This window comes from Daucus carota, chromosome 8, assembly GCF_001625215.2.
Source record: "Daucus carota subsp. sativus chromosome 8, DH1 v3.0, whole genome shotgun sequence".
Taxonomy (NCBI): Eukaryota; Viridiplantae; Streptophyta; class Magnoliopsida; order Apiales; family Apiaceae; genus Daucus; species Daucus carota.
Window position 1 is genome coordinate 16,989,481 of NC_030388.2, and position 72,089 is coordinate 17,061,569.

Here is a 72,089-nt window from a genome sequence, read left to right on the forward strand (position 1 = left end):
TATGATAATCTCTGCTAGAATATTATTTGTTTTATCTAATCTGCAGGGGTATCATATTCAGGGGGAGAATTACTCCTGATATTCGTGTAATCATCAAAAAGAGGGAGATTGTAAATCCCAAGTTTTGATGATGACACACTTTATCAAGCTATTTTGTATTTCAGTTTAACATAATATATTTCTACTGTTACAGCCTGCTATATTGAATTGTCAATCTAACCCTGCAGGTTTTATAAGTAACAGATAGATAGCAAGCTATTGTAATATCTTAACTTGACATGTTTAAGTTATAGTATTATAGCCTGCTGCTTTGTCCTTCTATTCTTGTGTTGCAGGAAATTTACTATAACAGAATTATAGCGAGCTGTTTTATAATAGCAAGCTATGATAGAGTCCTACCAGAAGCAGAACACTTCAAAGATTGCAGCTGTTGACTTCTACAATTTATAGGACTTAAGGTGTACGTTTTCTAATCTGAATATGAGTTAAATATACATATTATAAGCTCAGATTATTAAATTGAAAACGTTTCCTAAAATCAAGGAAGTTGTTTTGATTTAAACTTATCTTTTTATAAACTCTTCCTTATCCCATTTTAATAGGGGCTGTTGCTTCAAACGTCTTTCTAAAACTCAGTCTTCTATTTCTATGGAGTATAAAATGAACTAACAACCTGCAACGTTCACTTAGTGCAACGTTCATGGAGGTTTGTTTCAATATAGCCGTTATACCTTTCAGTATATAAACGGCTTGCTGTTTTCAAGTATAGTTAACAACTCACAATCTTGAAAACATTCTGAAATTCTCTTCTGAGCTTATATCGTGTGTTTGATTCATATCTTATTAGAGAACATAGCTTGAGTTGTAATCTCTCATTTTTATTCAAAGTTTGTATTTGATTAGTCACTAAAGCTAGCGGGGTTCTAAGTATAGAACAAAGGGGGAGTTAGATAGAATTAGTCTTCACAAGGTCTGAAGTGCTAAGGTTCGAGGAACAAGGTGAATTCAAGGAGGGAAGCTCAAGGAATTCAGAGGTTCAAGAACAGGTGCACAGGGGGCTAAGTGTTGAGCTGTTTTCTGTCCGCTCAAGGTTTCAGCAAGCTGCTTTAGGTGACTGGGTAAAGGGAGATATATTATTATTCTGTAATTGTTGGAATTTTCAGTAATAATATATTCTCTTACCAAGTTGGTAAGGGACCAGGACGTAGACCATTAGACATAGGGGTCGAACCTGGCTAAAATTGCTTGTGTCTGATTTACATTTCTGCACTTTATCTGAAAACAGTAAGCTGAAATATTCGGTAAAAGTTTAAAATTGGTATAGTTAGCCATTTACACCTATTCACCCCCTCTAGGTGTATTTACATCAACTCACAATTTTATACAGAAATTTGTTCGCGTAGAGGTATTTAGCAAAAAAAGAATACTTGATATAATAAAATGAACAACATGGAGGTTATAAAAGTTATTTTCTTTTTTCAACTAAATTGGCATTTGGAATTATTCCGATATAATGAATTAATTCAGTCTAAGTACATGATAAATTTCGGTTATGTTTTGAAATGAGCAAGCTGCCATGGTTTGGTCATATACATATTAACACATACCAAGCATTACACCTTTGTTATGATAAATTAAAAATGTCTTTGTACCAGAGCTATATTGTATATGGTATAAATTCTATGCTACACACCGATACTTTTTCTATATTGATTGTTTGAAATTTATACATAAATAAAAAATAATTAATACTATCTTCAAAAATGTGTATGTGATATTTTAATAAAAATTTGATTTACTTTTACAATTAATATTCAACACATATGTACAATTTAAAAATATATTACACTCAATAAAAAGATAAAGTATTTTATAAATAGATAAATATATTAATACAATAATATTTAATGTGTAAGACCTATAGACATCAATTTATACATAAATAAAAAATAATTAATACTATCTTCAAAAATGTGTATGTGATATTTTAATAAAAATTTGATTTACTTTTACAATTAATATTCAACACATATGTACAATTTAAAAATATATTACACTCAATAAAAAGATAAAGTATTTTATAAATAGATAAATATATTAATACAATAATATTTAATGTGTAAGACCTATAGACATCGAAATATGATTACTTTTCCTATTTTCCCCTAAAATCTGCGGTGTTGTGGTTCTTAGAATGAGTCCTATCATGGATACCAAAAGGGATGGATGTGGATTTAAGTACTTAGCTGATAATAAACATATTGTTTTAAAATGCCCTTTTCATAAAAATCAGTGGCATGAATTTTTCAGGATGTGAGGGTCATTTCTACCATGTATCGACACTCAATTGAAGTTAGTATCAGAATTATATAAAAATGCTTCACTCACGAGTGAGTTTTATTTTTGCACAAAACACTAATTAACAAATTTCTAAGGGAATTCATTATCGGACCTCATGCACAGTCCTAACGTCAAAATAATGAACAAAAACAAAACTATATTGTTGCCCCGTTCCTAGACAAATTACAACAAATTTATTAAGAAGAATCTGGTTATTCATGGATCAACAGAATTATTAACCTTGCATCTTACATTTCTGCATCTTTGTTTCTTCTACGTCCATTCCATCAATCTTCTTCTTCTTCTTCTTCTTCGTCTTCTTCTTCTTCAGTGGCGTGCACATTGCGTTGCAGCAGTGCAGCCACGGTGATACGGATTCGCCTTCCCCGTGGCTCCGCAGTTATAATAAGAGTTTCCACGTTGGTTGCATGGCACTTTGTTTGCAGTAAGGGCAGAGTAACTTATATGAGAATTTCCTCCAAGAAATCTCCGCGTAGCACCCGCGTCCAACATTGTTTCGGTTGAGAATGATTCCGTCAATGTTGTGGAACACAAGGCCACCAGGAGAGCTGCGGCGATCAAGGCAATACGGTAGCTCATTTCTTACAATTTTTCGAGGAATAATGGAAGGAAAGACAAGTAGAGGGATCTGAATATGAATATAAGTTATGATGTAGATGTTAAGTGTTTGTATTTGTGGTGTGCCTAATCTCTGTTTATTAGTGTGGGGAAGTATAAATGAATATGCAGGGAGGAATTTTGAGTGGTGGTGAGGTTAATTAGGCTATAAATTTACGATTATAGTTTATTGGTTACACTTTAAAGATCTACCGTTTATTACCCTTTTGCTGGATCTCAAAGGCTGCATTTTCATGTACGCTACTTAATCGGTTGACCAAATCCAGAGCTGCATTGCCTTATTGAATTTTTTTAGCAATAAATCCAAATCTGCATTCTTTTTATTGTTCAATTTTGTCACACAAATTACAATATTTGACCACTTATTTTCCTACTAAACTTTCACAAGGATCCCTGAATCTCGTACAAACCCAAATGTGGCATGCTCTTAAATAAGAGGCGTCTTCATCGAATGCAATGGCCTGGCCCTGTTCATCACAGTGCCTTACCAATGCCCAGTCCTAATTCGTATGAATTTCATCATGATCTGCTGACATTGCACACGGCCCATTTTGTGTTAATATTGTTTCATTATATTTACGATGTTCTTCACTAGTTCTTGTTAGGAGTTGTCTATTCGAGCTCTCTAAGAAAAGCGGAAACACAAAGCTAGCTAGAATATAAGTAGTCTGAACAACTCTAATAAGTACGACGCTTTTTGAGAAGTGCCCAAAAACAAAGCCGTGCGGGCTCAACTCAAAGTTGACGATATCATACTATTATGGAGTTATGGCTCGCTAAGTTGGCCCAAAGAATGGTATCAGAATGAGGTGGGCTGGGATAACTCTTAACAGTCTACCGTTGGAGCATTTTTAAGTTTTTGAGAGTTTTAATTATTTATTAAATACAAGTATGGTATGTTAAAAGGTTAGCGAACTTTTCGTGAGATGATTGATAATGCAGTTAGGATTTTCATTGAATCAGCTGCTGGAACGTATGGTGTAATGTGATTCCTGTGGGTTTTTAATTCATCTTTGTGCTCTGTGTTTAACAATGAGAAACTATGACTTGTATCTTCTACTGCATGCCTAAACAATGAGAAACGATCACCTAGTTAATGTAATTTGTAAGCACCCTTATATATGTTCAATATAGTAACACCACCACTGTTACAGTGTAAAGCGAGTACAAAACAAGAAATTGTGTTAAGGCCAAACTAGGTCAGCAGAGATCAATGCAGGGAGTAAATCTTCGAAATCCTCTTTGCTCTTGGCTGGAGGCATTTCCATCTGTTTAGTAGCGTTGCTTTTGTGCGTGAAGCAAGGAGATCCAGAGAGTGTCAAGGCGCCACAAGAAGAGGAAGGCGAGGATTCTGAGTGCACATTTCGGTGTGCAAAACGTTGTGACACGAGAAGAAGCAGAGAAGCCATGACAAGTTTGCAGTAAAACTACTTATATCACTTGAGGGTGAGGCCAATCTGAATTTGTGAATATGTATGAGGTCTTTTGTGTGTGATAAATGTGTTGGTATATATAGGGAGTTATTGTGGGAGGATTTACTTGAATTGCTCACTGGTTTGAAGGGGTTTGCTAATTGCATAGACGAGGGAGTGTAAGCTAGGGGTTGAAAAAACAGGGGCTATTTGGCTGATGGTTTTGAATTGCTGTTATTAATGTTACTGGTAGTAGTATTAATTTTGTTGGGAGCCCATGACATTTTAAATTTTAAAATGCTCAGTCATAAATTTAGAGATGGAGATTGTTGTGGCTATTCTATTGAAAGGAGAATCAAAATCAAGGAGCATCGCAAGTTCGCAACCAAGCATCTTAGAAATCTTCTAGTATTGTCGAGGCTCGTGCTGTCTTCTAACCTACCAGGAAAATCTATGTATAGGACAATGTACGGGAACAATAGAAGCAAACTCGTTAGAATGATCAACAATAGACACCCAAATTTATCTCGGACAAATTTAGGAGAGCAGATATATCGGATATGTTTGGTTTGATTTCGTTGATTAATTTGAATTTAATCCAGATGCGAAATCAAAATTGTTGGTCACCTCCGGGCCGTTGGTTTGAATTTTAATAGTAGACAGCAATCTTCTACATATTTATGAGTTATGACAGATCCTGAGACCAGAGCAATTACAAAAATCATAATAGCAATGAGAGTCCACAGAAAAGCTAAAATAACACAAAACCATCAGCCAGACTGCTTGTTTTCTCAACCACCTGCTGATTCATTTTCTTCCCCATGCACACATCTAAATAGTTGGCAAACTACACTCTACGTACCCTTTTCAAACCCCTTATATATAGACCCCTTCCACAACATTAAAATTTACAAGAAAAAAAAATATATTTAACACAATTGTTATAACATCCTCATAAACCTGTCATGGCTTCTCTTGTTCTTCTTGTGTCACAACTTTTTAAACACCAAGCTCTAGACATGGAATTGTCTTGCTCTTCTAGGGGTACCACAACCGCAACCGGAGCGCCGTGCTTTGTGCAGAAAGCTGATGGTGTGAAACAAACGGCGATGCCTCTGGCTGAAAGAGAAGAAGAGTGTGAAGATGAGTTGCCTGTGTTGAGGATATGTGTTGACCTTGTTTGGTCTTAGACAATTATTTTGTACGAGCGCTTTTTTTTTAATCATATTATTTAATAGTCATAGTATTTGTTCAATAATTTTGATATAGGTGAGAATCGAACCAAGAACTTGGGGATGACTGAAATTTTTATTTCTTTTTTTCATTTGGTAAGGTTTTTACGGCGTGCAGTTTTAAGTTGTTTTAGCTTGTCAAGTTCTAGGAATGAAACACCATTTTTCAGAATGGTATTGGTAACAATTGTAAACGACCATATTTTTTGCTAAGAGAAAACATGTGTTAAATGAAAATACACATCACAAGACCTGCGTCTGTGCCTGCTGCGAGATAACCTGTCGGTTTATTTTATTTTTTCTTTCAAAATAATTTTTTTATTTTTAAATACAAATAGATAATATAAAACACCTACATGAAATATATGATCTAAATATTAAATTTTTCAACTGATTAAGTTTTCATTGTTATCGAATAAGACCTGTTAAACATGCCCAACATCCGCTCGGATCCAATAGATTTTGCTTTTACTATTTAGATGATAAAAATATATTCTTTTATTTTAAGAAAAATTGTATTAAATATTTTCTTAGTTACCACTCGAACAACAAAAATGTTCCTGGCAAGAAAGAAAAACAACAAAAATGTTGAAACACAAGCGAAGCTCTGGAATCAGAGGAGGAGAAGAGTTTACCTATTATAAAATTGATTTAAACATTGTTTATCAAAATTAAGAAATCATTAACATTATTAAGCCTATTTCTTTGAGAATGGCGACCTGCCTCACCAGTCACCTCTCACCCCTTGTGAAACATATGACGAAATACATGGTTATGTTTAACGAGGATCTAAATCTCTAATATAGGTACGATTTAGCATATTATTAACAGTTTTTGTCATTTAATATATTGATTTTATATTTCCGATTGAATATGTTTCAGCGAAAAATCACTCAATAATCATAACATACTGAGTAATTTACACTTTGTACCCCGTAAGTTTAGACGTTTTTTCGATTTGGTCTCAAAACAAAATTTCTTGTCAATGTATACCCTAAAGTTTAAAAAACGCTTCGATATGCACTAGGGATGACAATTTGTACCGAACTGATAGATACCCGATCCGTACCGACCCGATCGGGTTTTACCGAACCCGAATATTTCGGGTTCGGGTTTGATTTTTAAACCCGAACTATTTTCGGGTCGGATTTGGGTCATTACATACCGTTTCGAACCAGACCCGAAACCCATTTCGTTCCGATCCACACCCGAACCCGACGCGAAACCCGTTTAATATATTAATAATACTAGCCTTTCTCCCGTGCGAAGCACGAGCGAGTATATAATTCGTAATATATTATTTAAATTTTAACATCATTTTAGTATTAATGAGTTGAATTTTAATTATATTATATTAACCATCTGATTATACATTCTCGTGAAAATTTAGCTTTTGCAATTTATTATCTACTTATAAATATTTTTCTGTTATTAATATGTGATAATTTATTATTTAATTAATTTTAAATCTGATTTTTCATATTTCGTATATTTTCATATGTATGAAAAAAGATATGTATCGTGTAACAGATTAGAGTTAGAAAGGGTTACGTAATGGTTAGTGTTTGTATTGAAATAGAACACGTTAGAGTTGAAAAAAATTTATATGAAGGTTCTTGTTAAAAAAAAGATATTCAAAATTGGATATTTACAATTTTATTTTTAATGTCATTATAATTTTTTTTATAAAATATTATATAATAATGTATTGTCATAAGTGTTTTTAGTATTTTAAACTATTTAATAATGTAAGAGCAATAGACATCACATGTTATAGACTTGTAGTTTTAGAGGATGAACACCAAACCAAAAAATATAATTAAAAATGTGGGTTACAAATTATAAACATGTTGACTTATTATAGTAGAGTAAAGTGCACTTTGTGTACTGCTCCTTTACTCAAGACACCATTTGCAATATTGTAATTCAAAATCGAGCAATTGCAATATCAATTTTCGTATTTCATTACATTTTGTCGCGTTCCATTAATTTGGATTAAATCCTGTTGATAATTTAGAGAATAAAGTACACTTTATGTACTCGCACTTTATTTAAAGTGCATTTTGTGTATTTGCACTTTACCATAAATTTTCAACTAGAGTATTGCAAGTGATGTTTTTGAGTAAATTGCGAATACACAAAGTGCGTTTTACTCCTTAAATTACTAACGGAGTTAATCCAAATTAACGGAATACAACAAAGTGTAATAAAATACAAAAATTGATATTGCAAGTGCTCGATTTTGAACTACAGTATTACAAATGGTGTTTTGAGTAAAGTAGGAGTACACAATGCGCACTTTACTCATTATAGTATAGTATAGATTTATATTTATACATGTAATTTTTCATAATTTAAAGTAGTACCGATATAACATGTAATATATTTTATTAGTAATACTAGTATTAAAAAGGACTATAATTTATAAAAATTGTTGCATTAAAGTCTAACATTACTGAAATATTATTATTAAACATATTTTCAGCAGATTAGCAACAATGATATATGTTGGTTCAAATCAATAAAGACGACTAGCCATTGTGATACTGCAAATCCTTATTCAACTCTCCGCCAGTTCTTATCATTATATTCCTCCATACTAGTTATTTTAAGCTAATGTTTCTTTTCAATATTTTTAATTAATAAACAATTCCATGCTTAGAAGGCTGATCCATTGTCTTTTTTGATTTCTAATTCAATCTCAACAATTTTAACATCAAACCCAGAAGCCCTTTGACTCGAACCAGATGTTAATAACCCTTTATCAAAATCTGTGAAAATCTGAACCCGAACAAACCCAATGGGTTCGGGTTTAGTGATTTAGATTTTTTGGGGTTCCGTAAAAAGAATCGGGTTCGGATTTGGTTTTTACTAAACCCATTTTGACCAGCCTGATTGTCATCTCTAATATGCACCTTCTTGATCATATTCCTTCAAGTTGTCCGTATCGAACCGCTTTTTAAATATTAGGGTGCGTATTGACAAGAAATTTTGTTTGAGACCAAACCAAATAAGCGCATAAATTTATAGGGTGCAAAGTGTAAATAATTCTAAAATAATACTAAAAAACAAAGCAAAATAAAATTTTAAACTCATTCCTGTTGTGCACGTGAATTTCAGTAAGAACTTAACTATTACACCACAGTGAATTTTAATAAGAATTCTTAATTTTTTTTCGTATTAAATTTTATATGTTTGTGATATTTTGATTGGTGTGATTGTTGTATATGCAGAGGTTAATCATTATTAAGAAACAAGAGTCAATTAAAATAAGTCAAATTTATTACTTCCTGTTTTTAATATGTACTCATATGCACGTACTAGAAAAACGGTAAATAACATTATTGTGTATGTAATATGAATTTTTAATAATTTAAATAGAATTTGTTAGTATTAGTTAAAATGTTTCAAATTTGAAGATGTTTAGTAAATATTTTGTTCAAACTCACTATGTTGTTTTGGATTTTTTAATATACTATCGATAAAAGAAATCATAATTCTAATTAAATATTGTGACCAATACTTATGTAACAAAACAATTTTTATACTAAAATAAAATGTAGAATAATGTTATGTACCTCAAATTATATTCTAAATTATATTCTTAAAAAACATAGTAGCACAGTTTTTAATTGGATAGTTTATATGTTTACATGAATTTACATTATTGTGTAAATATTACATTATCCACTAAAAATTCAGCAAAAGAATAAATTTTTGGAGTATCTAACATTTTCTTTAAAAAATGTAATGAGTTTCAAATTAAATCTTAAAAGTTACAGTACATTATAGATTCTTTATTTAATTAAGTCAAATCATGATTTATTACCATCTCACCTTAAGATTTGAATTTCCTCAAGAAAGAGCTGGGGACGGGGGACCAACCCATTCAAGTTAATGTTGATGAATAAAAACTTTAATGCATAAAATTTAATATATTTTTTGCTATATAATGATGAATAAAGTATTTATTAATTTGTTTATCCTCTCAGTCTCAGGACAAATAAATTATGGCAGTCCAAGATATAAGTCCATAATTACGTTGTCAAAAAACCAACCAAGTCCTGGCCAGCAATGAATTTTGTTTGACAATTTCTCCTACACATCTCTCTCACATCTCTATCACACAATAACAATCACCAAAACTACGCGTGACTTGCACATACGTTACTTATAGGTGCGTGCAATACAAACAACCTAAAGTTATTATCTTTGGAACACATTTTAGTACAACCAACCAAAGAAAAAGTAACACAAAAAGAGTTCAAACTTCAAAAACATCAAACTAAATTCTTGCACTCTCTCTCTCCTATATAAATCTCTCTGCGTCTCTCTCTAATTTCACAATTTGACCCATCAATGGAAAACTCACCAAATCCCCAAGAAAACCAAAACCCATCTCAAATCCCATCACCCAATACCCATGCCACAAACATTTCCATCTCGAACAGCTCCGGCCACTCAACTCCGGTCACAAGATCCGACCCGAACAACCCATACCCGACAACTTTCGTTCAAGCTGACACCAACTCTTTCAAACAAGTAGTTCAAATGCTCACCGGAACCACCGAAACCGCCAAGCAAGCTGCATGCGGGTCGACCCGACCCGACCCGGTGAGAAACCTGATCCCACCCATCAAGTCGGTAACCAAGAAGGAGAAAGCATCCAAGCTCTACGAGAGGAGAAACAGCAGCCTCAAGAACTTTAAGATCAGTCCATTGATTCCCGGGGGATTCGAGAATTATTCCGGGTCGCCCCGAACGCCAGAAGTGTTGTCACCGAGTATGCTCAAGTTCCCGGGTCTAGTTTTGAGCCCGGTGACACCGCTTATACTTGACCCGTTTAACCGGTGCTCAAACACTAATGTGGGACCTATAGATATGGAAGCTGAGAACAAAGCTATTGCACACAAGGGATTTTACTTGCATCCATCACCGACGAATACTCCGAGAGGCGGGTCGGAGCCCCGACTCTTGCCTTTGTTTCCGGTCACATCTCCTAGAGTTTCAGGTGCTTCTAGTTCTTCATATTAGAATTGTTGTATAAAATTATATATAATTTATTATATATAATTTGGAATTCATGAAACAATCTTGTCATTGAAATTTGCTACTCTAGCTAATGAAAAATTCATCTTCATAGAGTTAATATGAATTTTTTCGAATTTTACGATTTTTTTATTTATATATTTTAATATATATAATGCATTCGATTTAAGTTAAGATTATATGGTGCAAAGAATGTAAAATACATTTGATTGGATTATGAGTCAAGTAATTTGAATATATGGACTATTAGACCCGGCAATTTTTCACACGACACGAAAACACGACACGAAAACGACACGAAAATTTCGTGTTTGTGTTTGATTTTTGAGTACACGACACGAAAAGGTACACGACACGAAGTACACGACGGAGATGTCGTGTCGGTTTTGTGTTTACCCTCCAGGTACACGACACGACACGAGATACACGAAATATATATATTTATAATGATATTTTTATTATAGATATATATATCTATACCTCTATAATAGCAGAGAAATGGAAATGCACCAGAACGCTTCAAGCTATTTTTCTTCAATTCTCATTTTTTTGATTTTTATTAAAATATAATCTTCTTGCATTTAATAATATCTTAATGGTCATTAATTACATCCATTAATTCTATATTAAATTTACTTTATTTTATTTATTTAAAATTTAGTAAACTTTATTAAACATAATTATAATTTCAGTATAAGATATTAGTTATTAATATAAAAAATATTATTTTAGGTGAAAAACGAATTAAAATTATTTATAATATGTCATTTTTCATAACCTATTAAGATCAGTATAATTTATTTTCGGATAATTTTAGGTTACACGATCTTAACTTTTATCGATGATAGTGAGAATTGAGAATCACGGTAAGTTACGTAATTATATTAATTTTTCGTTTACACGTAGAATTTATAATCTCGCATGTCTATCATTTTACCACTAATCTATGACAGAGAGGATCGAAAGACACTAACGCATTTCAAGTTATTTCTCTTAAATTTTTATTTTATTTATTTTTATTAAAATATATTTTCTTTTACATTTAATGGTATTTTAAGAGCCATAAATTACAGGTATTAATTATATATTAAATTTACTTTACTTTATATGCATAAAAGTTAAGTAAACTTTTTGAGCATTATAGTTATCATTTCAATATAAATTATTAGTTATTAATCAAAAAATTAAGTGAAATGACGAAATAAATTTTTTTATATTATATGATTTTTGAATACCTAAGATCAGTGTAATTTATTTTCGGACAATTATATATTAGACGATCTTAACTTTTCGAGAAATTATTTATCGATTGTAGTGAACGAACCGTGATGAGTTACATAACAATGAACAGTAACCTTAAAAAAATGAAAGCATAATATATTATTTACCATCAGTTCAATTAAGTAGGGTTGTCAAACGGATAATACGGATCCAGATCCGCCTATATCCGGATCCGGATCCGGATCCGCATCAGAAAATTCGTATCCGTATCCGTATCGGAATCCAGAAATTTTTTAAAGTGTATTATTCGTATCCGGTCTGGATCCGAATATGATTTTTAATCATTTTTTTATTTTTATGTTAAAAATTTAAAAAAATTGTAAAATAAATAGTAAAAATTAAAATTAATTTTTTAAAAAAAAGTTAAGAGTTAAAGTGACCTAAATCTATATTATACTTTTAAAAAATTATTTATTATTTATTTATTAAATCTATTTTTTTCTTTATAATATTTAACTCAAATGATAGTTAGCATGCATGTGTATAATTTTTTTAAAATTATATGAAATTTGTACAAATAGATTATTTAATACACACACACACACATACACACATACTTTAAAATTAATAGATTATTTTAACATTACATATATACATGTATATATATATAATTTATTTATTTATTTATTTATTTCCGGATACGGATATTTTCGGATACGAATATGGTTATATCTGTATCCGTATCCGTATCTGGAAGTGTCGGATTCGGATACGGATAATATTCGCTTTGTCTCGAATACGGATAATATCCGCTTTGTTCCAGATACGGGTACGGATATTTCGGACGGATATCGGATTTTTCGGATTTTTTGACATCCCTACAATTAAGTGTTGTATTACCGGTTCTAAGCTCGCGGTTCTATTGACCAAAACTAATTTCATCAGCTACATCTATTTTTGCTATTTTGGTAAATCACAATAAAAAAAATGAACTACTAGCTCAGGATTTGTACTTAAAAGTAAAATGCAATCAATTTAATGTAATTCCTATTCAAACTAAAGATTATTTGTATTGTGTGATTTCAACCCACTGAACAGTAAATGGGCCGGGAGAAAAGTTTGATACATTTTTATTGAAATCTCATTTTTATTCACGTTAATTGGGTTAGAATTCATCATCCAAACAGTCCATCAACACTTTCACAATAAAGGGTTTTCGATAAAAAAAAAACTAATTGAAACTCAACAATTTCATTTACTTTCATAGAAATATTATTTAATAAATTTTTTATTAGATATTAATTACTTCATTTGTTAATTTATGATAAATATGTGATTAAATTTGAAGTCAATTATCTCCAAAACATTTTTTTCGTATAACAAAGATTACAGTGTGTTACATAAAAAATATTTTCCATGTCCCATTGGGATGTATTTGTGCACTGTTTACACGTATTTCGAGATTCCTATAAAGTATAGTTTCATAAGTTTTCTTGAATAAAAATTTAATGTTTAAATTTTTATTCAGATTTTTTAAAAAAAAACCTATGAAATTATATTTTATACAAATCTTAAAAAACGTGCAAAAAAAAAGTATAGAATTCAATGGTATAGAGGGAGTATATTACAAAAAATTTATATTATCATGAAACGAACTTAGGTTAATGTTTATGTAATATATAATGCACAATTTTCAATTTTCGATACTAACCATCAAACAATTAATCTCCCTTAACAACAATATCAAATATATAATTTTTTAGAAATTTTTGTGCCGCGCATAGCGCGGCTTTATATCCTAGTTTATAATAAATATATATTTATAATTAAATATATGTACATTCATTTTTTAAATAATGCACAATTTTATAATATTGTAAGTATAAATGATTTAAATGTATATATTTCATATAATTTTGTAATTTTTTACTTAAAAATCTAATATTTATATTAATTTATATTAATTTATATTAATTAATTAATATTTATATTTATATTCAATTTTACACGAAACACGACACGAGAACGACACGAAAACGAAGGTACACGAACACGAAAGTATACGAATCCTAAACGGGTCGGTTTTGTGTTTGGCTTTTGAGTACACGACACGAAAAGGTACACGACACGAAAGTATACGACACGAACGAATTGCCAGGTCTATGGACTATGGAACATTAAGTATTTGTCAAAAAAGTGTGAGATGAGTGAGTTGTGGAAAAGGGGGTGGAGTAAAGAAAGGGGAATAGCTGTCAAGAAAAGAGGAGATTAATGGGGAAGGAATCTTGACCTTTTAGATGTTTTTCCTCTTTTAAATGCTGAGATTGATGCCATGAAAGAGAGGTATACTATGTGCATGTTCAGTAATACTCCCTCCGTCTCAATTTATAGGTCCATTTTGGGAAAAAAATTTGTCCCAAAATACTTGTCCCTCTCTTCTTTCAATACAAATTTATCTACATATTAATTGTGATTTTTTTGAAACTCGACATTATTCTCATTTCTCAATGTACTAGAGTAACTCCCTATATTTATTGTGATTTTTTTGAAACTCAACTATATTCTCACTTATCAATGCACTAATTAATGATACATGAGATAAGATTCTATCTTATCAACTTTTTTCTTAATATGTGTGTTTATTCCAAAATAGACCTATACATTGAGACGGATACATTGAGACGGAGGGAGTAATTTATAATTCAATCATTTCTTCTCACACTTCCCAATACAAGAGCATTCCAATTTTTCTAGTCTAAATAATTCTGTTTTTCTAAGAGCTCTGTGATACATGTGCTTAAATGTTACTCCTTGCCTCAGTTGGTCGGGCGCACTCCTGTGAAATATGTTTTTATAATTTATTTTTAAGATTTTTTCTACTAAATGAAAATTAAATTTTGAAAACGAATTATTGAACAATATTTCATACTCCCTCCGCTCCCCTCATTTGTTTACATTGAGAAACAGGGACTCGGCACGCATTCTAATGCCTTTATAAAACATAGTTTGATAAATTATTTTAAAAAAAAAAAATTCTGAATAAAAATTTGATGTTTAAACTTTAATAAAAAAAATTTAAAAAATAAGTCGTAAAACTATGTCTTATATGCGTCTTAAAATTTGTGTGGAGTAATAAAAAACTGTAAAAATTGAGGGGAGAACATCAAAATGCATTTCAAACGGCGAAAAAAACGGTACTCCCTCCGTTTCTTTTTTCTTTTCCTGTTTGTGATGTCGGTACTGTTCATAACATGAGACAAATTATTAATTTACATCTAATCTATAAAACTAAATATAATCATGAGTGATCTTGTTAGATTCGTATTCACAAGTACTTTAATACAGTGAAATTTTTATATTTAATACTACTACGAAATGAAAGATATTAACGATTAAAAGTGTGTGTTGGCAAACGTGAAAAGTACAAACATGAAAAGTATTTAGAGACGGAGGGAGTATATGATAGAATTGTACAGAGTCTACTCTTAGCTATCTGGCAGTAAAGGAAAAAATGTGCTCCTGGTTTGTTACTAATATGGCTATAAATTTAAAAGGTCTGAGTTTTCAGTTTACGAATTTTTGCTTCCTTTAATTTTGAAGATTTATGTACGCACTGTTCAATATTTTACCATCAAGCTCCTGTACAAGAAAGTTGACAATTTTTGGTTTTCTACACTTTGGCGTTTTCAGAGAGGTGTCTTCTAATTAGGAGAAATGCTGGAATTTCGAAATTATTTCTCAAAAACTGGGTATATAATGCTTGATAAGTGATAACAGACACTTTAATTTGAGAATCTTAACAACAAACCGATTCATGATATTTGAGAATAATTTTGAGATCTATTTGGCCCTCTGACTGTTACTCTTTAATTAGTTAGGGCCCAAAGTGTATTTTATGAAGTTGCTTTATTGTAAACTTTTGTATCTTTAGTCCCCTTTAGAAGAATTTGGGGTTAAGGCCCCCAAATTCTTGATAAAAAAGTTGCTTTATTGTAAACTTTTGTATCTTTAGTCCCCTTTAGAAGAATTTGGGGTTAAGGCAGTATTGTTCTGTTATGCAATCAGGATGCTTATACACAAGCCCCTATTGTTGACCTTTATGATAATTTAAGACATAAAAGAGTATGTTTGGATAGTGTGCGGGAAATAAATAGGAAGGGTATGAGAATCAGTATCCCAAAAAATATTTTCATCCTAAGTGGAATTGTGATTCCTATTTCATATAACAAAATCGCTAATCTAAACACTAATTTATGAATTTGAAGTTCTAATTTTCGTTAACTGTTTTTTTTTTGTCTCACGTCAACCGAACTCGTTAATCATAAACAAACGATCCAAAATGTTATTGTAGGATGTATGTTGATTGAAGAGAGAACCCAATGGAAAACAGAGGTAAAGCTAGTGGAGTAGCAAACATGGAAAACATGTTGTTGGGAGATGATTGCATAACCTCTATGTTCTGTCTAATTGCTTTATGGTCGTTTTGGGATGACTTTTGTGCTCCTTTGGTTGGTGCAACATTAACTAAAACTTGTTGAAGATTTTATGTCATCCACATCGTCTCAAGGAAGTTCTTGACCAGAAGAAAGGCGGTTGTTATTTGATACAGTGTTATCTGCTGTTCTGTTCCGCCAAGCTTTTTTAATACGTCTTGAATAGTATTATTTATTTCCGATGGCGTTTCTCAAATAACTCCATTTTATTTTTTATTTTTTAAAATTTTTAGATGAAAAATATAAAAATTAATTTTTTTTTAAATTTCAGATATATTGGAAGCAAGTTCCAGATCTATCTTTCTCAAAACATCAAAATAAAATCTACCTTGTTGAATCGAGCATTCATTATTCTCAACCGTTTCATAATTAATATATATACAAATATAAATAAAAATAGGGAAAATAGATTTTTTTGCCACTCAACTTATTATGTTTTTAAAAACTTACCACTCAACTAAATTTTTTCTCGTTTTACTCACTAATCTTAAGTTTGGATTTGTTTTTAGTCACTAACTTAGGTTCGGATATGATTATTAGTATTTTGATATATTTTTTTGTAGCATCAATTATGCATAGTGATTCTGTCAAAAAAAAAAAAATTATGCATAGTGATTATATGTTATATTTTGATGATGTGACGTATGTTTATATCTTTACATATAGCAATAATAATATAAAATGAGCCGATGAAATATTAAAATCATGAAAAATCATAATCAGGATTCTAGAATTTCATTAAATCATCAATATAAAATCAATGACCTGAAACAATTCATTCTCCATAATAAGATAAAGTCTAATTGAATGATACGATGTATCATCTTTCACTATTAAAGTTTCAATCGACTAGCTGAGCTTAAGATCTATCTTAAATTTATCTTCATAAATTTTAATAACTTTATCTTATTATAATTTTTAAGATAAAGTTAAATAAATAGAGAGGAAAACTTAATATTAGATGATTGGCTTCTATAATGCATCATTTTATGTTATTATTACTCCCTTCGTCCCTTAAATTTGTTTACAGTTTTTTCTACTACTTAACATATACATTTAGGCTCTTATAAAATATAATTTCATAGCTTATTTTTGAGATTTTTTTGTGTATAAAAATTTTAAAAATTAAAATTTTTTTCGGAAGAAAAAAATAAAATATTTTATAAAACTACATCCTTTTGAAGCCGTAAAATACGTGTCAAACTCTTATCACCAGGTAAACGATCTTAGGTACATAAAAGATACTATATGTAAAGATATAGACATATATCAAATCATCAAAATATTACAAATTACCACTATATTTAATAATGATGCAAAGAATTAATATAATGCCAATAATCAAATCCGAACCTAACTTTAATGGCAAGAAAAAAACCAAACCTAACATCAGTGATTAAAATAAAAAAATTTATAGTTAGGTGGCAAGTTTCTAAATACATAATAAGTTGAGTGACAAAAAAATCCATTTTCCCATTTATAATCAATATAATTTATAACTATTTAATAATTATATCAACATATAATCAATTAAACAACTTAAATATACAAAAGATAAAAAGTTATTATTATATTATTAAAGTTTATTATTCACCTCCCAAATTTAGGCCGATACTATTCACCGGCCTAAATAAGGCGGTTGTTATTTAATTTATGATTCATGTTTCTTAGTAATTATATTTCTTTTAAACTTATGATTCTTTTTTAAACTAACAATTATATTTCTTTTATAATTCGTAGATTTTAACTATTATATTTTTTTTAAGATTCTTATTTTTTAACTACTTAGAATTTCATAGATTTTAGTTATTATATTTTTTTAAAATTCCTATTTGTTAACTGTTTGGAATTTTCTTTCTTTTCTTTTAAGATTTCTATTTCTTAACCATGTAAAATTTCATTGATTTTAGTTATTATATTTGTGTTAAGATTCATATTTCTTAACTACTTATAATTACATCCCGTTTATGATTACTATTTTTGTAGCTATATCACTTATTTTCTCTCAAAAAATTAGGTTGCTAGACACGCCACATAACCTCCCGCGTATCCTCGTAGGACGTGAAATCCTTACGGTACAAAAAGAGGATGCTTACTGTTTCTCATCAGGCAGGCAAGTTTCTTACTGATCAAGAAGCAGCTCCAAATGTTCAAATTGGTCAAGGAGCTTCATCCTGCAGCGATGACTTGGGAGGTTCTCAGGATCATACATTAAGTATGTGCAGATGTTTGTTGCTCTGCAGGATCCTAATGCTGACTGGTGATCATTGCAAAATACTCAAAGACGAAACTCTAAATCAAAGTAGAGGATGTAGCCATGGTTCTCATTCTCCCCAGTACAATGCTTTTCTGCTTTCAAAAAATCAAACTTTCAAAAGCGAGCACACGGTATTCTTTAGTAAAAGGCGAAAGAATAGTTCGCTCTGTGCGCACAACATGGCTGCTGTAAGTTCAACATCAGGGGCTAGTGAAATATTATAGCTGAGCGTCCGTGTGTGTTAACAAACCTTGCGATGTGGGTTTCTCTTTTAATTACGAAGTACTATACGAATATACAATTCCATCTCGTGGCCAAAACATGGGAAACCTTTTTAGATTTTTAGGGAATAAATAATCTATTATACTTCGGTATTTGATTAAATTTTTGTTACACTAATGTTATAGGGAATTGTGGATTTTACGAGGGACTTGGGTTTGGCTCGGAAGGCTCATACCCAACCATAGTTCTACAATTTCCCTTTTGATGGATTAATCTCTTGCAAGATGCTTCTTCCGATTCAATTTTTATTTTGAAATCCGATTAATCATTATAAATTTTTAATATCCGATTAGTCATTATATTTGTTTAATATCCGCTTAACCACCATCAGTTTTCTTAAAAAAATTATAGATTATTCGATTTTTAACCTCATTAATCCCCAACCATCTAACTAATCAGCACTCGACTAAATAAATCTGATTACAACCATGTCTAGTTATTTGTTGATCCTCTAATGAACACAAGTTCTTATTGACTCTTCACTGCAAAAATTAATAAAATCACCTTGAAACAACTATAAAACCTGCAATGGATAGATGTTAAATCGATTTAAATGAAATCTTACAAAGCACAGCTTTACCTATGGTTGGATAAGTAATTAAGCTGCATAACGCAAGGAACCAAACATTCTTTTGTATAGCGAAAATCTCATATATTGATTCCACACAATTGTGGCATTTCGTTTTGGCTCCGACTATGATTGTTAAAAAAGGACGATCAAAGTGCAGTTCGATCCTGGCTCGCCTTGAATCCACTTATGACAAAACTCATTTACCAGAGTCTCATCAAGGTGCAAAAAAAAAAGTCAGGATTTATTTCGATCCAAAAAGATGGTTGTCGATTTGAGTGGTCCATCAGGTGTTAAATGGACTTGCCAAGAACAAGCTCGTTATCCTTCCACCGACAGGAGAGGGAAGTGTTCGCTGCTCTGTGAAGCCAGCCTAGCGCTGTGCCTTCCACTTCAGTGAACCTGACCAACGAGCCTTCGCTCAATGGCCAAGGCACAACTCCATACTTGGAATGGGCAAGCCTGTACAAACCTCAGCAGAGCCCAGCCTTCTGGACCAATCCAAACTCCAACCATCTTAAAGCTCTCGCTCGAGTGACAAGCCCACGCTACTAGGCTCAGCTGATGGACAGCATTTCATTCTTACTAAATGAAGACATGCAGACTCATTTCTTTACCCGATGTGGTTCATTTTTATCTTTCCATCAAATGTGTCCCTTGTGATATTATATAAAACTATTCATGAATATTTTGAAGCACATGGCGTTTTTGGCTTGTAAAATTCTATAACTTAAGTTTTAAGTGATCAAACTCGAACTACTAAATTACTAATTAGTAGAACTACTAAATTACTAATTAGTATGTCTTTGTGGTGTCATCGATCAACTAAAAACATACAAGTGAATTACGGAAAATAGGGAAACCAAGCTATACTCGACTATAATTGTAACTGCTGCGAGAACAAACTCCCCAACCCAAGATATGATGCACACTCTAGCTCCCTTTGCTATGTACTATTGCTAAGATTTTAAACAAATAAGATCCAAAAAATCAACACTTTCTAGAAACAAAACCTTGGCAAGGTTTAGTTGCTTTAAGAGGTGAGGACTTGCTAACTTGATCAAGGATGAGTGCAAGCTAACCTTAAATTAATGAAGGGCGAGGAGAAAGTAACTTGATGTTGTACTCTGATTTTTATAATATTCATATATTTTTTGAAGTACAGTTTTTGATTAATGAAAATTTAAAGACTATGTTTGTAGGGCTTTACCCTGGGTTAGAGGGAGCCCTTCCAGAAATTCTCGATGGCACAAGGCAGAACCAAGGCCAAGGAGGGGGTTTGGAAATAGTTTTCAACCAGCAATTGACGCGCCTCGGTTAGTACCTCACTAGCTGCGTCATTGCCCCAAGCGCAAAGATGCCTTATTACTTGAACTTTCTTTGGTTTTTAAAGATCAGTTTTAGACAAGCTTTAAGTCTCAAGCGATGTGGGTTCAAAGCATTGGTCTTGTTTACAATAAGTCTAAAAATACATTATACATCATAATGTTGAAAAACTCAACTTCATTTGGCATAACCTCATTATCCGTTTATCTCGTGTTCTTAGCCACTCAAATGCAGTACCATAGTTGCAACAATCTGTAGATAAACTATAATGAATTCGAATACAAATGATAGTGATATATTGTCATATGATCATACTTTTTTCGCATCCGCAATTACAAAGTTAAAAACGCCAATTAACTTACCAAATATAATTTGTACAAGGAAAGTTCTAATGCTTCCTCTCTGTTGTCCGATAAAATCTGTGGTCTACTGTGCTTGACATTTTCAAATCCAATTCACATATGACATAACACAAGCTCATTATTATATATCTTTCTTACGGTTTTATCGAGGATTGAAATATATTTAAACTTGAATTGGTTTGGAGCTGCGAGAACTGAAGCTCTACCTATCACAAAATTTTAGTTGATATTGTCTTCAATTATGCAAAAAGATTATTCCCTAGCTGTGCAGAGACTTTCTTCTGCAAATCCAAGTGTCACATAAAGAATTTTTTATCTGATACAGTACAAATGCCGCAAAAAAGCTGTTCAGTACACTGGTGGAAGCACAACAGCAGCTCTTTCAAGTTTTAACTGGTTATTATTCATTTTATGTCCTGGAACGCGTTTTCTTTTTATGTCCTGGAATGCGTTTTCTTTTTATGTCCTTGGAAGAATGCTGTTGGCGTTTGGCAACCAGTGCAGATCAGCTTGGCAAGTACCCCAGAAACATCAATGGGGCAATGTGTATCGAGTTTGATTGGGCAATGTATATAGAGTTTGATTGCAGAGTCGTCGATATAGGATATAGAATTCATGTGTTCTATAATTTGGAACCATAAATTCCCAACACTCAGGTAGTTTTGAATGGGGCAAAGCTCATATCTATTTCAATGGCAGCTAGCGCAGGTTGAGCCAGACTGTTGAATCACAACAGATTAGCTCGAGACGGTAGCCAACCTCCGAGTGATCTCGATCCCAAAATTACCGAAGCTTTGGCACTTCTTGAAGACTATGTAACATGGCCTAAGAAACTGAAGGTTTCCAAGGTCATTGAGCTTGATTCTCAGTGTATGAAGTTTTCCACTGTCAAGGTTCAGTCATTTTTTTAACCTGTTGAGTGTGTTTCCAATTGAAAAAAGGCCCTGAATAACCACATTTTAAGTTTTAATGCCCATAATAAGCGTCTCTAATGGTCAGTAGGGGCCATTTTTCGGGTATTTGGTTATTTGGGGCTTTTTTAGCCTAAAATTGGTTATTTGGGGCCCAAACCCAATATGTCATACTCTTACTTTTCATCTATTGAGGTACTAAAACTTAATCTTCAAGAACTCAACAATCTTTCACATCATCTAATCTTCAGTACTGCCTCTCCATGCACAAGTTTGACATCTACAAATTTAAAAAGAAGTGAAAAACAGAGTTTAACTAGAATTGGTGGGGAGCTGCGCGAACGCAAGCTCCCCCTAGCACAAATTATGACGTAGGCTCCACCACTTGGGTAGACCTTAGGCGAGAGCCCTTCCGGAGTGCAATGGAAGCCTCTAACCTAGGCCATGGCCCTTCTTGATCAGCCATCGACCCCGTCCAGGTAAGTGCCTTTCACGTTGCATCTTCCTCCAGTCTTATAGCTCCTCTCCATCCCTTGCTCTTTCTTATTCTCGATGTGGGACGAACATTAAATAATGTAGCATTACGTCACCAACATTATAAATTGATATTACCATTATAAATTGATATTTGGGATATATCCGGATCCGGATGCAATATTTGAGACCTTATTTCTCAAAATTATCAGTTTTGCTCGCGATTTTGAACCGGAAATGATCCAATTTTTTCGAGTAAATCTGGGGTCAATTTTTTAGAGTGAATCTTGGGGTGTCAGATTCGAAATCCAAACCTGAAATTTTGGTCCGGTAATTTTGATAATTTCGAGTAACAGGTCGTGTTCATGTCGAATAGATTTCGAGTTAAACTAAAACTACTTAAACTAAAATTACTTAAAACTGAATATAGATTTCGAGTTGAACTAAAATTACTTAAAACTCCTAACACAATAAAAAAAATACTTAAAACTGAATTAAACTTATTAGAAAATTTCGGGTCAACCGGGTTTTGTTCGGGGTCGGGTTACCACCCCTAAAATATTTCTCTTTTTGCCAGGCTCATGAAGAGAAAATTTTCCACTACAATGACATTCTTCGTGATAAAAATTTGAACTCATATTGCAGGAGTCGCTCCAAGGGAACAACTCTCCAAAAATAGGCGTATGCCACTGTGAGTGGCGAGCACACGGTATTCTTTAGTAAAAGGCGAAAGAATAGTTCGCTTTGTGCTCACCACATGGCTGCGTAAGTTTAAACAGCATGGGATAGTGCACACTTATAACTGAGCGGCCGTAGGTAGTTAATAAACTTTACGATGTGGGATTCTCTTCCCATTACAAAGCGCTTCTGCTATGCAATTCCATCTAGTGGCATAACTCTGAATTTTCAGTAAATAAATGATAAGTTTTTAGTAAATAGATTATTTGTTGTACTAATCGATTTAGGATATTTATCGAGAATCAGAATTAATCGATTTATCTACCAGATCGGTTTACCTACAAGTATTAATCTGAAAATTTTGGATAAATCACAGATTTTCAGTTATGAAATTATTCGATTTAGCCTCTAATAAATCAGGGATTTAGCCACTCTTTTTTCATATAATCAGAGATTTAGCCTTTAATATCACTTTACTTCGACATTTGATTAAATTTTTGTTACAACTTGAGTTTGGGCTCGAAAGGCTCCCACCAAGCTAAAAATTGAACAGTTTATCATAAAAATAGAAAGAAAACAAAAGCTTATGACGGAACTACGCAAGTTATTTTTCGGCCTTTACGAAAAACTGTCATTAAATTCACTATCAAAACCTCATCAAAACATTTATTTTTATATTATCACTCGAAATATGCATATAAAAAATTACTAAAACCTCATCAAAACATTTATTTTTATATTATCACTCGAAATATGCATATATTTCAAGAACCGTAAAAGATTTCATACTCTAACGAGTTGAGGGGAGAAATCTGGGGGCCGTTTGGGACTTGGTCGTCCTTGAAATAAGTGCTTGTTGTTTGAAGTAAAGAAGAAAAGTAGAAGTTAGAAACAAGTTAAGACTTATAAGTGATTAAAGTATTTGAGAAAGAAAAAGTATCCAGTGGGGCCGTTTGGGTAAGGTTAAAATAGGTGCTTGTTGATTAAATTAAAAATGTGAAATACTCCCTCTGTTTTGAAATATAAGTCATTTGACTTTTTGGCACATATTTCTAAGTCCTTTGACCGCATAGTTAAAATCATTATTTTTAAAATTTTCTTTTTTTGAATAAAAATATATGATTAATATTATAATTCAGAAAAGAAAATTTTGAAGACAACAATTTTAACTAAGCGGTCAAAAGACTGAGAAGTGTGTGCCGAAAAGTCAAGCGACCTATATTTCAAAACGGAGGGAGTAGAATTTAGAAGCAAGTTAAGACTTATAAGTTTAGGGGCCGTTTGGTTCGCTTCGGGTAAACGGAATGGAATCCAGAAAGAGAAATGCAGAGAAAGGAAAGGAATGATCCCGAATTGTTTTACCTGTTTGGTTTTGTTGCGGAAACATAATGGAAATCTGTGTGATTAATTTTATATTCGATTTTTTTTAATATTATATAATTTCAAAAGAGTTAAATGTATTCATATCTATACCAAGATAATTTATTTACATTCTAATAAATTAATATAATTTATTAACCATATTATTATTTTTTAAAATAAATTAACATGTGAATTATGTCACAATTATATTTAATTTAAAAAACTAAATTAAAAATTATTTTTAATTTCTAAAAATACTTTATATGATGATCTTTTATATTAATTGTTTAAAATATGAATTATAACTCAAAATACAAAAAAGTTGGGGAAAGGGAATCCAAATACTTAGCTCGGGGTGGGGAATGAGATATGAGGATTATTGGGTAAACCCACTACTAAAAAAGGGGAAAGGGAATGATGATTTTTACAAAACAAACACATACAAAGGGAATCAATCAGGCTGATTACCTTTCCCTTTCCTGAATACCCCTAACCAAACGGCCCCTTAAAGTGTTTGGGAAGAGAACAAAAGCTCTGAGAAGAAAGTTAGCATTTGTAACTTCTAAAAAGTGCTTCTTTTCTTTTTTACACAAACCGGGTAAGAAATAAAATACAAACTACTCCCACCGTTTTTTTAATATTTGACGCTATGACTTTGGACACGTACTTTTAAGTGCTTTGACCGAGTAGTTAAAAATATTATTTTTTAAAATTTCTTTTTTTGAATAAAATTATATAATCAAAATTTCAATTTAAAAAAATCAAACAAAAATAACAATTTTTACTGTCCGATCAACTCACCTAAACATGTGTGTCAAAAGTCTAAACGTCTAATATTAAAAAACAGAGGGAGTACAAACTAATCTAAACCATTAATTAATCTAACCTGATGCCCCCCTAAATTCACCACACACAATAAACCAATGCCCATCATACATGATTCCACGGAATCCCTCTATTCTAAATTTAGTTTTTCCCGTCAATCAATTTATTTTTTTTCAAATCCGCCCTAAATTCACCACACACAATAAACCTATGCCCATCACACATGCTTCCACGAAATCCCTCTATTCTAAATTTAGTTTTTCCCGTCAATCAGTTTACTTGTTTTCAAATCCAACTTCACTGTGTTTTTCTTCATCTCCCGATAATTAATTTCCATACCATATTCAATATATTTCGATGTGATTTATAGGGTTTTTTTTGAAAATAAGTGCATAATTCAATAAATAACAGTCATACGACATCCACAAGAATGATCAAGTAGAACAAACACCGAATAAAATAACAGGCTTGTCTTCATACCCAATATGAGACAAATAATAAAACTACGAGAGAAAATCTAACTGCAAAGTAAAACGATTAGATCTGTACCACAAACCTACACTGGGAGATAATCGATCCACTCACAAATCCATAAAACCCTCTGGAAGTGAATAAGAACGAAAATCGAAAGTTTCGGAGATATAGATCTAAATAAACTTGCCCAAAGAGGGAGATTTATTAAGAAAATTAAAGAAACAAGTAAGAACAATCAAAGAACAAGCAATTAAATGGAGGAATTTGGGGCTATTCATCGGAAAATCGGTGGAAGCCCCGTCTGAATGAGAAAAGAGGGAGGCGACTAGAGAGGAAAGAGAAAAAATGGCTAGGGTTGTTTTACAGGTTTTTTATTTTAGTTTTTAGTTTTTATTATAAGAGAGGTTTATAGTGGAGTAGCACCGTATATATATTGATAGTAGTAGCTTATAACCTTGTGGTATAGCGGTGATTTAGAATTTTTTTTTATTATATGTGTTTTAATATTTTAATTTATTGAAAATCTATTCATATTAGAATAAGATGAGAATTTTAATTTTAGAGTATCTAAATAATTAATAGGTCATTTTGAATTAACATATATTTATCGGATATATTAAACAAAATTGGGTATATTTATCGAACTGTATTTTGAATATATTTGTACAAATAATTTAATATTAGTAAATTGAGATTAATTAACAAATTACTCATTGAGCGTTTCTTATAAGTACCAATAGATTGAATACTTTTCATTTGTTTCTTTAAGTTCATTTTCGTTATCTAGAGGGTTACAAATATACAAAGATGATTGTTTAATCTTATATATTGTGTGAGAGAGAACTTGTAAGTTGTAACGCTGCGGAATTTCAAATACGTATACGTATTTATTCGTGAAATAGTAATTTATATATATCAGTCTTTCAAAATTTTATCATTTATGGATAAATATAATTATAATGAGTAGCGTACTTAATTATTGATGGATAGTTGATTGTGAGTAGTGCTTAAAATTTGAATATATGAACTGTGCTCAGTATAGTATAATTTTTTTTAGTCCTTGTAAACCAATAAAACTACATTTGGATTAGAAAAGTAATGAATAACTGAGATTAATTAAGGAATAAAATAATTTTTATTTTTAATTTAATACAATCTTGTATACGTTGTTTTAGGAGCGTATATACAACAACTGTAATTATAAATCTCTATAACATTATTCCGCATATCTCTCTATACAATTGGCAATTATATATTTAGTCTATCACTTTAAGTAGCACTGCATTGCGAGACAATGAGCTTGTACATTGAAGTACGGGCATGGTTCTCTTCACCGACCTTAACCATGTTTAGAGATTAATTGCCGAACATATCTGTTTTTATCTTCTTTAGTCTTCGGTATTTTCATTCTATCCATATGCATTGTATCAGATTACACAAGAACTTTATTATACCCAAAATTTACTATGGGCTGATTTGCATGGGCCGGATTCACGTAAGGAACAATAGGCAAATTGTGGACCAGTACTTGGGCCATGTATGAGTGAAGACACGGAGCGTCGTGTACCTTGGACACACCAAAGATCGACTAATATCTAATGAAGAAATAAAGAGCGAGAGAGAATATTTAATGTTTAGGGGACACCTTAAGTATTGATGGGATCTATCGCTGATGTTCGAAGAACTTGTTTCGTATTCCGATGAGCCACCCTCATTGGGGAGTAGTGGATGAAGATTAGAGAAGGCCTTGCTTTGTATTTTAGCATGTTGTCCTCGTTGGGAGCTTGATAGATCTTCTCAAAGACATCTTCTGGAAGGTTCTATCTCTGTAGTCTGGTGAGTAATCTTCATTGGGGAGTAGAGACACACCCTTGCATTTGGGGTAAGTCGTGGAGCCGCGGTTACGTTAAGTTTGGGAGAATCCGAGTCCGAGCAGGATTCGAAAAGTCCTGAGCCAATCAACATGCTTCGAGACCATCTAGGACTCATAATATTGAACCTCTTTCGGGAAAGCTGCAGATGGGGGATACCGAATTCGAGTAGATTTCTTAGACGACTAGAAAGACGTATGACTCGATCCCCTGTAAATTATATATTATTTTTTAATATCAATTTTACATAATTGTAATAACCAACTTGTATAACCCATCGTTTTGGTCAAATTTTGTTATTCGCGAAGATGTCGAAACTGTTTGGCTTATTTTATGAAGTGATAAAGAAGAAGATTATTGATACGTGAACTTGATTTACGAGTTATTAAAAGTGTTTAGATAATTTTACTTATAAATTATCAATTAACTGTTAGGTTATTCAAATTTATAAACTAAAAAAATTATTAAAATACAAAAATTTTATTAATAAATAAAATGTATTATACATTAAAATTTTAAGAACTTCATAATAAAATACAAATCACTTAAAAAGTCAAAAAAAACTACAGCTTTTGACTTTTAAAGTGAAAAAAAAACACTTCTTGCCAAAAGGTATGCAGGAAAGGAAACACAAGTAACTTAGGGACCATTTGAGTGAACTTAAAATAAGTGCTTTTTGCTTAAAATAAAAAAAGTGAATTAAAGTTAGAATCAAGTTTAGAATTATAAGTGATTAGAGTGTTTGAGAAATAAGTAGAAGTCGTGAAACAAAAGCTAGTATTCCTAAATTTTTATAAATATTTCTCGACTTATTACACAAACGATACAAATAATTATTTCTAACTTATATATAACTCCAGAAGCCGAGCTTAAAAGCTCCCCCAAACACCCGCTTAAAATACTAGAAGAATCACTTATTTAATTTGCCGAACAGACCCGTTAAGAGCATCTTCAAGAGGTTCTTCATTTAGGCTCCTAACTTGAGATTTGAGGAGGGAGAGGCAAAATGTTGCTCCAAGAGACTCTTAAGTGGCTCTTAAATCACTAAGAGCCTCTTGTTTCTCTCTCCACTCTCCTCAAAGTTAAGAGCCACCACATGGCTAGAAGAGATATAGAGAGCATTGTCGGAGTGTACACTCTTAATTTTGTATTAAATTACTAAGAGTGACATTGTTTATATTATATTTAGGAGCCAACAAGGAGTCTCTTGAAGATGCTCTGATGCTCTCGGTTAATGCTCTCACTTGTGAACAATCTAGAGCACACTACAAAGCATTATTCCAGTACAACATGAATGGAAGCCACAGCCCACAGGTCACAGCAGAAATGACTGGTGTAACCGGAGAATAAACTATTCTTTCAATCATTTTCATCAAACCTGTATATGGGGCACATCATCAACTTATCCACCACCACCTGGGCCCTTGTGGGCCACACTCACGACCTAACTATTTTGAAATATTGTTCCATTTTTCTTTTTAACAGTGTTTTATCCAAGTGTCGAAATAACCGATTTTTATAACATATAGTACTAGTACACTACTGAAATTAGGTTGATTACCATGATACCCTCCACTTTGGTAATTTACATCTGGAGAAAAAGACTGACTATGAACAGTGTTCTATTTATAATAAATAAAAGAGTAGCTAAACATTAAATTATCTACTAATTTTCTATGGTGTGCCCATGAGCACACACTAGTCACTAACTCCCATGAGAATACTAGCTTTTGATTGGTGGATGAATAATAAATGTTAATGGCCCCCCTGCATTCACACCAATTCCACCAATCAAAAGAAGCCATTTCTATAAAAGTTGGTGCTTATTGTATGCCCTTGGGCACACGTTAGAAAGACCGAATTATCTAATATGAGCTCAAATATTTGACATTAAATTATCTAATAACAGCTCCATTGACCAGAAGCACACATGTCAACTTTCTCTTTGTGTTTGTAGTTTAATATCCTAGGTTGAACAACTCTTACAGCTACATGTTTTAGTAATGTGTTTGGTGTTCTATCCGTGTTTCTTTTGGATTTTTGGTAGAGGTTTACTTGCTCTCTTCGGTCAATGTCATGTAAATGTAACATAAATAGTATATACTTAATTTCCATAAATTTAATATATATTTTGTCGATTTCAAAATTATTGATAAGCTAATTCATAAAATTAGTTGGATGATTTCACTCGAAAAATGTGCAATTTTTCAACAACTGTGAAGTTGATTCTGAGCAAAAAGTTGTCTCCTTTGACCGAGTGTCAATCCAAATTTCACATCGTAAAAATAAATAAGATTTATTTTAAATATAAACGATCAAGATGTTTTGGGAGGAATCCAAAACAAATCGATACCCTTATAATGAAGAAGTTGATTGTATAACAAAATATCATAGTAATACGAAGTTAAGGAGTGATGGTGTGGGACAGAGACTAGCCTGGAAAGTAATGCAGCAGACTACAAAGTAGAAAATCTAAAATTTGACAGTAGCTTGGATTACAAGGGAAATATCACACAGAAACTGATAGCTCTATTATTGAATATACACCAATTTTTAATAATATCCAAACAAATATTACTACTGAAAACAAAAGGGTGGAGTAGTCATTTTAGTACATGTAATTAAGGCAGACAAGCCACCCTTTGTTTTGTCTGTTTCACAACTGTTATACAAACTCACAGTTGTTCGTGTATTCACTTGTATCATCTCTTTTCCCGGCTCTTCATTCTCTCTCTCTCTCTCTCTCTCTCTCTCTCTGCTTTTCAAAAAGCTAGTCTATTCTATGCTCCCTTGTAAGTCTTTATTTTAACTAACTTTATCCCATAAATTTCAAGAAACAGTGTGGATTATTCAGGTACTTTGCTTCATCTAAACCAAATTCTCTGCTTTTGATCATATTAACTTGATGGGTCTTTCTTTTTGTTGATCTTTTGATATGTGTATTTATTTCCTTTTAAAATCTTATCTGCTTAGTTGATATGCATTACTGCAGACTGTAATTTTCTGTATGAAATGGTTGATGATGAATTGATTGTTTTAACTTCTATGGTAGGAATTTCTATGCTTAGTTTCTGTTTTTTTAGTTGGATGCTAAATTTTGTTATTATGTGTGTTTTATACTTTTGCCTTTTTCTGTTGCAAGAATTAAGGGTTTTTAAAGTTGTTTCCCCACTTGGAGTTTAATCATCATTAGCTTGAAACACAATTTTGGAAACTTTATCCGGGAATTAATCAAATCGATTCGGAACTTATACAAATAATGAGGATTATAGTGAAGAAGTGTTCATTAAGTCTTATCTTCTGAGGCTATGTTTTTTTGGGGAGGGGCACTTATATTAGTTTTCAAGGTGAAGCATCGGAATAAATTATTGTTTGAAAGGTGATATTTGAATTTGGAAGGTGTATTAGTATGTTATGCGCATTCTATGACTTGAATAAGGTCCTTGATTTAGTAGGTGCACTTGTAATTTTGAGAACCTTCTGGCTGGTAATGTGCAGTCTTTGTTATTTCATCTAATCCCGAAAGTACTAAAATATGCTCTTGTTTAGTACTCTTTACCTCAGATTGAGCTTGATTGATGATATCAGGATTTTGGAGTTCAAAGCAGATGCTTTGTAGCTGTTAGATATGGAAATTTCTTATACAATTAAGCTGCGTTCTGATTTCATTAATGACGATATCTGACTGATATCTAATACAATTTGGTGTCATTGATCTGGAATACATGAGGGCTGAACTAACTTTTAAATTTTGGACTGCTAATGCATTGCTTATCATATTAATTGTCATTGTTGAGCAGAGCACTGCATCTATGTTTATAAAATAACTAATTGTGGCTACAGTTTGAGTCATTTCGCCAATGTTTGTTTGTAGTACTAAGTAATATTAATCAACCTTTATAGAATATATTATTTACTTGAGCAGAGATGTTCGAAAGATTAAAGTATTGCGTCACATAGCCTTCCCTTCTTTTCCCAGTTAATTTCGTTTTTCTTTCTGAGCCTAATTACTGAGATTTACTTGGCAGAAAGCGGATACACCAGACAGAGGAACACCACATGTTAGAAGATTCAGTTAGGTGAAGAATAGTCGCAGAAACAATGAATACTGAAGCACATGCAGTAGATGAAGATGATAGAGAAAAGGAAAATAACTTATTGGAGGTACTGCGTTTGGTTTCATTTTTCTATAAATTATAACTGCTATTTGTATATGTTTTCACAACTTTTATATATGCATGCTGCCCTTCTGTAGTTTCTAATCGTTGGATATTCTGCTTCCAGGTCGTTAGTGCAGAAAGGAAATTGTGGGCTTTGATCCATTCAAAAGGTTTATTACGCATAGATGTTCAAGAGTTATATCACAAAGCTCGGTCTGGTTATGAGGACATGATCATAAATGATCGCGAAGGAATGGAACTTCAAGATGTTGAATATTGTTTATGGAAGCTTCACTACAAGCATATTGATGAGTTTCGGAAAAGAATACGACATTCATCTGGTAGTGCAGAAAACAAGAAAATTGGAACGTCACAGAATGTTGCTAGTCTGCAGAACAACATTGAAGACCATGTCGAAGGTTTCAAAACATTTCTGTCAGATGCAAGTCTATTTTACAAGGATATGATAAGAAAAATGAGAGAAAGTTGTGGGCTTTCCGAAGAACTGCTACTTTCTAGCAAGGATTACAGCTCCTTCTCAGTTGTACCTGCAAATTTACTTAAATGTCAATATGCATGCCATCGATTTTTAGTTTGTCTAGGGGATCTTGCTAGATACAAGGAACTTTGTCAAAAATCTGAAAATCGAAACTGTAAGTGGTCTGTCGCTGCTAACTACTACTTTGAAGCAGCAACGGTTTACCCAGATAGTGGAAATCCTCATAATCAGGTATGTTCTATCTATGTATAACAAGCAATATGATAGTTTAATCAACATAACAGAACTTTAAGATTGTAGATTCTAGTGGTTTATTTCTTTGCAAGTAGTTTTGTAACTGTTCAAGTTATATGCAGTTGGCATTATTGGCAACATACGTTGCTGATGAATTTCTTGCCTTGTATCACTGTGTTAGAAGTCTGGCCATCAAAGAGCCTTTTCCAGATGCGTGGGACAACCTAATGTTGCTCTTTGAAAAGGTATGAACTACTCCTATCTCTTTGAAATATTCACTATTATTAAAACAACTATGTTTCAGGAACAAACTTTGCTATAATTTATTTTTTCTTTCGTCCTGTTTCTCTTGTTGTTGGTATATTGCAGAACAAGTCTTCTCCAGTTCATTCACTTTCCAGTGAGATACAATATGATATTTCCAGACCATCAGAGAGATGTTTCCTCAGGACTAAGTCACAAGAATCTAGTGTTTCCTCAAACAAGAAGTTGGAAGTTACTGAACTTGCTTCATCCGGAATTAATGATTTATGGCCTCTCTTTGTCAGAATGATAAGTTTCTTTTTTGTCAAATCAAGGTAATTATTCAGTATATGATATCCAACACCTCTTATCTAATTCTGTCATATCGCGCAACATATTATATCATGCTTTTCTATTATTAACATCTGTCTTGTTTGTGCACCAATGAAAATATTAGTGTCTTTGTTTGATTACTTAGTGTTATTATTCATGCTAGTTGTATTTCTCTTCTTCCCATCTTGTGAACATAAGATTATGATATACTACCAGTAGCTACTGACCATCTTAACAGTCTTCATCATTATTGACATGCTCTGAAGATCATAATAAAGTCAGCCTCCCAATCCTGCATGGAGTATTACAGAAACCTAGCAGGGACAGATAATTTAAGGTGTTGGTCTTTTTTTGCTAAATAAAAATTTCTAACATTGAATTCACGGATTAAGCCTTATTGAAACCAATTGATGCATGTAGATTTGGTTTCGCTAGATGATTGCACTAAATCATTCCTCATTAAACAATAGACTATGAACATACATACCCCATACCCCCCCCCCCCCCCCCCCCCCCCCAACCAAACCATCATCATCATATTTAAATCACTGAAATTATATGGTTTAACCATTGCCATTTCAAGACCTCCAGTATCAACTCTTTAGTCTCATGCCATATTCAGCAATCACAACTTGTAAAACTAGAGACGGTGTCTTTGACGAGATTACTATGAAGTCCGTGAAGATCAGTGTCTTTAACAATCTTGGATATAGATATTATGTCTAACTAACTTCTTAGTAGATATATAAAATAATAAGATTACACCACCCCTATCAGCATCTTTCTCTTGTAATCACATCAACAAATGTCTTCGTCCCCAAATTATTTCCCCTGAGTGGAAAACAGAAATGAGTGAATAGGCACTGGTACACAGTACCCATCATATTACCTTTAAGGTGCTGCTTTCTTCTTGGCATGTATTATCAGAGCATAATAAATTCAACTTGATATAGTTTATTATTCAATGTGTGACAAACAGTTCCGTGGAGATAAATGAGTTAATGCTGAGGAATTTAAGACAAAAACATGTTTAGAAACATCTTGGTTCACATGTTTTGCTTGAGTTGGTACATGATCTAGACCTTAGATTAATCAGATATGGAACATTATCCAATAATATTTAGGTGCTGATTCGTCGAGGATCTAGGACGGAATATTGCAATACCCGTATTGTTGGTCTACCAATATGTAAATGTGATTGACGCTGTGTGATCAATCTCGGTTTGAAAAGATGTGAGAGACCAAGAGACACAAGTAGTTATTATTATAAGAGATTCAAATTCTATTTATGTAGTAAAAAATACTAAAAAAACACCACCACTATCTTTAGGTTATGATTTCTTTGCTTCTAATCTTCACTAGTTTAATTTTAACTATAATGTACTATCTTCTTCCCTAATCCTAATATCTTTATCTGTAACTTATTGGACAACTATCCTTTTAAGTCAAAGTTTCAAGCTTTGGTATCACATAGAGTGTTTAATTTTAAGTGATTTGATTTTAATTATGTGGGAGCAGCAAATAATCCTGTAATATCTAGGTTCTCATGGTGTTCATGACAACTGATGCTCTATGGTCATACGATGAAAGCAGCTGTTATCTTACTGCATTATGAAAAAAATGTTGTGCTGCCTCCATATACACATTAGTTTTCTGTGTGCTCTTGGAAACTTCTGCACAAGATGATAAAATATGGATATCTTGATTTAGATAAATTTTGTCTAGCATACACCAAGTTAATTTAATTGCAAGCAATATGTTTTGGCCTTTTTGGATGGTTTCATAATCATTACTGGACTAGGTAATTTCACAAAAATATTAGCTAAATCTGCCTTTCATGCATCTCATTTTTGACACTACGTATATGATTATGATACCAAAGTAAATAATGCTTGTGCCAAGTTATCAATAATTTTTGACCTAATATGCAGCAAATTTGTTATATCTGCTGCAGGCTAGAGGACTTTCATTGTGCTTTTTCTTCAACCTTAAGAAAATTGGAAGCTGTGCTGGCTTTAAAAGAAACAGAACTGAAAGTCTCATTGGAGTCCTATGGACGTCTGGATGCAGCAAGAAGCGGCCCTTATCGAGCCATTCAACTTGTTTCTATTCTTATCATAATCATCCATAATCTTCCTGAAATAACGAAGGTGAACACATCAGTAGATAAAAATGAGACAGAGCAGTCTGCTTTCAGCAAATTAGCGTGGACTACCACATTCATTTTCATGGGCCGTGTGATAGAGAGATGTCTCGAGGATATGAACGGGGACTCTTGTCCTCTGTTATTCACTGTGCTTGTTTTCGTTGAGTGGCTGGTAGGAGTTCTTGACAAAGCAGAATTGTACAGTGCTCATGAAAATGTTAAGAATGCTGCAGCATACTTTTTTGGTGTATTCTGTAGCCTTCTAAACCATCTTGATAATAAAGAAGGTGAGGTCAAGTTCCTAGACCGTAATGCATTTTGGGAAGATTATGAGTTGAGGGGTTTTTCACCAGTAGCCCATGCTCATATGCAATTGGATTTCTCAACTCAGGGGGAACAAATTAGGAATTATGACAATGGATACACAAGTCGTGCTCATCGCATTCTTCATGCTGCAATGAGAATTGTGGAGGTATCTAAAACTACACGGAAGTGGCTATCTTATGATAAAGTTGGAAGAAAATTTAATGCAGCGGAAATGATTCAAAGTTTTGATCGTAGAGAAGCAGAAGAAATGAAGGTTAGTCATGCTAAGGAATTGAAACATGATGAGCTATATGAAAAAGAAATTTCTGAGGAAAATCAAGATAAGCCTAGTGTAAAGAACGAAAATGCTTCTGTGGACGATGAAGAAGTAATTCTTTTCAATCCTATAACCAGACATAACTCAGAACCGATACACAGTTTGCTTATGTCAAAAGGTCAGATGTCATTACATGAAAAAGATGATCAGACAGCTTCTTCTGACGAAGTTTTGCGCCGTGCTACATCCTTGCTTCTTCCACAAAACCAAGGTCAGCTTGAGTCTCCCAAACTATATTCTGGTACCACAGATTTCAGATTCAGCAAGCCATATAGCCAACCAGAACAAACTGTAATAGATTCATCTGCATATCCTGCTGGGCCTCCTTCGCTGAGTGGCTGGGTGTTCAACAGAGAAAGTATGCATGCTGATAGTGATAAAGGGCCAAAGGCATTTCATAGACATGACTTAGATCCGATTGCAGAAATGCCTTCTGCATCGCTTGGTGGCCTATCTGTGAATGAGAAAGAATTTTCTCCAACTACTTATAACCCTTCTCCTCTGTATGTGGCTCCATTGCCTTCAGCACCACAATTACCTGCTGATGCAAATTGGTTGAAGGGCCATTCATCAAATTTTCAGGAGTCTAAAACTGGAGCTAAAATCAGAGAAGCCGAAGGAATATTAGGTCCAACACCGACCACTAGGTACCCAAACCTGTCTCCTACTCATGGACCATTTAGCCCACGGCTTGCAAATTTTATTGATGGCTATCCACCACTTCTTGGAATGAGCTCATCCGAATGGCTCTATCAGTACAGGAACAGTCATATTGTTGAACAAGCTAATGATCGCATATGGCCAGTTCAAGTAAATGCACCAGGAGACTTTGGAAACTTCTACAGTCATGATGCTTCCAGGTTTGATTTCTTCGACAGGTGGGGCAATCCTCTGCCTTCCAGTCCAATGGTTTATTTGGATAACCCGCATTTGAACACAAATTTGCCTCTCTACGGAGTAGAGGAACAAAGAAGGGAGAAGCTGTTTCATGGTTACCAAAGACCGATCTCCTATGGATGTGTTACCGCGACAGACTTGGGAGCAGAGAAGCCACCACTTCTACAGTATCTACAAGAAAGAGAATGGCAACTACAACGAGAGAATAAACTGCGAGGTCCTCCCTACATGGGGAACTAAGTTAAGGTACATGAAGACTTTAAGACTGACTTCAATTCTAAGTCTAAATGTTTGTTTGTACCTGGGTAAATGAAGGTCCTGCAGGTTTTCAAGTGACATTCTGGTTGAACTTATATTTGAAGAAGTGTGTATTTCTTGTTTTTGTCCAAAAGCTACAATGTTCTTGTGCCGATCAGATGGTTATCAAATAGATGAAAAAAATATGTAATATTTCTTTCAGAACTTAGTGATGTAGATTGAGGGATAGTAGTAAAGGTTTAACGATGTTCATGCAGATTGTGACTTGCCTGAATTTGTAAATATTTTTTTTTTTTATGTTCAAATTTAACCGTTTGTGAGTGTCAAAACATTTACCATATAAAGACTAATAGGCTGGAATATTTTGTTGTATTTATGGTGGTAACTTGGATTTTTCTAAAGTCGTGTGAACAGTTTCAGATTGAAGTTATTTGTGGTTCATCAAATAATTTAATCGGATAAAGTCAGAAATTCTGCAAGAAGAGAGAATGTGTATCGATTGAAGTTATTTGTGGTTTATCAAATAATTCAATCGGATAAAGTCAGAAATTCTGCAAGAAAAGAGAATGTATATCGTTGTGTATTTCAAATGAACCATCACTTTGAAATGATCAATGCAACATCTATATATATGATGTCAATAGATGTGTATTTTGATAATAGACACATCTTAATCCAAATAGATTTGTCTAATGGCAATAGACACATCCAGTAGATGTGTCTAATGTAAATGGACAAATCTAATGCCAATAGACATTTCTTTTCCAATAGATGTGACTAATGCCATTGTTAATGCTACAAAATATATTTACTCAGGTTAGAAGTATGTTTTGACAATATTTGTATAAATACTACCAATATATGTCATAGACCTGCTGTCTAATTCGAGAGGAGAAACATACGGTACAAATCAGGGGAACTATAAGGTAAGCCGACTAATTTTCTTATATTCACTAGAATAATTGATCAAACACTATACATTTGATATATGATCACATTGGTCATCCTCTATACTCGGAATAAACGTGCCTGCAGTGCTGGCAATTTTTATTATATTTCGGTTAAAATCTTCGGTCTTCCGAATGTTGGGGTTCAAGTAGTACAAAAAAACTTAGAATTGTGAGTATACATATATCTCTAGCATAGCCTTTAGCTACTCACATGTAAATGCTAGTCAATTATGGTTTTCATGCATGTAAGGCCAAAAAAATATCATAGCAAATAATGATAATAATTGGATTATTATAGCTTTATAGCGTCCCTAAAGTTTATTGTTATGTAATTCTTCAGTTTCAAGAAAGTAAAACGTTTTGCTTTGCATGATTAGTGTTCACGTTTTGGACACTATATGCTCACTACTATCAGTTTCCCTTAGCATCACACTTTTCATTATTTTTTTTCGTGGTCCGTACATAAATCTGTCTCCTTTCCAAGTATAAATACAGTGTGGCACATTGTTTCGTCTCACATTGTTTTTATTTATTTGATAAACTGGTGTCCGTGCCAGTTTGCGCGCACCTGCTATTTGGTGAAATGGATTTTGGGGAGGAAGATACTCAAAGAATGTAAGCTATTCTCTATCTGTAGTGATTCTTTTCCACATAAGGTGTTGGGGTCATGTTGCTGATTTTTCGAAATTATTTCATTTTAGAGTTGATAATTTTTGAATTTTCAGGCTGATGCTATACATTCACGATCATATGAGAAAAAATAACATGCATGAGGCTGCTAAGGTATTTGCAGAAGAGGCAAATCTTGAGCTAAACCCAGGTCAGTATTTTAGTTTTTTCATTAATTTGTAGTCAGCCATACATTTAACAGTTCATGTATTTTCTTCATGCAGTACTGAAATTTGATAAATTATGATTTTGTGAAATATTTATTTGATTTTCTTTTAAGTGATCGATGCTCCTCAAGGCTTTCTAGCTGAATGGTGGGAAGTGTTTTGGAACAAGTACTTCTCCATCTATTCCAACATCCCAGGATGCGAGGTAAAATCCTCTACTTATTCAAATAAATATTTGAGTCACGTGTATTAATCTTAGGTTGTGTTCACTTGGATTGAATGGAATGGGGAGAATGGAATGAATTTTGTAATCTAAAATAGGGTTGATTTGAGAAAATGCCTATATATTTCATTCCTTCGATCATTCCATTCGTATGATTTTAACTAGAATTCTAACCCACATGTTTTGAAAGGAATGTTCATTCCATTTCAACATCATCTTTCCTTACAATCTTTATCACAAAAAATCTAAACTCATTCATATTTAGTCACTACTATCTTATTCTTTCTTCTTTCTCCATAAAAGTTCTATATAATATTTGATTTCATTATCCCCTTATTCCATTCCATCCAAGTGAACAGAGCCTTATGTTGTGTTTGGTTGGGGAGAATGGAATGAAATGGAATGAAATGAGTAAAAATACTTGAAACTAATAGAGATAGGAAGAAAGTTTTGAAAAAAATTGAGGGAGTGCAAAATTACTATGATGAGATTTGAGAAGAATTTGATGATAGGAGAGAATGGAGCATTCCATCTCAAATTGAAGGTGTGATATTTAGCATATGATGCAAGGAATGGAATGGAGGAAAGATTGAAATTTCTAAAAATTATCCATAAGATAGTTCATTTTTCATTCCATTCCTTCCGGAATCATTCACCCCAACCAAACACAACATTAGGTTGTGTTCACTTCATGGAATGGAATGAGTGGAGAATGGAATGAAATTTATATTACAAATTGTGAGTGATTAGTGAAATTGTTTATAATTTTCATTCCTTCACTCATTCCATTCTAACTATTTTAACTAAAAATCTAACCCACATGTTTCGAAAGGAATGTTGATTTCATTTGTTCATCATCTTTTCCTATCATCTTCTTCATGATAAATTTTAACTCACTCATATTTAATCATTATTGCCTCATACGTTCTCCAATCTCCATAAAACTTGTTCATATAGTTTCTTCCATTCTCCCCTCATTCCATTCTCCCCTCATTCCATTCCATGAAGTGAACACAACCTTAGTTTTCTGATTAATGTATCTACTGTATTAACTCAAGAAAAATCTTAGGAAATTTCGAGGGATGCCTCGACAATGGATACGTCCTTTGTACTGCCAACTCCTGGATTCTCTGAAGGAATGACTGCAGGGACCATGCTACAAAACATCTCCCCCAGGTTTACATCTGTCAGCACCATGAGCCCGCAACTAGTTGGCAACACTTCTCATTGCAAGGGAAAGGATTCCGTAATGGAACCTAGTCCTTCTGTATTTGTGCCAACTCCTGGAATAGACAGACCATGGTTCGAAAACTCAATGCCTAATGTATCCGGTACCAGGTATATAATCAACTTATAAATAAATAATCTGAAATATGAATTTTTCTCTTTTTTTCTTAATTATTCTTTGAATGGCTTTTGTAATAATCCTGCTTATTGAGTTATTGTGCCACAGCCACCAGCAGCATCAAGCTTCTGCGCAGTCCTCGTTGCTGGTTTCAGGGGTATGAATACAGTCTTACAAAATGTAAAAATTAATTCTACACATGGGTGAAGTCTAAATTATTATTTTAGCTGAGAGATGAAGGCTAAATTAATATTATTATGTTGCAGGTTGCTAGCAACCAAAATTCTCAGGGAAGATATAGCATCCAGATGGAGCCAACTCTGCAAGTTCCAGGTCTAAATTCTCCGTCAACAGGGTCAAGAAATCCCAGTGCTGGTGCATTTGATTTTTTCAAATACTATTTTCGCGATTAAGTTGGATAAACGTTACCTAGCTAGTAGCTAGTAATAATTACCTTGATATGTTAATCTTCAGGATGATAATTTTTTTATTTTTTGAGTTTGTGATTCAATTTTTTGGATTTAATTTTTAGACAACTAGTTGAGAAGCCGCGCGTTGCGGCGGCCTATAAAAATTTCATTAATGATTCAATATTAATATTTGTAGAGTACAATAATTTTGTGGTTGTCTATAAAAAGTATATTAATGATTTAATATTTGTAGGATAAAATAAATTTTATAATATAAAATCTTGATGTAATACCAATACTAATATATAAAATTGGACTATAATTCATGGTGAAAAAATGAAAATAAATTTCTACACGTAATTAACAATTTAAAACACGACGAATCTTAATTCGTGATCATGTTTTTACATTGTCATCTTCATCCAAGTTTTTTGGATTGATTGTGCACAAAAACATCTAACTTAAATCTGTGAGATAGCGGTTTATAAGTACCCTTGCGTGTAACGACTTTTATTTTTTCATACTGTATAAACAGCCTTCACTTAAAAGTTATTTGAACGGAGCAAACACATAATGCATGAATAATATTTTCATGTATACAAAGTAAATCATATAAAAATTAACAACAACAAACATGTCCGATTAACAAAACAAATATTATAAAAGAATAACCAACAAACATACATCACTAATAGTTAATTTATTAATATCATCCATCAATATCAGGTCAAGACTATATTCTTCTCCCGTGTTTGGATTTGTCGACTCTCACATAGCGGTCTATACCTTTGCTTGCAACAACTTTTATTTTTTTTAATACCGTATAAACAACCTTCATTTATGGTTGCAGAAGCACGGCACCACCGAGAACTATCACCAGAGAGAGGTAGGATTGTGGTATTGAGAGAGAGTAGTGTTTAGATGATCCAAAACCCTACAACTTATAGGGGTATTTATAGGTGCTGAGAGACTTGTGTGCTACTTTTTCCCATAATTAAATAATCTGAAACAAAATCAAATTAAAACTTTCAAGCTGCTATATTTCATAAATAATCTGAAACAAAATCAGCTTCTGAAACTTGCTTCTAATATATCCGAGACTAAAAAAGGTAGTTCTAATTTTTGATATTTTTCATCCAATATAATTACATCCGTCAAACATGTATTATATAACTATATAATAATAATTAATATAAATATATAATATATATTTTTCCATCTATTTGTTTCAGACTGAATTTATTTACGTAAAAACGGACCAGATGGAAATTTAATCCGGTGAGACCGAAAATGTTGGGAGCCGTGTTTGGATTTGTCGACTCCCACATAGCGGTCCATACCTTTGCTTGCAACAACCTTTATTTTTTTAATACCATAAACAGCCTTCACTTATGGTTGCAGAAGAACGACACCACCGAGAACTATCACCAGAGAGAGGTAGGGTTGTGGCATTGAGAGAGAGTACTTGTGTTTAGATGATCCAAAACTCTACAACTTATAGCGGTATTTATAGGTGCTGAGAGACTTGTGTGCTACTTTTTCTCATAATCAAATAATCTGAATCAAATCAAATTAAAACTTTCAAGCTGCTATATTTCATAAATAATCTGAAACAAAATCAGCTTCTGAAACTTGATTCTAATATATCCGAAACTAAAAAGGGTAGTTCTAATTTTTGATATTTTTCATCCAAAAATTCCAGAAAATTAGAAAAATAGAACGGAGCGATGTGAGAGGCGCCACCTACACGCCCCTCGCTTCTCCTTTATATAAGTATATTGATGATTGATAGGCTTTGGCTAAACTTTTTTGCGCGCTTTATAAATTAAAAATCAATTTATTCGTACATAAAGAAGTTATACGTGATCAGAATTCAAGAATCTGAAAATAATCTTCTTTTAGTGATTTTTCTTTTTCCAAATTTTAATTTATAAAATTATATTGAAACACTTTAAAAGATAACTTAAATTTTATTATTATTTCAATAATTTTTATACCTAATAAATCTTACCTATCGAAAAAATTTATCAAAGCATATATAGAACTAGTTGAGAAGCCGCGCGTTTCGGCGGCATATAAAAATTATATTGATGATTTAATATTATTATTTGTAGAATAAAATAATTTTGTGGCTGTTTATAAAAAATACATTAATGTTTCAAAATTAATATTTGTAGGATAAAATAAATTTATATTATAAAAATTTCGATATAATACCAATACTAATATATAATATTGCAAAATTGGACTATAATTCATGGTGAAAAATGAAATACATGTATAATTTTTTCCAGTATACAAAGTAAATCATATAAAAATTAACAACAACAAACATGTCCCATGAACAAAACAAATATTATAAAAGAATAACCAACAAACATACATCACTAATAGTTAATTTATTGATATCAACCATCAATATCATGTCAAGACTATATATTGTTTTCCCGTGTTTGGATTTGTCGACTCCATTATAGCGGTCTATAACTATCTTTGCTTGCAACAACCTTTATTTTTTTTAATACTGTATAAACAGCATTCACTTATCGTTGCAGAAGAACGGCACGTCCGAGTTAGAAATCGAGCAAGAGAACTATCACCAGAGAGAGGTAGGGTTGTGGACTTGTGGTATTGAGAGAGAGGAGGTTGTGTTTTGATGATCCAAAACCGTACAATCTATAGAGATATTTATAGGTGCAGAGAGACTTGTGTGCTACTCTTTCCCATAGTTAATAATAATCTAAAACAAAATCAGATTAAAACTTTCAAGCTACTATATTCCATAAATAATTTGAAACAAAATCAGATCCTGAAACTTGCTTCTAATATACCCAAAACTAAAAAAGGTAGTTCTAATTTTTGATATTTTTCATCCAAAAATTCCAGCAAAATAGAACGGAGCGATGTGAGAGGCGCCACCTACACGCTCCTCGCTTCTTTAAAAATCGAGCAAGAGAACTATTACCAAAGAGAGATAGGTTTGTGGTATTGAGAGAGAGGAGGTTGTGTTTTGATGATGCAAAACCCTACAATCTATAGAGGTGTTTATAGGTGCAGAGAGACTTATATGTTATTCTTTCCCATAAGTAAATAATCTGAAACAAAATCAAATTAAAACTTTCAAGCTACTATATTCCATAAATAATTTGTCTTTCCCATAAATAAATAATCTAAATAATCCGAAACAAAATCAGATTAAAACTTTCAAGCTACTATATTCCATAAATAATTTGAAACAAAATCAGATTCTGAAACTTGCTTCTAATATACCCGAAACTAAAAAAGGTAGTTCTGATTTTTAATATTTTTCATCCGAAAATTTCATAAAAATAGAAAAATAGAACAGAGCGATGTGAGAGGCGCCACCTACACGCCCCTCGCTTCTCCTTTACATAAGTATATTGATTATTATTTAATTTTTTTTTATCACGAGATACTTTCTCGTATAATGAAGAGAACTTAAAAATTTATAAACTTAATAAACCAATCATTGACATCATGACATTTTGGTCGGGCGTAATTTACCTAGGCCCCTATCGAGCCACTTACATGCCTGGCTGGCTGGATAGATGAGTCCTGGGCTAACTCCTTTTATGATCGTGACGAGGAGGCACGTCTTTCCTTGTTACAAAAGAAGGGTTGTGACCCATAAAACATAAAACATTTACTGATGACAAAATTTTCCGAACCGACGGATATCCGACCGAATCGATCTGAATGATTTTTACCGAACCCGATTTTTATGGTATGGTTACGGGGTTGGTTTTTATTTTTCAAAACCGATTTAATTTGGTTCGGGTTTGATTTTTAGGCCAACCGAACAAAACCCCTGACCTGAATATCCAAAACCCGAACCAAACCGAAACCCGAACGAACCCGATAGTATGAATCATCAATATACTTATATAAAGGAGAAGCGAGGGGCGTGTAGGTGGCGCCTCTCAGATCGTTCCGTTCTAATTTTCTAATTTTCTGGAATTTTCGGATGAAAAATATCAAAAATTAGAACTATCTTTTTTAGTTTCGGATATATTAGAAACAAGTTTCTCTCCACCTATAAATAGCCCGCACGTTGGGCGGTCTATAAAAATTATATTAATGATTCAAAATTAGTATTTGTAAAATAAAACAAATATGTGGCAGTTTATAAAATTTATATTAATGATTCAAAATTAATATTTGTAAAATAAATTAGATTATATATTATAAACATCTCGATACAATACCAATATTAATATATAAAATTACAAAATTGGACTATAATTCATGAGTGAAAAAATGAAAATAAATTTCTACATATAATCAACGATTTAAAGCATGACGAATCTTAATTTTTGTTGTGTTTTTGTTTTCAAAATATATGAAGGAGAAGCGAGGGGCGTGTAGGTGGCGCCTCTCACATCGTTCCGTTCTAATTTTCTAATTTTTTGGAATTTTCGGATGAAAAATATCAAAAATTAGAACTACCTTTTTTAGTTTCGGATATATTAGAAACAAGTTTCAAAATCTGATTTTGTTTCAGATTATTTATGGAATATAGCAGCTTGAAAGTTTTAATATGATTTTATTTCAGATTATTTAATTATGGGAAATTGTAGCACACAGTCTCTCTGCACCTATAAATACCCCTTATAGGTTGCAGGGTTTTTTTATCATCTAAACACAACCTACTCTCTCTCTCAATACCACAACCCTACCTCTCTCTGGTGATAGTTCTCTTGCTCGATTTCTAACTCGGTGGTGCTGTTCTTCTGCAACGATAAGTGAAGGCTGTTTATACGGTATTAAAAAAAAGTTGTTGCAAACAAAGGTAGTTATAGACCGCTATGTGGGAGTCGACAAATCCAAACACGGGAGAAGAATATAGTCTTGACATGATATTGATGGATGATATCAATCATTAAATTAACTATTAGTGATGTATGTTTGTTGGTTATTCTCTTATAATATTTGTTTTGTTCATCGGACATGTTTTTTGTTGTTAATTTTTATATGAATTATTTTGTGCACATGAAAAATTATTCATGCATTATCTGTTTGCTCCGTTCAAGCAACTTTTAAGTGAAGACTGTTCATACAGTATTAAAAAAAATAAAGGTTGTTACAAGCAAAGGTAGTTATAGACCGCTATCTCATGAATTTAAGTTAGATATTTGTGTGCACAATCAATCCAAAAACACAAATAAAACTAAGATTAATTGGAGGAAGGTGACAATGTAAGAACATGATTACTTTTCAAAAAAACAAAAACACAAATAAAACTAAGATTCATCGTGCTTTAAATTGTTAATTATGTGTAGAAATTTATTTTCATTTTTTCAACATGAATTATAGTCCAATTTTTACACGTAATTAACAATATTGAATCATTAATATACTTTTTATAAACAGCCACAAAATTATTATATTCTACAAATATTAATATTAAATTATTAATATAATTTTTATAGGCCACCGCAACGCGCGGCTTCTCAACTAGTTTATTTTATATCATTATATAATATAGGTCAAGTTCTATGAAGTACACAATAATATTGGAGTACCAGTCACAATTTTTTACTTTAGTCATAAATAATATCTTCGACTGTAAATTTTTTTAATATAATTTTTCATTTATAAGTACACTTAAACATAACTATCACTTAATCATTAATATATTTCAACTTTAACAAGCATTAAGATTATTGTTCTACTTGTGAATTATATCGTAGAACATAATGTCCTCTAATAGTTTTTTTTAATGTTTTTTATATAATTTTTGGGTTTCGGTTTATACTAAACCGAACCGAACCGAACCGAAAACCGGTGATTCGGGTTTGGTTTTTGAACTTCGATTTCAGTTCGATTCGGTTCAGGTTCGGTTTTGAAAAATACTATTCAGTTCGGGTTCGGTTTTTGTCAAAACTGATTGCCATCTCTAAAAACATTGGATCAGTTGGCAGGATAGAGCTGGACAATTTTTTATGCTTGTGAATGAAAAAAAAATAGAACTGATTATACTCATTTACAATTTGTTTGCGTAGCTAAAAATATCGTTACTAAATTGTTTGGACGCAAAATGAATATTGTGATTGTTAACCTCTGAAACACAATGGGCAGATCAAAGCTTTTACTATATCATGGCCAGCTTAAATGCTACAACACTATTTTCTTCCATTCCCTCTAAACCCTGTTCCTTACCAAAACTAAAAAATCTCTACGTCCATATTGCCTTCTCTCCACCTTCATCTTCTTCTTTTGGAGTGACTGCTTTCTCTGGAGTGACTTCTTTTTAGCTACGCAAACAAATTGTAAATGAGTATAATCAGTTCTATTTTTTTTTTATTCACAAGCATAAAAAATTGTCATGATGCTCTACCAGACTACCAGTACAGGAACAGTCATATTGTTGAACAAGCTAATGATCGCATATGGCCAGTTCAAGTAAATGCACCAGAAGACTTTGGAAACTTTTATAGTCGTGATGCTTCCAGGTTTAATTTTTTCGACAGGTGGGGCAATCCTTTGCCTTCCAGTCCAATGGTCTATTTGGATAACCCGCATTTGAACACAAATTTGCCTCTCTACGGAATAGAGGAACAGAGAAGGGAGAAGCTGTTTCATGGTTACCAAAGACCGATCTCCTATGGATGTGTTACCGGGACAGACTTGGGAGCAGAGAAGCCACCACTTCTACAGTATCTACAAGAAAGAGAATGGCAACTACAATGAGAGAATAAACTGCGAAGTCCTCCCTACATGGGGAACTAAGTTAAGGTACATGAAGACTTCAAGACGTACTGACTTCAATTCTAAGTCTAAATGTTTATTTGTACTTGGGTAAATGAAGATCCTGCAGGTTTTCAAGTGACATTCTGGTTGAACTTATATTTGAAGAAGTGTGTATTTCTTGTTTTTGTCCAAAAGCTACAATGTTCTTGTGCCGATCAGATGGTTATCAAATAGACGAAAAAAATATGTAATATTTCTTTCAGAACTTAGTGATGTAGATTGAGGGATAGTAGTAAAGGTTTAACGATGTTCATGCAGATTGTGACTTGCCTGAATTTGTAAATATTTTATTTTTTTATGATCAAATTTAACCGTTTGTGAGTGTCAAAACATTTACCATATAAAGACTAATAGGCTGGAATATTTTGTTGTATTATTTATGGTAATTTGGATTTTTCTGAAGTCGTGTGAACACTTTCAGATTGAAGTTATTTGTGGTTCATCAAATAATTTAATCGGATAAAGTCAGAAATTCTGCAAGAAGAGAGAATGTGTATCGATTGAAGTTATTTGTGGTTTATCAAATAATTCAATCGGATAAAGTCAGAAATTCTGTAAGAAAAGAGAATGTGTATCGTTGTGTATTTCAAATGAACCATCACTTTGAAATGATCAATGCAACATCTATATATATGATGTCAATAGATGTGTATTTTAATAATAGACACATCTTAATCCAAATAGATTTATCTAATGGCAATAGACACATCTTATCCCAATAGATGTGTCTAATGTAAATGAAAAAATCTAATGTCAATAGACACTTTTTTTCCAATAGATGCGACTAATGCCATTGTTAATGCTACAAAATATATTTACTCAGGTTAGAAGTATGTTTTGACAATATTTGTATAAATACTACCAATATTTGTCATAGACTTGCTGTCTAATTCGAGAGGAGAAACATAAGGTACAAATCAGGGGGACTGTAAGGTAAGCCGACTAATTTTCTTATATTCACTAGAATAATTGATTAAACACTATACATTTGATATATGATCACATTGGTCATACTCTATGCTCGATATAAACGTGCCTGCAGTGCTGGCCATTTTTATTATATTTCGGTTAAAATATTCTTCCGTCTGAGTTGTCCGAATGTTGGGGTTCAAGTACTACAAAAAAACTTAAAAATGTGAGCAATAGCCTTTAGCTATTCACATGTAAATGCTAGTCAATTATGGCTTTCATGCATGTCCGGCCAAAAAAATATCATACCCAACAATGATAATAATTGGATTATTCTACCTTTATAGCGTCACTAAAGTTTATTCTTATGTAATTCTTCAGTTTCAAGAAAGTAAAACCTTTTGCTTTGCAATTGCATGATTAGTGTTCACGTTTTGTACACAATATGCTCACTACTATCAGTTTCCCTTAACATCACACTTTTCATTATTTTTTTCCTGGTCCGTTCATAAATTTTTGTCTACTTTTCCAGTATAAATACAGTGTGGCACATTGTTTCATCTCACATTGTTTTTTTTTATTTGGTAAACTGGTGTCCGGGCCAGTTTGCGCGCACCAGCTATTTGGTGAAAATGGATTTTGGGGATAAAGATACTCATAGAATGTAAGCTATTCTCTATCTGTAGTCAGTGTTGGGTTAATATTGCTGCTTTTTCTAAATTATTTCTTTTTACAGTTCGATTTTCGAATTTTCAGGCTGATGCTATACATTCACGATCATATGAGAAAAAATAACATGCACGAGGCAGCTAAGATATTTGCAGAAGAGGCAAATCTTGAGCTAAACCCGGGTCAGTATTTTAATTTTTTTTCATTAATTCAACATTTCATGTAATTTCTTAACTGGTTTTTTGTCTTCTTGAGGCATGCAGTACTGAAATTCGTTAAATTTGATTTTCTGAAATATTTATTTGATTTATAATTAAGTGATCGATGCTCCTGGAGGCTTTCTAGCTGAATGGTGGGAAGTGTTTTGGAACAAGTACTTCTCCATCTATTCCAACATCCCAGGATGTGAGGTAAAATCCTCAACTAGTTTTCTGATTAATGGATCTACTGTATTAACTCAAGAAAAATCCTAGGAAATTGCGAGGGATGCCTCGACACTGGATATGTCCTGTGTACTGCCAACTCCTGGATTCTCTGAAGGAGTGACTGCAGGGACCATGCTACAAAACATCTCTCCCAGGACCATGAGCCAGCAACTAGTTGGCAGTACTTCTCATTGCAAGGAAAAGGATATCGTAATGGAACCTAGTCCTTCTATATTGGTGCCAACTGCTGGGATAGAAAGACCATGGTTCGAAAACTCAATGCCTAATGTATTCAGTACCAGGTACTTGCTCCACCTATAAATAATCTAACGGAAAATGCTTCATGCACAAAATTGGGTACTTCTCAATGGTGGAGGCACCTATGGGCCAGGGTAGGTTTGGGCCCTCCCCGGAAATTGGGACTGAAATATTTTTCTCATTTTTTGCTTAAGCCCAGTCCAGTTTTCCAGATATATGTGTTGTGGCACGCTGAAATCTTGTAAAAACAACGTGCAGGCTCTCAAATTTCATTTAGAAAAGCAAGAGAGCACTGAGCAAGAGAGAAATATCTGTGTTTTTTATGATTTTTCTTTTTGCATTTTTCTACTCATAGTTGGGAAAAAAAATTACTGTATATTTTAGCCCTCCCTCATATATTCCTGGCTCCGCCACGGGTACTTCTTATGGCGCAATATTAAGTTGTCTTTGCGTATGTTCTTGATTCTTCCTTGATCGGTGTGAGGTTTTATCAGATACAGTCTGTTGGTTTCTTTAGTTGTTTTTTATATTTATTTTCTTATATTATTGAGAATGACATCAATAAGTTGACACACTTGAATTAGTTCAGTTCTGTGTGCGCCTATCGAATTTCTAATAAACCTGCTTATTGTGCCACAGCCACCAACAGCAACGAGCTTCTACCCAGTCCTCATTGCTGCTTGCAGGGGTATGAATACAGTCTTTGTACACTATATATAGCTGAGCCTACTAAATTTAAAAAATGCTTCACATGGATAAAGTCTTAATTATTTTTATAGCTGAGGGATGAAGGCTAATTAATATTATTGTGTTGCAGGTTGCTAGCAATCAAAATTCTGAGGCAAGACCTAGCAGCCAGATGGAGCCAACTCTGCAAGTACCAGGTCTAAATTCTGATCAGTCAACAGGGTCAAGAAATCCCAGTGCTGGTGCATTTGATTTTTTCAAATACTATTTTCGCGATTAAGTTGGATATGTCAATCTTCAGGATGATAATTTTTTATTTCTTGAGTTTGTAATTCAATTTATTGGATTTAATTTTTAGACAACAGGCTCTGGCTAAACTCTTTTACCCGCTTCTAATCTATTACTCCCTCCGTCCCAAAAAGATTGAACTGCTTTGACTTTCACGGAGATTAAAAAAAAGGTAGTAAAAGAAATTAAATTAGTTGAAAAGTTGGTAAAATGATGGGACCCGTCAAAATTTTAATAATAGATTTGAGATAGTGGAGGAAAGTAGTGGGTGTAATAGTGTTTATAGTATTATAGAAAAGAGATAGTGGAAGAACTAATGGGTGTAATAGTAAAAAGTAGTGTTCAAAAATAATAAGTGTAATAAGTTCATTCTTTTTGGGACGTCCCAAAAGGAATCCCAAAAGGAATAAGTGTCAATTAAAATGGGACGGAGGGAGTATATATCTAATTGAACAACCTTGGGTAAATTAATTCAATATGACTAATATACTCTTTACTTATTACACATAGTTTAATATATATAAAGGTTATTATTGACTTTTAATACTAACGTACTTATTATACATTAATGTCTAAGCATTAATATACATTAATTATAACATGATCATTATATGGAATTATTTTAATATTATACATATAAATATCATCATATTGAGGATATATGTACATTTAGACATCAAGATAATATGACTTAAAATAAAAATAAATATTAAATTTAAATTATTTTCATAATATAAATAATCTTAATTTTTAGAAAAATGAATAAAAGATATAAAAATATATATATATATATATCAAAAAAATAATTTAAAGCAACCCGTGCTTTGCACGGGTTAAGAAGCTAGTTCATAAGTAAAATTCAAGTTATTCATACATAAAGAAGTTATATAAGTGATCAGAATTCAAGAATTTGAAAATAATCTTTTTTTAGTGATTTGTTTTTCAAATTTTGATTTATAAAAATATATTGAAACACTTTAAACGATGGCTTATAATATATTATTGTTATCTTGATAATTTTTATATCTAATATGTTGTAGACATGGAAAAAATTTATCTAACCACACAAAAAACATTTTACTATGACTTAATTTGTTGACATCATTTTGTGGTTGATATCAAAACATTTTATTATGGTGGCCCGGCCCTATCGAGCCAGTTACATGCATGGCTGGGCTGGATATATCGGGTTCGGATCGGATCAGCCTGAATCTATATCCATATCCATTTATTTTATCGGATTCGGATTTGGATCGGATTGGGACCGGATTTTTTATAGGCCGATCCAAATCCGGATCCGTTAGGATCACGGATCACGGATCAGATATCCGGATCCATTTAACTTCTTATGATTTTCTTTGACTGGGGTTGATATAATATGCAGAGAGATATCATTTTGTAATGAAAATATCAAGTTGTAATCTCTGACAATAGCTTAACAAATTAACAATAGACCTAGTTTAAATCCATGTACAAGCAATTTTTAATTTTCTGTCACCACTAAAGAAAACATGTAAAAAATATGCATGTGCTCAACAATCTTTCAAATAATATATTTGTACAGTTGATATGGACTGGGCCTATGAATTTGTACAGTTGATTTTATTAAATAACCTGTCTTTAGGTTGTAAAAATTTATTAGGAATAGGGATAAAATATATTATTATGTAATATATAATATATATCTATATTATATAAATATATTAACCGGATCGGGTTATAAACGGATCGGATCACACTAAATCCATATCCAATCCATTTATAATCGGATCAAATTTCGGATCGGATATTTTTTTGTTAAATCCATATCCGCTAAAATGACCTCGGATCGGATCGGGTCGGATCGAATTTTCGCTCCATTGACAGGCCTAGCTGGATAGATGAGTTCTGGGCTAACTCCTTCTATGATCGTGATGAGGAGGCACGTCTTTCCTTGTTATAAAAGAAGGGGTCTAATATTGAACCAGGTGGCAGGATAGAACAGGACAGGAGACTTCATATTTATTTTTATTTTTTTAAGGTCTACATATTTGTAGATGAATTATACCGAAATACAATAAATCGCATCTGAGATTTCTTTCTTTCAAGAAAATTTATCATCTAACCGAAAGTCATGCAAGTATAATTCCGGATGTTTAGACAATAAAGGTTAAATGAATAATAAAAGAAAGCCCATAAGTCCCGTAACTTCCAAAATATCCTGAAAAAACAAACTAAACAACACATAAATCAACATACAATAAAATCACACATATATAAATTTAGTTAAAGTGAATATAGAAAATCTAATAAAAAGCAAAACAAAAATATATATAAAAAATAGATAGAAAATAAAATAATATAGAAATATTAATTAATTTCTAACCAAAGGAAAATCTTTTGGTTAGACACATAAAAATTAAAATTTAAGCGAGGAATAGAAACAAAAGATAAAATATAATTAAATATATTAAATATAATGATCATCAAAATAGTCAATAAGTCATAAAAGTGGCATCTATAACTGGAACAAAAGGCCACTAAAAGCACAATAAAGTCATCATTAATGACTCCATAAATGGTTTTTTAAATTTTCAATCTTTGAAACTTAACAAAAGTAATCAATTTCCAAATTAAGAAGGTATTTGATTAAAACTTAAGAAAAGTTGACCAATTTTCCTAAATATACAAACAACACATTTCATAGACATGACTTAGAGTCTTAGATCATATCCTGCTGGGCCTCCTTCGCTGAGTGGTTGGGTGTTCAACAGAGAAAGTATGCATGCTGATAGTGATAAAGGACCAAAGGCATTTCATAGAAATGACTTAGATCCGATTGCAGAAATGCCTACTGCATCGCTTAGTGGCCTATCTGTCAATGAAAAAGTTTTTTCTCCAACTACCTATAACCCTTCTCCTCTGTATGTGGCTCCAGTGCCTTCAGCACCACAACTACCCGCTGATGCAAATTGGTTGAAGGGCCATTCATCAAATTTTCCGGAGTCTAAAACTTGAGCTAAAATCAGAGAAGCCGAAGGAATATTAGGTCCAACACCAACCTCTAGGTACCCAACCCTGTCTCCTACTCATGGACCATTTAGCCCACGGCTTGCAAATTTTATTGATGGCTATCCACCACTTCTTGGAATGAGCTCATCCGAATGGCTCTACCAATACAGGAACAGTCATATTGTTGAACAAGCTAATGATCGCATATGGCCAGTTCAATTAAATGCACCAGGAGACTTTGGAAACTTCTATAGTCATGATGCTTCCAGGTTTGAGTTTTTCGACAGGTGGGGCAATCCTTTGCCTTCCAGTCCGATGGTCTATTTGGATAACCCGCATTTGAACACAAATTTGCCTCTCTACGGAGTAGAGGAACAAAGAAGGGAGAAGTTGTTTCATGGTTACCAAAGACCGATCTCCTATGGATGTGTTACCGGGACAAACTTGGGAGCAGAGAAGCCACCACTTCTACAGTATCTACAAGAAAGAGAATGGCAACTACAACGAGAGAATAAACTGCGAGGTCCTCCCTACACGGGGAACTAAGTTAAGGTACATGAACACTTTAAGACTGACTTCAATTCTAGGTCTAAATGTTTGTTTGTACTTGGGTAAATGAAGGTCCTGCAGGTTTTCAAGTGACATTCTGGTTGAACTTATATTTGAAGAAGTGTGTATTTCCTGTTTTTGTCCAAAAGCTACAATGTTCTTGTGCCGATCAGATGGTTATCAAATAGGCAGAAAAAAATATGTAATATTTCTTTCAGAACTTAGTGATGTAGATTGAGGGATAGTAGCAAAGGTTTAACGATGTTCATGCAGATTGTGACTTGCCTAAATTTGTAAATATTTTATTTTTTTTATGATCAAATTAAACCGTTTGTGAGTGTCAAAACATTTACCATATAAAGACTAATAGGCTGGAATATTTTGTTGTATTTATGGTGGTAACTTCGATTTTTCTGAAGTCGTGTGAACACTTTCAGATTGAAGTTATTTGTGGTTCATCAAATAATTCAATCGGATAAAGTCAGAAATTCTGCGAGAAGAGCGAATGTGTATCGATTGAAGTTATTTGTGGTTTATCAAATAATTCAATCGAATAAAGTCAAAAATTCTGCAAGAACAAAGAATGTATATCGTTGTGTATTTCAAATGAACCATCACTTTGAAATGATTAATGCAACATCTATATATAGATGTCAACAGATGTGTCTGTTGATAATAGACGCATCTTAATCCAAATAGATTTGTCTAATGGTAATAGACACATCTTAATCCAAATAAATTTGTCTAATGTAAATGGACAAATCTAATGCTAATAGACACTTTTTTTCCAATAGATGTGTCTAAATACTTTCTTGTTAATGCTACAAAATATATTTACTCAGGTTAGAAGTATGTTTTGACAATATTTGTATAAATACTACCAATATTTGTCATAGACCTGCTGTCTAATTCGAGAGGAGAAACATACGGTACAAATCAGAGGAACTGTAAGGTAAGCCGACTAATTTTCGTATATTCACTAGAATAATTGATCAAACACTATACATTTGATATATGATCACATTGGTCATTCTCTATTCTCGAAATAAATGTGCCTGCAGTGCTGACAATTTTTATTATATTTCGGATAAAATCTTCAGTCTGAGTTGTCCGAATGTTGGGGTTCAAGTAATACAAAAAACTTAAAAATGTGAGTATACATATATCTCTAGCATAGCCTTTAGCTACTCACATGTAAATGCTAGTCAATTATGGCTTTCATGCATGTATGGCCAAAAAAATATTATAGCTAACAATGATAATAATTGGATTATTCTAGCTTTATAGCGTCACTAAAGTTTATTCTTATGTAATTCTTCAGTTTCAAGAAAGTAAAACGTTTTGCTTTGCCTGATTAGTGTTCACGTTTTGTACACTATATCTTCACTCCTATCAGTTTCCCTTAACATTAGGGGTGGCAATTTCGGGTAATGGGCCGGGTTCGTGTCGGGTTGGAGGTACCTGGTTTTTTTTAATCCCGACCCGAACCCGACCCGAACCCGAAACGGGTTGAAAAATTGTGACCCGAACCCGAACTGGTAGGTACTTGAATTACCCGAAACTTACCTGTTTAACCCGAAATTCAGAATCAATCAGTGAGACATGAACAGAAACAAGAGAGCAGATACAAAGCTCAGAACCAAGAGTAAAAATACAAATCACTCCGCTCAACATTATGCTTATGTAATGAGTGCAAGCTGACATTAAAATTCTGAAATATCAGCACATCTCAAACTTCTACAACATCGTCATCAGTGTTTGTGTTTGGTTCCGCGGGAGGGTCGATCTTGGGCAGGTGGTCAGCAACATTCGAGAGGTAAGCTTTAGAGAGAGAGAGAGGTGTATTTATACCTTTGAAGATTTGTCGTGCTTGGGTTTGATTCGATTTGTTGTGCTTGGATTTGATGTGAAAGAGGCGAAATAATGCAGTCGTCGCGTGGAAAAAAAACAAAAATGAAAGAGGGAAGAGGCGGAGGCAGTGATTATAGACTTACAATATTAGTTTTAGAGGGGTGTATTCGATTGGGATTTTAATAGATTGTTTTTAGTCTGTGGATTTTAATGGATTGTGTCTGATTTTGATTTTGTGCGGATTCTTGGTAAAATGTCGCAGAGTTGATAGGATTTAAGCACAATGCTTCAAAATCTCATTGATTTTGATGGGATTTCAAAAAATTTAAAATACACTGAAGAATGTCACAAAATCCATCATTTTATGAAATGCAAAAAAATCCATCAGCATTTGAATACCATCAGATTTTAATGGATTTTAAACAATCTCAATTGAATACCATCGGATTTTAAAGCATAATTTAAAATCCCAATTGAATACCACCAGATTGTGTAGCATAATTTGAAATCCCAATTGAATACCTCAAGATTTTAATGGATTTCAAACAATCCCAATCGAATACCCTCGGATTTTATGAATGCAAAAAAATGCTTTAAAATCCCAATCCAATACACCCCTTAGGGTTTGATTTTTAAATCCATGGACTGGGCCTTAGTGGTGGCGTGCGGGTTGAATTGGAAACCTGGAACTCTCGATGCTTCGAGTCCGGAAGATCCAATGTATATGTTATTTATAATATATATGATATATATAAAAATAAACAGGTCGGGTTCGGGTATTTCGGGTCAACCCAAAAATGACCCGATTTTTTCGGGTAAATTTTTACCCAACCCGAACCCGACGCGAAAGTCAAAAACCCCGACCCTAATTCGAATTTTTTCGAGTCGGTTTCGGGTCGTGTTTCGGGTCGTGTCGGATTTTGTCACCCCTACTTAACATCACAGTATCACACTTTTTCAATATTTTTTTCATGGTCCGTATATAAACTTTTGTCTCCTTTCCAAGTATAAATACAGCGTGGCACATTGTTTCATCTCACATTGTTTTTTTTTATTTTGTAAACCGGTGTTCGGGCCGGTTTGCGCGCAGCTGCTATTCGGTGAAAATGGATTTTGGGGAGGAAGATACTCAAAGAATGTAAGCTATTCTCTATCTGTAGTGATTCTTTTCCACATAAGGTGTTGGGCTAGTGTTGCTGCTTTTTCTACATTACTTCCTCTTAGAGTTGATGATTTTTGAATTTTCAGGCTGATGCTGTACATTCACGATCATATGAGAAAAAATAACATGCATGAGGCTGCTAAGATATTTGCCGTAGAGGCAAATCTTGAGCTAAACCCAGGTCAGTATTTTATTTTTTTCCATTAATTTGTAGTCAGCCATACATTTAACATTTCATGTATTTTCTTCATGCAGTACTGAAATTTGATAAATTATGATTTTGTGAAATATTTATTTGATTTTCTTTTAAGTGATCGATGCTCCTCAAGGCTTTCTAGATGAATGGTGGGAAGTGTTTTGGAACAAGTACTTCTCCATCTATTCCAACATCCCAGGATGCGAGGTAAAATCCTCAACTTATTCGAATATGTATTTGAGTCACGTGTATTAATCTTAGGTTGTGTTCACTTGGATTGAATAGAATGGGGGGAATGGAATGAATTTTGTACTCTGAAATAGGGTTGATTAGAGAAAATGCCTATATATTTCATTTCTTCGATCATTCCATTCGTATGATTTTAACTAGAAAAGGAATGTTCATTCCATTTCAACATCATCTTTCCTTACAATCTTTATCACTAAATATCTAAACTAGCTCATTCATATTGTCACTACTATCTCATTCTTTCTTCTTTCTCCATAAAAGTTCTATATAATATTTGATTTCATTATCACCTCATTCCATTCCATCCAAGTGAACACAGCCTCAGTTTTCTGATTAATGTGTCTACTGTATTAACTCAAGAAAAATCCTAGGAATCTCGAGGGATGCCTCGACATTGGATACGTCCTTTGTACTGCCAACTCCTGGATTCTCTGAAGGAATGACTGCAGGGACCATGCTACAAGACATCTCCCCCAGGTTTACATCTATCAGCACCATGAGCCAGCAACTAGTTGGCAATACTTCTCATTGCAAGGGAAAGGATATCGTAATGGAACCTAGTCATTCTGTATTGTGCCAACTCCTGGAATAGACAGACCATGGTTCGAAAACTCAATGCCTAATGTATCCGGTACCAGGTATATAATTAACTTACAAATAAATAATCGGAAATATGAATTTTTCAGTTTTTTTTCTTAACTATTCTTTGAATGGCTTTTGTAATAATCCTGCTTATTGTGCCACAACCACCAGCAGCATCAAGCTTCTGCGCAGTCCTCATTGCTGGTTTCAGGGGTATGAATACAGTCTTACAAAATGTAAAAATTAATTCTACACATGGGTGAAGTCTAAATTATTATTTTAGCTGAGGGATGAAGGCTAAATTAATATTATTATGTTGCAGGTTGCTAGCAAACCAAAATTCTCAGGGAAGATCTAGCAGCCAGATGGAGCCAACTCTGCAAGTACCAGGTCTAAATTCTCCGTCAACAGGGTCAAGAAATCCCAGTGCTGGTGCATTTGATTTTTTCAAATACTATTTTCGTGATTAAGTTGGATAAACGTTACCTAGCTAGCAGCTAGCTACACTACACCATATTTGACCTGTTGCAACGGCATGTTGCAAAAAATGTTGCTATAGGCCAAAAAATAGCTACTCTATTGTAATAATTTTTGAAAATGTTACCTAAAATTGAAAAGTGTTGCATGCTTGGTAATTTTTAGTGAGAGTTAAAAAAGTTGATGCCAATTGTAACACTTTACTTAAACTTACAGTTGTTTGCAACATTTTTGTCAAGTGGAATAAAAAATTAGGCGGGCTTCTTCTTTTTTTCAGTGGCGGGTACCAAAACAGTTACCCAAAAACAAACACCCCAAAACAAACATTTCACTTTCAAAAAACAAATATCTCCTCTTCTCCTTTGTATATCCATTTTGTTATCATAGCCAAATCCATGTGCTGCAATAGAGTATTAATAAACAAAATTATACTATTTAATTATGAATTTCAAATTTACACATTTATTGACTTTGACACTAATCAATATTCAATTTAAAAATATATATAAGGTCGTCCAAGGAAATAAATATTTATATATTTTAAATATTGTAGAAATATTTAATTATTTTTAAATAAGTTTAAATTTTTTTAAAAAAATAATTTTAAAATGATCTTATCATCTAACCTAATGTAATTAATATGGATAAAATTAATTGTAAGAACATTCTAATTAGCAAATAATTGATTAATTTATTTTTATAAATATTAAAATATTAGATTCTATATTAATATTAATGGTTAACTTATTTTAATAAATATTAAAAAATTTAAAACAGCATGTACCGTAAAATAGTAATTTTTTTATAAAATTAAATAAATTTTACGAGTTGCCGGCGTGCACACTTAATAAAAAATTAAATAAATTTCCCCCCTTAATCAATTTCACAACTCCCGCTTTGTAACATTTTCTAAAAATAAAACATTAAGTTTAACAGGTTTAAAACATAAACATTAGACAAAAAACATTAAAACATATAAGCTGCCCTTCTTTTCTCATTCTTCTATTTGTTCATACAAGCTCCGATGCGATCATTCTGGTTGAGTAAAAACTCATACAAGCTCTTATGGTCAATTAGAAGGTCATACAAGCTCCGATTTGTTTCCTTTAGAGTTTCGATTGTTCGATTTGCTGGTACAAACTCATAAAACCTCCGGGTATGTCATTGTCTGGGTCTTTCTTGCATAGATTTGTTTCTTTGTGTCAAGGATGTCTGTGTCTAAGAACTCAATATTTCAATTACCTTCCTTTTGTGTTATTTTGGTTAGTTTTCTCAAGTGGGTCAATTTTTTCGATGGGGTCATGTGGGTGTAAGAGGGTCAAGTGGGTTTCGACCGGACTTTAAAGCTTAAAGTTCAAGCGGGTTTTCATTGGAGTTTGGAGTTGTTTTTTGTGATTGTAATTTGGATGTTTGGGTTTTGCTTAGTAGCGAGGTAACCAAAGCAAGGTATTATTCTTTTCTGTTACTTCGTTGCTTAGTCATTCTTTTTTAGTACTTGGTTGCTTAGTGTATTGCTTGCTTGGAACTTTGCTCGTTTTTGCTTTATTAGTGAGTATGTGTATGTGTTTGTCTGTTTTAATGTATAAAGATGTCATGCCTGTTTGTTATTCTGTCATATGCCTGATCCACATGCCAAATTGAGTTTTATTATAGTGACCTTTATTTGTTTTTTTTTTACTTTTGGAAATAGTTAGATAGTAAAATGGTTAATTGGTTGTGAAAGAGCATATGTCAAGCTGTGTGTTGGTATTTTCACTTTGACAGAATTTTAAACACTATGCTGTAGGACAAGATTTAATAAAAAAGAAAACAATAATGAGAAATTGAGAACTAACTGAAACAAGGAAAATTTAAGTTGATTCTCTCATCCATCACACATTGTGTTAATATTAAAAAACCATTTACATATGTTAGCTTATAATAAACCTGAGATGAATGACATAAATTGTATCAGGCTATAAAGGAGGAGCTGTCTTCTTTAGAATTGCTGCCAGAAGAAGAGCTTGATGCACACAATGCCACCAAGATGGTGTTTTATTTATACATATCTTTTTATATTTAATTTTCTAATCTTGTTTGTATATGTTCATTATTGATTGTTTACTCACTTTTACTCTCTGTTTACTTAGCCTATGTGTGATAAAAGCTAACCATTACGTACAAACAACTTTGAAACTTACTTTAATACTAGTAGTAGAACTTAAAGTAGTTACTTTTAAATATAATGCAGGTTACTAGACTTGTAAAAGAAGATCACTGGTGATTGCACTAAAGGTGGCATTCTCAATGCTTCATATGGGTACATACGGGGGCATGAAGGGAAAAGTATATGTAGCTCGTACATTCATGAGGTATAAAAACTAATTTATTATTTCTTTTTATCATATATATTTGCTGATACTTATCCCATCAGCTTTGATTAGAGATACAGAACCTAACTAGATGGGGAGGTGCACTACAATTATGTTGTGATTCTCTATATTTGCTACCCATCCATAGTAGAATAAGGGCTACGTCTACGGAAAATGGTACACAAATCAATCTACCTCATTTTTTAATTATTTACCTTTGATTATATTGCATAGTAGTACTTATGTAAGACTATCTCATTATTGCAGGCTACTAAAATTAGTGTAGGAGTTGATGTTTGCATGGTTAATGAAAGAGGCTTCTATTTCAACCTTGCAGAAGTTCAGAAACCTCTTTATGCTAATGGGACTAATTTAAGTATGAATGGGTCATGTGCACAAGGTACATGTAACATATATAACTAAATTGTCGACAAACATATGTAGTATTTGTACTTATAGAATTTAAATTTTGTTCCTGTTATTGCCTTGCAGTCTATTAAACTACACTTATGCAGATGAAAATATAGAATGCAGCTTTTAGTCACTTTAGAACGAGGAGGATGGGAATGCAGCTGCTCAACATAGTGATGAATGAAGATTTTTAGTCACTTTTTATTATTACTTCTTCATCTATTCTTGCTTTTAGATTGACTTTTATAAGGATGGTTTATAAATTGGTACATTAGTCCGGTTTCTATGTATCTTTCAACTTGATGACTCGGTTTGTACTTTGTATTTTCTTTTGGTTAATTTCAAGTCAAGAAAATTTCAGGGTACTATTGCATTTATATAGTATCATTGTAAATTAAGCCTTAAAAGTATTGCAACAGAATACATAATGTTGCCAAAAAATTTAAAAGCATTATGTGTTACCAAAAAACTAAAAGTATTGCAATTGGTTTAATATTGTTGCACAAAACTGTTACAACAAAATTTCAAATTATTGGTATGCAACAGTTTTTAAGTATATAGTGTTACAAAGAAATGTTACAGTAAATTTATTGTAACAGTATAAAATTGTTACCAAAGGCCTCGAAAATGTTGCAATAGATTACAATTGAAAGTCTATTGCAATACCTCAATAATGTTGCAAGAAACCAAATATATGTTGCAACAGGGTTCTCTTGCAACGGCAGCAAATGCAACACCGAATTTTGGCAAAAATGTTACTAAAACGTCTATTGTAACAGTTTTAGGCCCTAAGGCTACATTTTTCAGCCGTTGCAACAGGTGAAATATGATGTAGTGCTAGTAATAGATAACCTTGATATGTTAATCTTCAGGATGATAATTTTTTTATTTTTTGAGTTTGTGATTCAATTTATTGGATTTAATTTTTAGACAATAGGCTTTGGCTAAACTTTTTTGCGCGCTTTATAAATTAAAAATCAATTTATTCGTACATAAAGAAGTTATACGTGACAGAATTAAAGAATTTAAAAATAATCTTCTTTTAGTGATTTTTCTTTTTCCAAATTTTAATTTATAAAATTATATTGAAACACTTTAAAAGATAACTTAAATTTTATTATTATCTTAATAATTTTTATACCTAATAAGTGGTATCTATCGAAAAAATTTATCAAAATACATATAGATTTATTATTCTTTTTTTGTCACAAGATACTTTCTCGTATAACTAAGAGAACTTGAAAATTTATAAACTCAATAAACCAATCATTGACATCATAACATTTTGTTCGGGCATAATTTACCTAGGCCCCTGTCGAGCCACTCACATGCCTGGCTGGCTGGACAGATGAGTTCTGGGCTAACTCCTTCTATGATCGTGACGAGGAGGCACGTCTTTCCTTGTTATAAAAGAAGGGTCGTGACCCATAAAACATTTACGGATGATAAAATTTTCCGAACCGACGGATATCCGATTGAATCGATCTGAATGGTTCTTACCGAACCCGATTTTTATGGTATGGTTACGATTTTGGTTTTTATTTTTCAAAACCGTTTAATTTGGTTCGAGTTTGATTTTTAGGCCAACCGAACAAAATCCCCGACCCGGATATCTGAAACGCGAATGAATCCGATAGTATAGATTTATTTTATATCATTATATAATATAGGTCAAGTTCTATGAAGTACACAATAATATTAGAGTACCAGTCACAATCTTTTACTTTAATTATAAATAATATCTTTGACTGTAAATTTTTTTCATATAATTTATCATTTACAAGTACACTTAAACATAATTATCACTTAATCATTAATATATTTCAACTTTAACAAGCATTAAGATTATTGTTCTACTTGTGAATTATATCGTAGAACATAATGTTCTCTAATAGTTTTTTAATGTTTTTTATATAATTTTTGGGTTTCGGTTTATACTGAACCGAACCGAAAACCGGTGATTCGGGTTTGGTTTTTGAACTTCGATTTTCAGTTCAATTCTGTTCGGGTTCGGTTTTGAAAAATACTATTCGGTTCGAGTTCGGTTTTTGTCAAAACTGATTGCCATCTCTAAAAACATTGGATCGGTTGGCAGGATTGAGCTGGACAATTTTTTATGCTTGTGAATAAAGAAAAATAGAACTGATTATACTCATTTACAATTTGTTTGCGTAGCTAAAAATATAGTTACTAGATTGTTTGGACGCAAAATGAATTTTGTGATTGTTAACCTCTGAAACACAATGGGCGGATCAAAGCTTTTACTATATCATGGCCAGCTTAAATGCTACTCCCTCCGTCTCTAAATGCTTTTCCTGTTTGTGTTTTTCACGTTTGCCAACACACATTTTTTTATCGTTAATATCTTTCATTTCGTATTAGCATTAAATATTAAAACTTCACCGTATTAAAGTACTCGTGTATACGAATCTAACTAGATCACTCATGACTATATATAGTTTTATATATTAGATGTAAATTAGTAATTTGTCTCATGTTATGAAGAGTACCGACATCACAAACAGGAAAAGAAAAAAGAAACGGAGGGAGTACTACACTATTTTCTTCCATTCCCTCTAAACCCTGTTCCTGACCAAAACCCAAAAATCTCTACGTCCATATTGCCTTCTCTCCACCTTCATCTTCTTCTTTTGGAGTGACTGCTTTCTCTGGAGTGACTTCTTTTTAGCTACGCAAACAAATTGTAAATGAGTATAATCAGTTCTATTTTTTTTTATTCACAAGCATAAAAAATTGTCTGATGCTCTACCAGACTACCAGTACAGGAACAGTCATATTGTTGAACAAGCTAATGATCGCATATGGCCAGTTCAAGTAAATGCACCAGGAGACTTTGGAAACTTCTATAGCCATGATTCTTCCAGGTTTGATTTTTTCGACAGGTGGGGCAATCCTTTGCCTTCCACGCTGATGGTCTATTTGGATAACCCGCATTTGAATTTCTAATAAACCTGCTTATTGTGCCACAGCCACCAACAGCAACAAGCTTCTACCCAGTCCTCATTGCTGGTTGCAGGGGTATGAATACAGTTTTTGTGCTCTGTTTATAGCCGAGCCTATAAAAATTTAGAAAATGCTACACATGGATGAAGTCTAAATTATTTTTTTAGCTGAGAGATGAAGGCTAAGTTAATATTATTGTGTTGCAGGTTGCTAGCAATCAAAATTCTCAGGGAAGAACTAGCAGCCAGATGGAGCCAACTCTGCAAGTACCAGGTTTAAATTCTCCGTCAACAGGGTCAAGAAATCCCAGTACTGGTGCATTTGATTTTTTTAAATACTATTTTCGCGATTAAGTTGGATAAATGTTAACTAGCCAGTAATAGTTTACCTTAATCTTTGGGATGATAATTTTTTTATTTTTTCAGTTTGTAATTCAATTTATTGGATTTAATTTTTAGACTATTGGCTTTGGCTAAACTTTTTTGCCCGCTTGTAATTTATAAGTAAAAATCAACTTCTTTGTACATAAGAGCATTTCAATGAGTTCCTTAAACAAACTCTTAACTCTAAAATATAGGAGGATATGAAAAATAGAGCTCCAATGGGCTCCTAGAACTCTTTAAAAATTTAAGGGTTTCTTATCTCTCCTTTTTTTAAAGAGCATCTAGGTGCTCCTAACTTATTTTTATTGAATAAAATAATCACTTTCTTCTATTTTTATGCACTTCTCTCTAATTCTCTCTCCAACTTTTCTCTCAAATAATAATAAAATATGAGTAAAGAGCAAGTATTAAGAGTATGGTTGTCACGATATTCAATGTATTAACATACTAGGAGCCACATATTATATTACTCCCTCCGTTTCAAAATTTATGACGTTTTGACTTTTTACGCACATTTCAAAGAGTTTTGACCAAGCACCTAGAATCATCATTTTTTTTTAAAAAAAATTATACTTTAAAATTTTGACTATATACTTTTATTTAATAAAATAAAATTTTAAAAATAATAAATATAAGTATATGGTCAAAGGATTTTAAACTACGTGCAAAAAGTCAAAGCGTAATACATCTTGAAACGGAGGGTGTATTTTTTAAGAAAGAATTTAAGAGGATCTAAAGAAGTTATATAAGTGATCAGAATTCAAGAATTTGAAAAATAATCTTTTTTTAGTGATTTTTTTTTGAATTTTGATTTATAAAAATATATTGAAACACTTTAAACGGTAGCTTATACTCCCTCTGTCCCTCTCATTTCTTTACGTTACTTTTTGGCATGCTTTTCCACACTCATTTAAAATATAGTTTTATAATATATTTTTTTAAAAAAATTCTCTGAATAAAAGTTTGGTGTTTAAACTTTTATTTAGAAAAAAAAAATTTTAAAAAATAATTATGAAACCATACTTTATAAGAACCTAAAAATGCGTGCAAACAGTGAACGTAAACAATCACGGGGACGAAGGGAGTAATATTTAACTATTATTATAATAATTCTTATATCTAGTAAGTTGTAGATATCGACAAAACTTACCTTGAACACATAAATTAAAATTATTTTCCACTTTAAGTCTAAAGTTAATAAACCAATCATTGACATCAAAACAGTTTATTATGGCTTAATTTGGCTAGGCCCAATCGAGCTAGTTACATGCATGGTTGGGCCGGATAGATGAGTTTTGGGCTAACTCTTTCTATGATCGTGACGAGGCACGTCTTTCCTTGTTATTTTTAATTCTATACATTTTTTTTGATGCTCGACAAGCACATCAATGCTCTAATAAAATATAATTCTATAACTTATTTTGAAAATTTTCTTCATCTGAATAATAATATAACATTCAAACTTTTATTCAGAAAAGAAATATCTTAAAAATAAGTTATAGAACTATACTTTACAGGAGCATTAAAGTCTGTGCCGCGTCCCCGTCTGCCCCATGTATATAACTCAGGGGGACGGAGGGAGTATAAAAGAAGGGGCGTGACCCTTATAATATTGAACCAGCTGTTGGCAGGATAGAGCTGGACACGAGACTTCGTATTCAAGTGCATCTCCAACTGATTCTCTACAGAATTCTTAATTTCAAATTTAAAAACCAATACAAAATTAGAACTCCAATGAGCTCCTTATTACACATAGTTTAATATATATAAAGGATATTATTGACTTTTAATACTAACGTACTTATTATACATTAATGTCTAAGCATTAATATACATTAATTATAACATGATCATTATTTGGAATTATTTTGATATTATACGTATAAATAATATATATCTAATCATTTTTAAAATTTTTAATTTTCCCCACAAATTTTGTAAATTTTAATGTTCTACCTGATTTTTGACTGATTAATCCAGTTTTGACCAATTAATCATCGATTTAATCAATTTTATCAAATCGTATTAAAAATTCGCCTGATTATCGATTATTCGGTTAATCAGCTGATTTTTAGAATATCTAATTATTGTGATTTAATAAAATTCTATATATATGATTTAATAAAATTATATATATGATTTTTTAACTATACGACAAAGATTCTGATTCGACAAGAATCTTATTTGTTTTTATCAAATTTAGAATAATTTTAGGTGAAGGATAATTTAATTATATAATAAAATTTTAAATAGTGTATAGTTTTTTTATATTTATATTTTAATAAATATCATCATAGTGAGGATATATGTACATTTAGACATCAAGATAATATGACTTAAAATACACGTAAATATCAAATTTAAATTATTTTCATAATATAAATAATCTCAATTTTTTAAAAAAATGAATAAAAGATATAACAATATATCAAAAAAATAATTTAAAACAAGCACGGGTTAGGAAGCTAGTTCATAAGTAAAAATCAAGCTATTCATACATAAAGAAGTTATATAAGTGATCAGAATTCAAGAATTTGAAAATAATCTTTTTTTAGTTATTTTTTTTTCGAATTTTGATTTATAAAAATATATTGAAACACTTTAAACGATGGCTTATAATATATTATTATTATCTTAATAATTTTTATATCTAATATGTTGTAGATATGGAAAAAATTTATCCAACCACACAAAAAACATTTTACTATGACTTAATTTGTTGACATCATTTTGTGGTTGACATCAAAACATTTTATTATGGTGGCCAGCTCCTATCGAGCCGGTTACATGCATGGCTGGGCTGGATAGATGAGTTCTGGGCTAACTCCTTCTATGATCGTGATGTGGAGGCACGTCTTTCCTATCTAATAAAAGAAGGGGTCTAATATTGAACCAGTTGGCAGGATAGAGCAGGACAAGACACTTCGTATTTATTTTTATTTTTTTGTAGATCTATATATTCGTAGATGAATTATACCGAAATACGATAAACCGCATTTTCGATTTCTTTTTTTTCAAGAAAGTTTATCATCTAACCGAAAGTCATGCAAGTATAATTCCGGATGTTTAGACAATAAGGTTAAATGAATAATAAAAGAAAGCCCATAAGTCCGGTAGCTTTCTAAATATCCTGAAAAAACAAACCAAACAACACATAAATCAACATACAATAAAATCACACATATATAAATTTAGTTAAAGTAAAATAGAAAATCTAATAAAAAGCAAAACAAAAATATATATAATAGATATAAAATAAAATAATATAGAAATCTATACTATACTATAAAAAACCAACATGGTTATAATTTGTATTCGTACAAAATTTTGGTTTGGTACTCTGCTCTAAAACTAAAAGTCTACAACTAGATATCTATTAAACAGTTTCATATACTAAAAGCACTCCTTATGTATATTAATATCATTTTAAATATAATTTATAATTAGTTGAAAAAAGCTACTTTTTAATTATAACGTATTCTACTCGAAATTTAACTCTAACGTGTCCTATTTCATTACAAACACGAACCATTGCGAATTGCGTAACATATGAAGATATATGAAATATGAAAATTTTGATTTAAATTGAATAATAAACTGTCACATATTAATATCAGAAAAATATTTATAGATAGATAATAAACTTTCGTTAGAAGATATAATCAGTTGGTTAATATAATTTAACTAAAATCTAATTTATTAATACTAAAATACTAATAAAAATGGTGTTAAAAATTAAATTATAATTAATAAATCACGAATCAAATACACGCCCGTGCGATGCACGGGGTTAAAGGCTAGTATTAATTAATTTCTAATCAAAGGAAAATCCTTTGGTTAGACACATAAAAATTAAAATTTAAGCGAGGAATAGAAACAAAAGATAAAATATAATTAAACATATTAAATATAATGATCATGATAATGGTCAATAAGTCATAGAAGTGACATCCATAACTGGAACAAAAAGCCACTAAATACACAATAAAGTCATCATTAATGACTTCATAAATAGTTTTTAAATTTTGAATCTTTGAAACTTAATAAAAGTAATCAATTTCCAAAAATTAAGAAAGTATTTGATTAAAACTTAAGAAAAGTTGACCAATTTTCCTAAATATATAATTAAACAACACATTTCATAGACATGACTTAGATCATATCCTGCTAGGCCTCCTTCGCTGAGTGGTTGGGTGTTCAACAGAGAAAGTATGCATGCTGATAGTGATAAAGGGCCAAAGGCACTTCATAGACATGACTTAGATCCGATTGCAGAAATGCCTTCTGCATCGCTTGGTGGCCTATCTGTGAATGAGAAAGAATTTTCTCCAACTACTTATAACCCTTCTCCTCTGTATGTGGCTCCAATGCCTTCAGCACCACAAGTACCCGCTGATGCAAATTGGTTGAAGGGCCATTCATCAAATTTTCCGGAGTCTAAAACTGGAGCTAAGATCAGAGAAGCCGAAGGAATATCAGGTCCAACACCGACCACTAGGTACCCAAACCTGTCTCCTACTCATGGACCATTTAGCCCACGGCTTGCAAATTTTATTGATGGCTATCCACCACTTCTTGGAATGAGCTCATCCGAATGGCTCTATCAGTACAGGAACAGTCATATTGTTGAACAAGCTAATGATCGCATATGGCCAGTTCAAGTTAATGCACCAGGAGACTTTAGACACTTCTACAGTCATGATGCTTCCAGGTTTGATTTTTTCGACAGGTGGGGCAATCCTTTGCCTTCCAGCCCCATGGGTTATTTGGATAACCCGCATTTGAACACAAATTTGCCTCTCTGCGGAATAGAGGAACAGAGAAGGGAGAAGCTGTTTCATGGTTACCAAAGACCGATCTCCTATGGATGTGTTACCGGGACAGACTTGGGAGCAGAGAAGCCGCCACTTCTACAGTATCTACAAGAAAGAGAATGGCAACTACAACGAGAGAATAAACTGCGAGGTCCTCCCTACATGGGGAACTAAGTTAAGGTACATGAAGACTTTAAGACTGACTTCAATTCTAAGTCTAAATGTTTGTTTGTACTTGGGTAAATGAAGGTCCTGCAGGTTTTCAAGTGACATTCTGGCTGAACTTATATTTGAAGAAGTGTGTATTTCTTGTTTTTGTCCAAAAGCTACAATGTTCTTGTGCGGATCAGATGGTTATCAAATAGAAGAAAAAAGTATGTAATATTTCTTTCAGAACGTAGTGATGTAGATTGAGGGATAGTAGTAAAGGTTTAACGATGTTCATGCAGATTGTGACTTGCCTGAATTTGTATATATCATTTTTTTATGATCAAATTTAACCGTTTCTGAGTGTCAAAACATTTACCATATAAAGACTAATAGGGTTGAATATTTTGTTGTATTTATGGTGGTAACTTGGATTTTTCTGAAGTCGTGTAAACACTTTCAGATTGAAGTTATTTGTGATTCATCAAATAATTCAAACGGATAAAGTCAGAAATTCTGCAAGAAGAGAAAATGTGTATCGATTGAAGTTATTTGTGGTTTATCAAATAATTCAATCGGATAAAGTCAGAAATTCTGCTAGAAAAGAGAATGTGTATCGTTGTGTTTTTCAAATTAACCATCACTTTGAAATGATCAATGCAACATCTATATATATATGATGTCAATAGATGTGTATTTTGATAATAGATACATCTTAATTAAAATTGATTTGTCTAATGACAATAGACACTTCTTATCCCAATAGATGTGTCTAATGTAAATGGACAAATCTAATGCCTATAGACACTTTTTTTTTCGTGGTCCGTACATAAATCTTTGTCTCCTTTCCAAGTATAAATACAGTGTGGCACATTGTTTCATCTCACATTGTTTTTTTTTTATTTGGCAAACCGGTATTCGGACCAGTTTGCGCGCACCTGCTATTTGGTGGAAATGGATTTTGGGGATAAAGATACTCATAGAATGTAAGCTATTCTCTATCTGTAGTGAGTGTTGGGCTAATATTGCTGCTTTTTCTAAATTATTTCTTTTTACAGTTCGATTTTTGAATTTTCAGGCTGATGCTATACATTCACGATCATATGAGAAAAAATAACATGCACGAGGCTGCTAAGATATTTGCAGAAGAGGCAAATCTTGAGCTAAACCCGGGTCAGTATTTTAATTATTTTTTTTCATTAATTCAACATTTCATGTAATTTCTTAACTGTTTTTTAGTCTTCTTGAGGCATGCAGTACTGAAATTCATTAAATTTGATTTTCTGAAATAATTATTTGATTTATAATTTAGTGATCGATGCTCCTCAAGGCTTTCTAGCTGAATGGTGGGAAGTGTTTTGGAACAAATACTTCTCCATCTATTCCAACATCCCAGGATGTGAGGTAAAATCCTCAAGTTATTCGAATAAATTGAGTCACTTGTATTATTCTTAGTTTTCTGATTAATGGATCTACTGCATTAACTCGAGAAAAATCCTAGGAAATTTCGAGGGATGCCTCGACACTGGATACGTCCTTTGTACTGCCAAGTCCTGGATTCTCTGAAGGAATGACTGCAGGGACCATGCTACAAAACATCTCTCCCAGGACCATGAGCCAGCATATAGTTGGCAATACTTCTCATTGCAAGGGAAAGGATATCGTAATGGAACCTAGTTCTTCTATATTGGTGCCAACTGCTGGGATAGAAAGACCATGGTTCGAAAACTCAATGCCTAATGTATTCAGTACCAGGTACTTACTCCACTTATAAATAGTCTAACGGAAAATGCTTCATGCACAAATTTAGGTACTTCTCAATGGCGGAGGCACCTATGGGCCAGGGTAGGTTTGGGCCCTCCCCGGAAATTGTGACTGAAATATTTTTCTCATTTTTTGCTTAAGCCCAGTCCAGTTTTCCAGATATATGTGTTGTGCCCACGCTGAAATCTTGTAAAAACAAAGTGCAGGCTCTCAAATTTCATTTAGAAAAGCAAGAGAG

At 32.5% G+C, this 72,089-nt stretch overlaps 4 protein-coding genes, 1 long non-coding RNA gene, 3 other non-coding genes and 1 pseudogene across 16 annotated transcripts in view; 5 read left to right on the plus strand and 4 right to left on the minus strand.

Moving 5' to 3' along the window:
• Nucleotides 1–9,886: 9,886 nt before the first annotated feature.
• Nucleotides 9,887–10,796, plus strand: LOC108198656 (VQ motif-containing protein 4). Its single transcript, XM_017366431.2, has one exon. It carries the CDS (start codon nucleotides 9,983–9,985, stop codon nucleotides 10,655–10,657), a length of 675 nt encoding a protein of 224 aa, XP_017221920.1. The 5' UTR covers nucleotides 9,887–9,982; the 3' UTR covers nucleotides 10,658–10,796.
• A 7,925-nt stretch (nucleotides 10,797–18,721) lies between these two features.
• Nucleotides 18,722–18,828, minus strand: LOC135149097 (U5 spliceosomal RNA; annotated as a pseudogene).
• A 1,867-nt stretch (nucleotides 18,829–20,695) lies between these two features.
• LOC135149093 (U4 spliceosomal RNA) lies at nucleotides 20,696–20,852 on the minus strand. The gene has a single exon (XR_010287154.1). It is a non-coding gene; the product is annotated as a U4 spliceosomal RNA (small nuclear RNA).
• Nucleotides 20,853–22,418: 1,566 nt separating this feature from the next.
• Nucleotides 22,419–22,579, minus strand: LOC135149017 (U1 spliceosomal RNA). Its single transcript, XR_010287080.1, has one exon. It is a non-coding gene; the product is annotated as a U1 spliceosomal RNA (small nuclear RNA).
• A 633-nt stretch (nucleotides 22,580–23,212) lies between these two features.
• Nucleotides 23,213–23,329, minus strand: LOC135149095 (U5 spliceosomal RNA). Its single transcript, XR_010287156.1, has one exon. It is a non-coding gene; the product is annotated as a U5 spliceosomal RNA (small nuclear RNA).
• Nucleotides 23,330–30,442: 7,113 nt separating this feature from the next.
• LOC108199444 (nonsense-mediated mRNA decay factor SMG7-like) lies at nucleotides 30,443–37,565 on the plus strand. 4 transcript variants are annotated; one of them, XM_064082687.1, is made up of 6 exons: nucleotides 30,443–30,568; nucleotides 31,805–31,940; nucleotides 32,061–32,666; nucleotides 32,792–32,914; nucleotides 33,039–33,247; nucleotides 35,200–37,565. In XM_064082687.1, exons 2-6 carry the CDS (start codon nucleotides 31,878–31,880, stop codon nucleotides 37,169–37,171), a joined length of 2,973 nt encoding a protein of 990 aa, XP_063938757.1. In that variant the 5' UTR covers nucleotides 30,443–30,568; nucleotides 31,805–31,877; the 3' UTR covers nucleotides 37,172–37,565. The 4 variants fall into 4 exon arrangements, with proteins under 4 accessions (XP_063938757.1, XP_063938755.1, XP_063938758.1 ...); XM_064082685.1 differs by having other exon boundaries at nucleotides 30,454–30,630; XM_064082688.1 differs by lacking the exon at nucleotides 30,443–30,568 and adding an exon at nucleotides 30,657–30,824.
• An 11,700-nt stretch (nucleotides 37,566–49,265) lies between these two features.
• Nucleotides 49,266–50,952, plus strand: LOC135148494 (uncharacterized). Its single transcript, XM_064083741.1, has 6 exons — nucleotides 49,266–49,297; nucleotides 49,390–49,484; nucleotides 49,621–49,712; nucleotides 49,776–50,029; nucleotides 50,625–50,673; nucleotides 50,803–50,952. The coding sequence occupies exons 1-6, from the start codon at nucleotides 49,266–49,268 to the stop codon at nucleotides 50,950–50,952; spliced, it is 672 nt and encodes a 223-aa protein (XP_063939811.1).
• An 8,982-nt stretch (nucleotides 50,953–59,934) lies between these two features.
• Nucleotides 59,935–62,144, plus strand: LOC108198663 (uncharacterized). 6 transcript variants are annotated; one of them, XR_010286202.1, is made up of 6 exons: nucleotides 59,935–60,173; nucleotides 60,285–60,463; nucleotides 61,248–61,368; nucleotides 61,431–61,545; nucleotides 61,636–61,768; nucleotides 61,861–62,144. It is a non-coding gene; the product is annotated as an uncharacterized LOC108198663 (long non-coding RNA). The 6 variants fall into 6 exon arrangements; XR_010286204.1 differs by adding an exon at nucleotides 60,972–61,046 and having other exon boundaries at nucleotides 59,970–60,463; XR_001802155.2 differs by having other exon boundaries at nucleotides 59,975–60,173; nucleotides 61,441–61,545.
• An 8,897-nt stretch (nucleotides 62,145–71,041) lies between these two features.
• Nucleotides 71,042–72,089, plus strand: part of LOC108198242 (uncharacterized) — a 1,743-nt gene continuing 695 nt past the window's right edge. The window contains exons 1-4 of the mRNA XM_017366005.2: nucleotides 71,042–71,073; nucleotides 71,166–71,260; nucleotides 71,400–71,491; nucleotides 71,589–71,842. Coding sequence (XP_017221494.2) covers nucleotides 71,042–71,073; nucleotides 71,166–71,260; nucleotides 71,400–71,491; nucleotides 71,589–71,842 — 473 coding nt within the window. The remainder of the gene's footprint in view (nucleotides 71,074–71,165; nucleotides 71,261–71,399; nucleotides 71,492–71,588; nucleotides 71,843–72,089) is intronic.

Coding starts and splice junctions, on each gene's coding strand:
- LOC108198656 (XM_017366431.2), top strand. CDS start 9,983: ATGGAAAACTCACCAAATCCCCAAGAAAACCAAAACCCATCTCAAATC.
- LOC108199444 (XM_064082687.1), top strand. CDS start 31,878: ATGAATACTGAAGCACATGCAGTAGATGAAGATGATAGAGAAAAGGAA. Junction 31,941..32,060: donor AGGAAAATAACTTATTGGAG/GTACTGCGTTTG, acceptor TTCTGCTTCCAG/GTCGTTAGTGCAGAAAGGAA. Junction 32,915..33,038: donor TAATGTTGCTCTTTGAAAAG/GTATGAACTACT, acceptor GGTATATTGCAG/AACAAGTCTTCTCCAGTTCA.
- LOC135148494 (XM_064083741.1), top strand. CDS start 49,266: ATGGATTTTGGGGATAAAGATACTCATAGAAT. Junction 49,298..49,389: donor GATAAAGATACTCATAGAAT/GTAAGCTATTCT, acceptor TCGAATTTTCAG/GCTGATGCTATACATTCACG. Junction 49,713..49,775: donor CCAACATCCCAGGATGTGAG/GTAAAATCCTCA, acceptor GAAAAATCCTAG/GAAATTGCGAGGGATGCCTC.